Source organism: Scomber japonicus, chromosome 22, assembly GCF_027409825.1.
Source record: "Scomber japonicus isolate fScoJap1 chromosome 22, fScoJap1.pri, whole genome shotgun sequence".
In the NCBI taxonomy this organism is placed as follows: Eukaryota; Metazoa; Chordata; class Actinopteri; order Scombriformes; family Scombridae; genus Scomber; species Scomber japonicus.
Window position 1 is genome coordinate 6816 of NC_070599.1, and position 72089 is coordinate 78904.

Genomic DNA, 72089 nt, shown 5'->3' on the forward strand with positions numbered 1-72089 from the left:
TTGGATGGGACACAAAGAAAATTGATACACACTAAATTATAAGTTACCAAACTCTGAGGGTATAAAAGGGAAAGAGCTCACTTTGCACTTCAACAGCGACCAGAGAACATCTCTCCAGCTATTCATAGTTTTTACTGAGACGGGAAGATTTTTGGGAGGCAGTTGCAGTTTTGTTCAAGGCCCTGAGGAAAAGAGGGTATTCAACACCTTTTGAGGCATTGCCTTACAACCTTTAAGGAAAGGAAGATGAAGGATCATGGGAACCTAATTCCTCATATCACCAAATATTGTTAAGTCAGTAAGATTCTGAATAGGAAACTGAAGACCAACTTTGAGAATATGCTACCCCATGGGGGGATAATTCCAAACTCAGTGGTGGTTTCGGCATATACGAGGAAAAGGCCCTAACCCTAACCCTTTGAGTTTGGAAAAAACACAAAAGTTGGGGCACAGTTCTCAAGGTTGAGGTATACTAGAAACTATCGTAAAAAAACAGTAGTTAGTAAAAACAGTAGTCCAAGATCTAGGAATTGTATTTATGCTATTTATTGTGTGAGGTGTAATATTATAAATGTTGGAGAAACCAAAAAACACTTTGTCAATGTGGATAATAGGGTTGGTCTATTTGCATACACCCCTTTAATAAATGGCTATTTAAGAGCTTAGCACCCCGCCCAACACGCAATCACCGACTCACGGTGAGGGCAGAGAGCAGACACCACTCTCCTCAAGATCCCCAAAACGGCATGGCCGACACAGCTATAAAGTGGTCAAACAACGGCAGCTATCATACCATAATGCCCCATGGAAAATAAATGCATAAATAAATGCTTACCTTCTAAGTCATCTGTTTGGTGCGAAAGAGCCGAGCATGCCAGAGAGAGCCCTTGCCAAGTGAACAGCCAGGCAGTAGTGAGTGCACCTGCACAAGCTTGGCCAGATAAGCAGGTGGCTCCACTGTGTAATCAGGCACAGGTGAGATTGATTGAGTGGAGGTGGAGCAGCACTAGACCTGCCACACTAAGTTTATTGTCTGTGACCGTGACCCTCATAAAAGTAGTATATTACAAATCTGCATTATATAAACTAACAAAATTTGTTAAAGTAAGTCATTAGGGTTAGCATGACTTCTAAGTCATTAAACTAAGTCTTACTTTTACTGGAGTAATCTACCTCGTTCTGTCATTGTACATCTTGTATTGAAAAACTTTGAATTAAAACCTACTGAGCGAACTCTCCCGTTCTCTCCTATGAACATGTCAGACAACAACGTGTATCAAACATGAGGCAAAGTGAAAAAATAATAAAGTAGTAACTTTTTTTATTGGGTACAAGGGAACCATTCAGTCTTAATATTTCAACCCCAATCCCTAACCCCCTAACCTATTTTTGATTAAAACAAGTTTTTTATTTCTAGTTTATTCATTTTCTGGCTTTTTCGGAAACACTTTAAGTTGTTTGTATTTCATTACGCAAAACATAGAAAACAAACAATGACGGCTGGTTGGATGGAGGTGCGCTGCGGGAGGAGGCGTCAGTGCGCCGGCCAGCCTGGATGGGACCAGGGGTACAGGGGGGTCCTTCCAAGGGTGGAAGGGTTATGCATCTAGGAATCAGTTTCCCTATCCTAGCCGGCCAGTGCCTCCACCTAGGGCTGCCCGTCACCCGGGTCCCCAGCCCCACTCATATGCAGCGGTGGTAAAGCAAACCGGCTCACGACCAACCCGGAGATGGGTCCCTCCCCGGGCTGGATGGTCTGAGACCGAGTGGCAGCCAGCTGATCCCCAGATGGGGAAGCTGATCCGGAAACTTTATGGGGTGTTGCGTTTGGTGCACCACCTTCGCAACGTGACTCTGACGCCAGGGAAGGCGGAACCCCGGACAATCTCCCGGATGGTTGAGATGCTTTCGGGGCTGATTAAGCCTGCTTACCCCATGCAGCGGACAACAGATTTGATTGTAGGAAATGCCAAAAACTGGGGGCATTGCACCTACGTGATCCTCCAAGACCATTTTGAAACGGGCATGGACGATCTACTGGAAGAAGTTTCTGGTCTCCTTACTCCAGACTGTAAAGAGGCTTTTAAGGTGGTCGTCCACTGGGCCACGCGCTACGTGCCTAACATTACGAAGGAGGCAATTGAGTATGCCAAGGCATGCATTACTGCCGTGGAGAAACCAGAAGATCCAGTGCTACCACGGCAGCCTACGGAGGTCGTGACACAGACTCAGGCTCCACGGACACCTGCCAAAGGTTGCTCAGTGGCCACCATGGTGGTCCAAACAGATATGGACCCCATGGGTGACCAGGAGTTGGTGGAATTGGAGAGTCTAGGACCTTCCGAAGCACCGGGTTGAGGTGCAATCAGTGGCGGCGGACCATTGTCAGGCGACCGTGGAGTTCTCGGGGTCAGAGGACAGTTTCGCCCGCTACTTGGAGCCTGAGTGCCTTGAGGAGGAGAAGGAGGGGGGAGATTAGGCCTCTCCTCCCCAGGACTCTGCACATTCCAATCTGACAGCTCTACTCAACAAACTGGACACTGAGGAAGAGAGAGAGCGTCAGAATAGGTCCGCAAATCGGACCTTACACCAAGAGGCTTCCCCAGACAGGGACGACCTCGAGGACATTATTTTAGATCGTCCTGTCCCCACAGATTTTGTTAGCGGTAGAGTCCGCAGACACCTAAACACCCAGAGAAAGTTAACTGACTGGGAGTTAGTGGCCTACAAGAAGTGGCTCATCATCGGGGACTCTAGCCTCAGTAATTTGCCGGATTTCCCCTTCAGGGACCTGAAAGTGGAGAGTTACCCGGGTGGCCATTTCCGACACGCTCAGGCCTTGATGGAAAAGGCTGTACCCCCCTCCCAGATTGTAGTGGAGAAGGTTGTACTCTCCTTTGGCATTAATGGTAGGGGAAACAAATCAAGGGAGACCACAATCAAGAATCTCCAGGGGGCACTGAGAGCAACTAAGAGGCGATTCCCCTTTGCAGAGGTGTGGATCCCTCTGGTCAACTTTTCTCCCAACCTCCCGATGGAGGAACAGGATAATCTAAATACTGCTGCTGCCAGAAGAGAGCTTCAGCACCCAGGAGGATGATATTCACTGGACGGTGGAGACAGGAGAAGCCATGCTGGAACATTGGAGTGTGTTTTTAAACTTCAAGCTCCCCTAAGGCCAATCCAGGAGGGGAAAAAACTCACACACAGAATTTTTTTATTTTTGTTTTCTTTACATAACCTTGTTGACTAACCATCACCTTCTTTATATAGCTCGGACAGAGATCACTACACACACCACCACCTAAAACTCAATCAATAAAAATAAAGACATTAAAGGAAATCATCTGTGTCTTCTTCCATCTGTGTTCAATTAAGGTCAACTGTGTTTAATTTAAAATAACAAGGTCACTGTACTCTCATCTTGTTTGTCCTGGGCTGCATCTGTACCTGGTCATATGTACATACCACACACTTCCATAAACCACAATGTACACAGGTTTTTAAAGGTTTTTTGGTGATTTTAGTTATGGAAATTGATTGTTGTGCATATATAATTATATACATATATTATAATTGATTACAAATAACTTACATACAATTTAAATGGAACCCATACTCACCTATTTCATTTGCAGGGAGGCGGGGGGAATGCAACGGACTGCACGTCCCCAGGCCAGTGCACCACAACCTCCCCTGGACTCCTGAGCGCTAACCCTAACCCTAACCCAAACCTAACCCTAACCCTTAACCCTTAACCCTTAACCCTAACCCTAACCCTCCTAACCCTAACCCTAACCCTACCACAACCCTAACCCTAACCCGTTTTAAGCCCAACCTGGAGTCTAACCCTAAACCTAACCTCAGTAAAACCTACGCCTAATCCTAACCCTAACCCTAACCCTAACGTGCTCTAAAATAATTTCTGTGCAGTGACATTTTTCATCAACACTTTGTACAATTTTCGGAATTTTTCGAAAAATACATAGATTCCTATGGGAAAACGGTTTTCTCGCGATAACTCGAGAACGGTACATCCTAGAGACTTGCAACCCGTCTCCGTCTGCCATAATTCGGCCACGCCCGACACGTAGACACCAAGCACGCGTCTCTACGACCTTCCGTTCCGGAGATATCAACAAAAAAACTTGTTTTTTGACCATAACACCGCCCCCCTATTACGGACATCGACGATCCTAGTATCCATCAACGCGGCCTGATGAGACAAACACGTGAAGGTATGGCACATTTTGATACGACCTTCCTATCAAGAGTTATTCACAAATATGTCATCCTCAAATATGTCATCGTGGTTATCATCCCCATTCCCTAACCCTAACCCTAACCCTAACCCAGTATACCCAGTACACATCCTGATGGTCCCAGTATACATCCTGATGGTCCCAGTATACATCCTGATGGTCCAAGTATACCCAGTATACATCCTGATGGTCCCAGTATACATCCTGATAGTTCCAGTATACCCAGTATACATCCTGATAGTTCCAGTATACCCAGTATACATCCTGATGGTCCCAGTATATCCAATATACATCCTGATGGTCCCAGTATACATCCTGATGGTCCAAGTATACCCAGTATACATCCTGATGGTCCAAGTATACATCCTGATGGTCCCAGTGTACCCAGTATACATCCTGATGGTCCCAGTATACATCCTGATGGTCCCAGTACACACCCTGATGGTCCCAGTATACATCCTGATGGTCCCAGTATACCCAGTATACATCCTGATGGTCCCAGTGTACCCAGTATACATCCTGACGGTCCCAGTATACATCCTGATGATCCCAGTATACCCAGTATACATCCTGATGGTCCCAGTATACCCAGTGTACATCCTGATGGTCCCAGTACACATCCTGATGGTCCCAGTATACCCAGTATACATCCTGATGGTCCCAGTATACATCCTGATGGTCCCAGTGTACCCAGTATACATCCTGACGGTCCCAGTATACATCCTGATGGTCCCAGTATACCCAGTATGCATCCTGATGGTCCCAGTATACATCCTGATGGTCCCAGTATACCCAGTATACATCCTGATGGTCCCAGTATACATCCTGATAGTTCCAGTATACCCAGTATACATCCTGATGGTCCCAGTATACCCAGTATACATCCTGATGGTCCCAGTATACCCAGTTTACATCCTGATGGTCCCAGTACACATCCTGATGGTCCCAGTATACCCAGTATACATCCTGATGGTCCCAGTATACCCAGTATACATCCTGATGTTCCCAGTATACATCCTGATGGTCCAAGTGCACATCCTGATGGTCCCAGTATACCCAGTATACATCCTGATGGTCCCAGTATTCCCAGTGCACATCCTGATGGTCCCAGTATTCCCAGTGCACATCCTGATGGTCCCAGTATACATCCTGATGGTCCCAGTATACCCAGTATACATCCTGATGGTCCTAGTATACCCAGTATACATCCTTATGGTCCCAGTATACATCCTGATGGTCCCAGTATACCCAGTATACATCCTGATGGTCCCAGTATACATCCTGATGGTCCCAGTATACCCAGTATACATCCTGATGGTCCCAGTATACATCCTGATGGTCCCAGTATACCCAGTATAAATCCTGATGGTCCCAGTATACATCCTGATGGTCCCAGTATACCCAGTACACATCCTGATGGTCCCAGTACACATCCTGATGGTCCCAGTATACCCAGTATACATCCTGATGGTCCCAGTATACATCCTGATGGTCCCAGTATACCCAGTATACATCCTGATGGTCCCAGTATACCCAGTACACATCCTGATGGTCCCAGTATACCCAGTATACATCCTGATGGTCCCAGTATACATCCTGATGGTCCCAGTATACCCAGTATACATCCTGATGGTCCCAGTATACCCAGTATACATCCTGATGGTCCTAGTATACCCAGTATACATCCTGATGGTCCCAGTACACATCCTGATGGTCCCAGTATACCCAGTGCACATCCTGATGGTCCCAGTATACCCAGTGCACATCCTGATGGTCCCAGTATACCCAGTATACATCCTGATGGTCCCAGTATACCCAGTATACATCCTGGTGTTCCCAGTATACATCCTGGTGTTCCCAGTATACATCCTGATGGTCCCAGTATACATCCTGATGGTCCCAGTATACCCAATATACATCCTGATGGTCCCAGTACAAATCCTGATGGTCCCAGTATACATCCTGATGGTCCAAGTATACATCCTGATGGTCCCAGTGTACCCAGTATACATCCTGATGGTCCCAGTATAAATCCTGATGGTCCCAGTACACATCCCGATGGTCCCAGTATACATCCTGATGGTCCCAGTGTACCCAGTATACATCCTAATGGTCCCAGTATACATCCTGGTGGTCCCAGTATACCCAGTATACATCCTGATGGTCCCAGTACACATCCTGATAGTCCCAGTGAACATCCTGATGGTCCCAGTATACCCAGTATACATCCTGATAATCCCAGTATGCATCCTGATGGTCCCAGTATACATCCTGATGGACCCAGTATACATCCTGATGGTCCCAGTATAGCCAGTATACATCCTGATGGTCCTAGTATACCCAGTATACATCCTGATGGTCCCAGTATACATCCTGATGGTCCCAGTACACATCCTGATGGTCCCAGTATACATCCTGATGGTCCCAGTATACATCCTGATGGTCCCAGTATACATCCTGATGGTCCCAGTATACCCAGTATACATCCTGATGGTCCCAGTATACATCCTGATGGTCCTAGTATACCCAGTATACATCCTGATGGTCCCAGTACACATCCTGATGGTCCCAGTATGCCCAGTATACATCCTGGTGTTCCCAGTATACATCCTGATGGTCCCAGTATACATCCTGATGGTCCCAGTATACATCCTGATGGTCCTAGTATACCCAGTATACATCCTGATGGTCCCAGTACACATCCTGATGGTCCTAGTATACCCAGTATACATCCTGATGGTCCCAGTACACATCCTGATGGTCCCAGTATGCCCAGTATACATCCTGGTGTTCCCAGTATACATCCTGATGGTCCCAGTATACATCCTGATGGTCCCAGTATACATCCTGAGAGTTCCAGTATACCCAGTATACATCCTGATAGTTCCAGTATACCCAGTATACATCCTGATGGTCCCAGTATACATCCTGAGAGTTCCAGTATACCCAGTATACATCCTGATGGTCCCAGAATACCCAATATACATCCTGATGGTCCCAGTATACCCAGTATACATCCTGATGGTCCCAGTATACATCCTGATAGTTCCAGTATACCCAGTATACATCCTGAAAGTTCCAGTATACCCAGTATACATCCTGATGGTCCAAGTATATCCAATATACATCCTGATGGTCCCAGTATACATCCTGATGGTCCCAGTGTACCCAGTATACATCCTGATGGTCCAAGTATACCCAGTATACATCCTGATGGTCCCAGTGTACCCAGTATACATCCTGATGGTCCAAGTATACATCCTGATGGTCCCAGTGTACCCAGTATACATCCTGATGGTCCCAGTATACCCAGTATACATCCTGATGGTCCAAGTATACATCCTGATGGTCCCAGTGTACCCAGTATACATCCTGATGGTCCCAGTATACATCCTGATGGTCCCAGTATACATCCTGATGGTCCCAGTACACATCCTGATGGTCCCAGTGTACCCAGTATACATCCTGATGGTCCCAGTATACATCCTGATGGTCCCAGTACACATCCTGATGGTCCCAGTATACATCCTGATGGTCCCAGTATACCCAGTATACATCCTGATGGTCCCAGTATACCCAGTATACATCCTGATGGTCCCAGTATACCCAGTATACATCCTGATGGTCCCAGTATAACCAGTATACATCCTGATGGTCCCAGTATACATCCTGATGGTCCCAGTATACCCAGTATACATCCTGATGGTCCCAGTATACATCCTGATGGTCCCAGTATACCCAGTATACATCCTGATGGTCCCAGTATACCCAGTATACATCCTGATGGTCCCAGTGTACCCAGTATACATCCTGACGGTCCCAGTATACATCCTGATGATCCCAGTATACCCAGTATACATCCTGATGGTCCCAGTATACCCAGTGTACATCCTGATGGTCCCAGTATACATCCTGATGGTCCCAGTACACATCCTGATGGTCCCAGTATACATCCTGATGGTCCCAGTATACATCCTGATGGTCCCAGTACACATCCTGATGGTCCCAGTATACATCCTGACGGTCCCAGTATACATCCTGATGATCCCAGTATACCCAGTATACATCCTGATGTTCCCAGTATACATCCTGATGGTCCCAGTATACATCCTGATGGTCCCAGTATACATCCTGATGGTCCCAGTATACCCAGTATACATCCTGATGGTCCCAGTATACATCCTGATGGTCCCAGTATACCCAGTATACATCCTGATGGTCCCAGTATACATCCTGATGGTCCCAATATACCCAGTATACATCCTGATGGTCCCAGTATACCCAGTATACATCCTAAAGGTCCCAGTATACCCAGTATAAATCCTGATGGTCCCAGTATACCCAGTATACATCCTGATGGTCCCAGTATGTAGTATACATCCTGAAGGTCCCAGTATACTCAGTATAAATCCTGATGGTCCCAGTATACATCCTGATGGTTCCAGTATACCCAGTATACATCCTGATGGTCCCACTATACATCCTGATGGTCCCAGTATACCCAGTATACATCCTGATGGTCCCAGTATACATCCTGATGGTCCCAGTATACCCAGTATAAATCCTGATGGTCCCAGTATACATCCTGATGTTCCCAGTATACATCCTGATGGTCCCAGTATACATCCTGGTGGTCCCAGTATACCCAGTATACATCCTGATGGTCCCAGTATACATCCTAATGTTCCCAGTATACATCCTGATGGTCCCAGTATACCCAGTATACATCCTGATGGTCCCAGTATACATCCTGATGTTCCCAGTATACATCCTGATGGTCCCAGAATACATCCTGATAGTTCCAGTATACCCAATATACATCCTGATGGTCCCAGTACAAATCCTGATGGTCCCAGTATACATCCTGATTGTCCCAGTGTACCCAGTACACATCCTGATGGTCCCAGTATACATCCTGATGGTCCCAGAATACATCCTGATAGGTCCAGTATACCCAGTATACATCCTGATGGTCCCAGTATACATCCTGATGGTCCCAGAATACATCCTGAGAGTTCCAGTATACCCAGTATACATCCTGATGGTCCCAGTGCACATCCTGATGGTCCCAGTACACATCCTGATGGTCCCAGTATACATCCTGATGGTCCCAGAATACATCCTGATAGTTCCAGTATACCCAGTATACATCCTGATGGTCCCAGTACACATCCTGATGGTCCCAGTGCACATCCTGATGGTCCCAGTATACATCCTGATGGTCCCAGTACACATCCTGATGGTCCCAGTATACATCCTGATGGTCCCAGTATTCATCCTGATGGTCCCAGTATACCCAGTATACATCCTGATGGTCCCAGTATAAATCCTGATGGTCCCAGTATACCCAGTATACATCCTGATGGTACCAGTATTCATCCTGATGGTCCCAGTATACCCAGTATACATCCTGATGGTCCCAGTATAAATCCTGATGGTCCCAGTATACCCAGTATACATCCTGATGGTCCCAGTATACATCCTGATGGTCCAAGTATTCCAAGTGCACATACTGATGGTCCCAGTATTCCCAGTGCACATCCTGATGGTCCCAATATACCAGTATACATCCTGATGGTCCCAGTATTCATCCTGATGGTCCCAGTATACCCAGTATACATCCTGATGGTCCCAGTATAAATCCTGATGGTCCCAGTATAACCAGTATACATCCTGATGGTACCAGTATTCATCCTGATGGTCCCAGTATACCCAGTATACATCCTAATGGTCCCAGTATACATCCTGTTGGTCCCAGTGCACATCCTGATGGTCCCAGTATACATCCTGATGGTCCCAGTATACCCAGTATACATCCTGTTGGTCCCAGTGTACATCCTGATGGTCCCAATATACCCAGTATACATCCAGATGGTCCCAGTATACCCAGTGCACATCCTGATGGTCCCAGTGTACCCAGTATGCTTCCTGATGGTCCCAATATACCCAGTATACATCCAGATGGTCCCAGTATACCCAGTGCACATCCTGATGGTCCCAGTGTACCCAGTATGCATCCTGATGGTCCCAGAATAAATCCTGATGGTCCCAGTATACCCAGTATACATCCTGATGGTCCCAGTACACAACCTGATTGTCCCAGTATACTCAGTATACATCCTGATGGTCCCAGTATACATCCTGATGGTCCCAGTATACCCAGTATACATCCTGATGGTCCCAGTATACATCCTGATGGTCCCAGTATACCCAGTATACATCCTGATGGTCCCAGTATACATCCTGATGGTCCCAGTATACCCAGTATACATCCTGATGGTCCCAGTATACATCCTGATGGTCCCAATATACCCAGTATACATCCTGATGGTCCCAGTATACCCAGTATACATCCTAATGGTCCCAGTATACCCAGTATAAATCCTGATGGTCCCAGTATACCCAGTATACATCCTGATGGTCCCAGTATGTAGTATACATCCTGAAGGTCCCAGTATACTCAGTATAAATCCTGATGGTCCCAGTATACATCCTGATGGTTCCAGTATACCCAGTATACATCCTGATGGTCCCACTATACATACTGATGGTCCCGGTATACCCAGTATACATCCTGATGGTCCCAGTATACATCCTGATGGTCCCAGTATACCCAGTATACATCCTGATGGTCCCAGTATACATCCTAATGTTCCCAGTATACATCCTGATGGTCCCAGTATACCCAGTATACATCCTGATGGTCCCAGTATACATCCTGATGTTACCAGTATACATCCTGATGGTCCCAGAATACATCCTGATAGTTCCAGTATACCCAATATACATCCTGATGGTCCCAGTACAAATCCTGATGGTCCCAGTATACATCCTGATGGTCCCAGTGTACCCAGTACACATCCTGATGGTCCCAGTATACATCCTGATGGTCCCAGAATACATCCTGATAGGTCCAGTATACCCAGTATACATCCTGATGGTCCCAGTATACATCCTGATTGTCCCAGAATACATCCTGAGAGTTCCAGTATACCCAGTATACATCCTGATGGTCCCAGTACACATCCTGATGGTCCCAGAATACATCCTGAGAGTTCCAGTATACCCAGTATACATCCTGATGGTCCCAATATACCAGTATACATTCTAATGGTCCCAGTATAAATCCTGATGGTCCCAGTATACCCAGTATACATCCTGATGGTCCAAGTATTCCAAGTGCACATCCTGATGGTCCCAGTATTCCCAGTGCACATCCTGATGGTCCCAGTATACCCAGTATACATCCTGATGGTCCCAATATACCAGTATACATTCTAATGGTCCCAGTATACATCCTGATGGTCCCAGTATAAATCCTGATGGTCCCAGTATACCCAGTATACATCCTGATGGTCCCAGTATACCCAGTGCACATCCTGATGTTCCCAGTATACCCAGTATACATCCTGATGGTCCCAGTATTCCAAGTGCACATCCTGATGGTCCCAGTATACCCAGTATACATCCTGATGGTCCCAGTATTCCCAGTATACATCCTGATGGTCCCAATATACCAGTATACATTCTAATGGTCCCAGTATACATCCTGATGGTCCCAGTATACCCAGTATAGATCCTGATGGTCCCAGTACACATCCTGATGGTCCCAGTATACCCAGTATACATCCTGATGGTCCCAGTATATCCAGTGCACATCCTGATGGTCCCAGTATACCCAGTGCACATCCTGATGGTCCCAGTATACCCAGTATACATCCTGATGGTCCCAGTATACCCAGTATACATCCTGGTGTTCCCAGTATACATTCTGATGGTCCCAGTATACATCCTGATGGTCCCAGTATACCCAATATACATCCTGATGGTCCCAGTACAAATCCTGATGGTCCCAGTATACATCCTGATGGTCCCAGTGTACCCAGTACACATCCTGATGGTCCCAGTATACATCCTGATGGTCCCAGTGTACCCAGTACACATCCTGATGGTCCCAGTATACATCCTGATGGTCCCAGAATACATCCTGATAGTTCCAGTATACCCAGTATACATCCTGATGGTCCCAGTACACATCCTGATGGTCCCAGTGCACATCCTGATGGTCCCAGTATTCATCCTGATGGTCCCAGTATACCCAGTATACATCCTGATGGTCCCAGTATAAATCCTGATGGTCCCAGTATACCCAGTATACATCCTGATGGTACCAGTATTCATCCTGATGGTCCCAGTATACCCAGTATACATCCTGATGGTCCCAGTATAAATCCTGATGGTCCCAGTATACCCAGTATACATCCTGATGGTCCCAGTATACCCAGTGCACATCGTGATGGTCCCAGTATACCCAGTATACATCCTGATGGTCCCAGTATACATCCTGATGGTCCAAGTATTCCAAGTGCACATACTGATGGTCCCAGTATTCCCAGTGCACATCCTGATGGTCCCAGTATACCCAGTATACATCCTGATGGTCCCAATATACCAGTATACATTCTAATGGTCCCAGTATACATCCTGATGGTCCCAGTATACCCAGTATACATCCTGATGGTCCCAGTATACATCCTGTTGGTCCCAGTGCACATCCTGATGGTCCCAGTATACATCCTGATGGTCCCAGTATACCCAGTATACATCCTGTTGGTCCCAGTGCACATCCTGATGTTCCCAATATACCCAGTATACATCCAGATGGTCCCAGTATACCCAGTGCACATCCTGATGGTCCCAGTGTACCCAGTATGCATCCTGATGGTCCCAATATACCCAGTATACATCCAGATGGTCCCAGTATACCCAGTGCACATCCTGATGGTCCCAGTGTACACAGTATGCATCCTGATGGTCCCAGAATAAATCCTGATGGTCCCAGTATACCCAGTATACATCCTGATGGTCCCAGTACACAACCTGATTGTCCCAGTATACTCAGTATACATCCTGATGGTCCCAGTATACATCCTGATGGTCCCAGTATACCCAGTATACATCCTGATGGTCCCAGTACACAACCTGATTGTCCCAGTATACTCAGTATACATCCTGATGGTCCCAGTATACATCCTGATGGTCCCAGTATACCCAGTATACATCCTGATGGTCCCAGTATACCCAGTATACATCCTGATGGTCCCAGTATACATCCTGATGGTCCCAGTATACCCAGTATACATCCTGATGGTCCCAGTATACATCCTGATGGTCCCAATATACCCAGTATACATCCTGATGGTCCCAGTATACCCAGTATACATCCTAAAGGTCCCAGTATACCCAGTATAAATCCTGATGGTCCCAGTATACCCAGTATACATCCTGATGGTCCCAGTATGTAGTATACATCCTGAAGGTCCCAGTATACTCAGTATAAATCCTGATGGTCCCAGTATACATCCTGATGGTTCCAGTATACCCAGTATACATCCTGATGGTCCCACTATACATCCTGATGGTCCCAGTATACCCAGTATACATCCTGATGGTCCCAGTATACATCCTGATGGTCCCAGTATACCCAGTATAAATCCTGATGGTCCCAGTATACATCCTGATGTTCCCAGTATACATCCTGATGGTCCCAGTATACATCCTGGTGGTCCCAGTATACCCAGTATACATCCTGATGGTCCCAGTATACATCCTAATGTTCCCAGTATACATCCTGATGGTCCCAGTATACCCAGTATACATCCTGATGGTCCCAGTATACATCCTGATGTTCCCAGTATACATCCTGATGGTCCCAGAATACATCCTGATAGTTCCAGTATACCCAATATACATCCTGATGGTCCCAGTACAAATCCTGATGGTCCCAGTATACATCCTGATGGTCCCAGTGTACCCAGTACACATCCTGATGGTCCCAGTATACATCCTGATGGTCCCAGAATACATCCTGATAGGTCCAGTATACCCAGTATACATCCTGATGGTCCCAGTATACATCCTGATGGTCCCAGAATACATCCTGAGAGTTCCAGTATACCCAGTATACATCCTGATGGTCCCAGTACACATCCTGATGGTCCCAGTGCACATCCTGATGGTCCCAGTACACATCCTGATGGTCCCAGTATACATCCTGATGGTCCCAGAATACATCCTGATAGTTCCAGTATACCCAGTATACATCCTGATGGTCCCAGTACACATCCTGATGGTCCCAGTGCACATCCTGATGGTCCCAGTATACATCCTGATGGTCCCAGTACACATCCTGATGGTCCCAGTATACATCCTGATGGTCCCAGTATTCATCCTGATGGTCCCAGTATACCCAGTATACATCCTGATGGTCCCAGTATAAATCCTGATGGTCCCAGTATACCCAGTATACATCCTGATGGTACCAGTATTCATCCTCATGGTCCCAGTATACCCAGTATACATCCTGATGGTCCCAGTATAAATCCTGATGGTCCCAGTATACCCAGTATACATCCTGATGGTCCCAGTATACATCCTGATGGTCCAAGTATTCCAAGTGCACATACTGATGGTCCCAGTATTCCCAGTGCACATCCTGATGGTCCCAATATACCAGTATACATCCTGATGGTCCCAGTATTCATCCTGATGGTCCCAGTATACCCAGTATACATCCTGATGGTCCCAGTATAAATCCTGATGGTCCCAGTATACCCAGTATACATCCTGATGGTACCAGTATTCATCCTGATGGTCCCAGTATACCCAGTATACATCCTAATGGTCCCAGTATACATCCTGTTGGTCCCAGTGCACATCCTGATGGTCCCAGTATACATCCTGATGGTCCCAGTATACCCAGTATACATCCTGTTGGTCCCAGTGCACATCCTGATGGTCCCAATATACCCAGTATACATCCAGATGGTCCCAGTATACCCAGTGCACATCCTGATGGTCCCAGTGTACCCAGTATGCATCCTGATGGTCCCAATATACCCAGTATACATCCAGATGGTCCCAGTATACCCAGTGCACATCCTGATGGTCCCAGTGTACCCAGTATGCATCCTGATGGTCCCAGAATAAATCCTGATGGTCCCAGTATACCCAGTATACATCCTGATGGTCCCAGTACACAACCTGATTGTCCCAGTATACTCAGTATACATCCTGATGGTCCCAGTATACATCCTGATGGTCCCAGTATACCCAGTATACATCCTGATGGTCCCAGTATACATCCTGATGGTCCCAGTATACCCAGTATACATCCTGATGGTCCCAGTATACATCCTGATGGTCCCAGTATACCCAGTATACATCCTGATGGTCCCAGTATACCCAGTATACATCCTAATGGTCCCAGTATACCCAGTATAAATCCTGATGGTCCCAGTATACCCAGTATACATCCTGATGGTCCCAGTATGTAGTATACATCCTGAAGGTCCCAGTATACTCAGTATAAATCCTGATGGTCCCAGTATACATCCTGATGGTTCCAGTATACCCAGTATACATCCTGATGGTCCCACTATACATACTGATGGTCCCGGTATACCCAGTATACATCCTGATGGTCCCAGTATACCCAGTATACATCCTGATGGTCCCAGTATACATCCTGATGGTCCCAGTATACCCAGTATAAATCCTGATGGTCCCAGTATACATCCTGATGTTCCCAGTATACATCCTGATGGTCCCAGTATACATCCTGATGGTCCCAGTATACCCAGTATACATCCTGATGGTCCCAGTATACATCCTAATGTTCCCAGTATACATCCTGATGGTCCCAGTATACCCAGTATACATCCTGATGGTCCCAGTATACATCCTGATGTTACCAGTATACATCCTGATGGTCCCAGAATACATCCTGATAGTTCCAGTATACCCAATATACATCCTGATGGTCCCAGTACAAATCCTGATGGTCCCAGTATACATCCTGATGGTCCTAGTGTACCCAGTACACATCCTGATGGTCCCAGTATACATCCTGATGGTCCCAGAATACATCCTGATAGGTCCAGTATACCCAGTATACATCCTGATGGTCCCAGTATACATCCTGATGGTCCCAGAATACATCCTGAGAGTTCCAGTATACCCAGTATACATCCTGATGGTCCCAGTACACATCCTGATGGTCCCAGAATACATCCTGAGAGTTCCAGTATACCCAGTATACATCCTGATGGTCCCAATATACCAGTATACATTCTAATGATCCCAGTATACATCCTGATGGTCCCAGTATAAATCCTGATGGTCCCAGTATACCCAGTATACATCCTGATGGTCCAAGTATTCCAAGTGCACATCCTGATGGTCCCAGTATTCCCAGTGCACATCCTGATGGTCCCAGTATACCCAGTATACATCCTGATGGTCCCAATATACCAGTATACATTCTAATGGTCCCAGTATACATCCTGATGGTCCCAGTATAAATCCTGATGGTCCCAGTATACCCAGTATACATCCTGATGGTCCCAGTATACCCAGTGCACATCCTGATGGTCCCAGTATACCCAGTATACATCCTGATGGTCCCAGTATTCCAAGTGCACATCCTGATGGTCCCAGTATACCCAGTATACATCCTGATGGTCCCAGTATTCCCAGTATACATCCTGATGGTCCCAATATACCAGTATACATTCTAATGGTCCCAGTATACATCCTGATGGTCCCAGTATACCCAGTATACATCCTGATGGTCCCAGTACACATCCTGATGGTCCCAGTATACCCAGTATACATCCTGATGGTCCCAGTATATCCAGTGCACATCCTGATGGTCCCAGTATACCCAGTGCACATCCTGATGGTCCCAGTATACCCAGTATACATCCTGATGGTCCCAGTATACCCAGTATACATCCTGGTGTTCCCAGTATACATCCTGATGGTCCCAGTATACATCCTGATGGTCCCAGTATACATCCTGATGTTCCCAGTATACATCCTGATGGTCCCAGTATACATCCTGATGGTCCCAGTATACCCAGTATAGATCCTGATGGTCCCAGTATACATCCTGATGTTCCCAGTATACATCCTGATGGTCCCAGTATACCCAGTATACATCCTGATGGTCCCAGTATACATCCTGATGTTCCCAGTATACATCCTGATGGTCCCAGAATACATCCTGATAGTTCCAATATACCCAGTATACATCCTAATGGTCCCAGTATACATTCTGATGGTCCCAGTATACATCCTGATGGTCCCAGTATACCCAATATACATCCTGATGGTCCCAGTACAAATCCTGATGGTCCCAGTATACATCCTGATGGTCCCAGTGTACCCAGTACACATCCTGATGGTCCCAGTATACATCCTGATGGTCCCAGAATACATCCTGATAGTTCCAGTATACCCAGTATACATCCTGATGGTCCCAGTACACATCCTGATGGTCCCAGTGCACATCCTGATGGTCCCAGTATACATCCTGATGGTCCCAGTACACATCCTGATGGTCCCAGTATACCCAGTATACATCCTGATGGTCCCAGTATATCCAGTGCACATCCTGATGGTCCCAGTATACCCAGTATACATCCTGATGGTCCCAGTATACCCAGTATACATCCTGGTGTTCCCAGTATACATCCTGATGGTCCCAGTATACATCCTGATGGTCCCAGTATACATCCTGATGTTCCCAGTATACATCCTGATGGTCCCAGTATACCCAGTATAGATCCTGATGGTCCCAGTATACATCCTGATGTTCCCAGTATACATCCTGATGGTCCCAGTATACCCAGTATACATCCTGATGGTCCCAGTATACATCCTGATGGTCCCAGAATACATCCTGATAGTTCCAATATACCCAGTATACATCCTAATGGTCCCAGTATACATTCTGACGGTCCCAGTATACATCCTGATGGTCCCAGTATACCCAATATACATCCTGATGGTCCCAGTACAAATCCTGATGGTCCCAGTATACATCCTGATGGTCCCAGTGTACCCAGTACACATCCTGATGGTCCCAGTATACATCCTGATGGTCCCAGAATACATCCTGATAGTTCCAGTATACCCAGTATACATCCTGATGGTCCCAGTACACATCCTGATGGTCCCAGTGCACATCCTGATGGTCCCAGTATTCATCCTGATGGTCCCAGTATACCCAGTATACATCCTGATGGTCCCAGTATAAATCCTGATGGTCCCAGTATACCCAGTATACATCCTGATGGTACCAGTATTCATCCTGATGGTCCCAGTATACCCAGTATACATCCTGATGGTCCCAGTATAAATCCTGATGGTCCCAGTATACCCAGTATACATCCTGATGGTCCCAGTATACCCAGTGCACATCGTGATGGTCCCAGTATACCCAGTATACATTCTGATGGTCCCAGTATACATCCTGATGGTCCAAGTATTCCAAGTGCACATACTGATGGTCCCAGTATTCCCAGTGCACATCCTGATGGTCCCAGTATACCCAGTATACATCCTGATGGTCCCAATATACCAGTATACATTCTAATGGTCCCAGTATACATCCTGATGGTCCCAGTATACCCAGTATACATCCTGATGGTCCCAGTATACATCCTGTTGGTCCCAGTGCACATCCTGATGGTCCCAGTATACATCCTGATGGTCCCAGTATACCCAGTATACATCCTGTTGGTCCCAGTGCACATCCTGATGGTCCCAATATACCCAGTATACATCCAGATGGTCCCAGTATACCCAGTGCACATCCTGATGGTCCCAGTGTACCCAGTATGCATCCTGATGGTCCCAATATACCCAGTATACATCCAGATGGTCCCAGTATACCCAGTGCACATCCTGATGGTCCCAGTGTACACAGTATGCATCCTGATGGTCCCAGAATAAATCCTGATGGTCCCAGTATACCCAGTATACATCCTGATGGTCCCAGTACACAACCTGATTGTCCCAGTATACTCAGTATACATCCTGATGGTCCAAGTATACATCCTGATGGTCCCAGTATACCCAGTATACATCCTGATGGTCCCAGTACACAACCTGATTGTCCCAGTATACTCAGTATACATCCTGATGGTCCCAGTATACATCCTGATGGTCCCAGTATACCCAGTATACATCCTGATGGTCCCAGTATACCCAGTATACATCCTGATGGTCCCAGTATACATCCTGATGGTCCCAGTATACCCAGTATACATCCTGATGGTCCCAGTATACATCCTGATGGTCCCAATATACCCAGTATACATCCTGATGGTCCCAGTATACCCAGTATACATCCTAATGGTCCCAGTATACCCAGTATAAATCCTGATGGTCCCAGTATACCCAGTATACATCCTGATGGTCCCAGTATGTAGTATACATCCTGAAGGTCCCAGTATACTCAGTATAAATCCTGATGGTCCCAGTATACATCCTGATGGTTCCAGTATACCCAGTATACATCCTGATGGTCCCACTATACATCCTGATGGTCCCAGTATACCCAGTATACATCCTGATGGTCCCAGTATACCCAGTATACATCCTGATGGTCCCAGTATACATCCTGATGGTCCCAGTATACCCAGTATAAATCCTGATGGTCCCAGTATACATCCTGATGTTCCCAGTATACATCCTGATGGTCCCAGTATACATCCTGATGGTCCCAGTATACATCCTAATGTTCCCAGTATACATCCTGATGGTCCCAGTATACCCAGTATACATCCTGATGGTCCCAGTATACATCCTGATGTTCCCAGTATACATCCTGATAGTTCCAGTATACCCAATATACATCCTGATGGTCCCAGTACAAATCCTGATGGTCCCAGTATACATCCTGATGGTCCCAGTGTACCCAGTACACATCCTGATGGTCCCAGTATACATCCTGATGGTCCCAGAATACATCCTGATAGGTCCAGTATACCCAGTATACATCCTGATGGTCCCAGTATACATCCTGATGGTCCCAGAATACATCCTGAGAGTTCCAGTATACCCAGTATACATCCTGATGGTCCCAGTACACATCCTGATGGTCCCAGAATACATCCTGAGAGTTCCAGTATACCCAGTATACATCCTGATGGTCCCAATATACCAGTATACATTCTAATGGTCCCAGTATACATCCTGATGGTCCCAGTATAAATCCTGATGGTCCCAGTATACCCAGTATACATCCTGATGGTCCCAGTATACCCAGTGCACATCCTGATGGTCCCAGTATACCCAGTATACATCCTGATGGTCCCAGTATTCCCAGTGCACATCCTGATGGTCCCAGTATACCCAGTATACATCCTGATGGTCCCAGTATTCCCAGTATACATCCTGATGGTCCCAATATACCAGTTTACATTCTAATGGTCCCAGTATACATCCTGATGGTCCCAGTATACCCAGTATACATCCTGATGGTCCCAGTATATCCAGTGCACATCCTGATGGTCCCAGTATACCCAGTGCACATCCTGATGGTCCCAGTATACCCAGTATACATCCTGGTGTTCCCAGTATACATCCTGATGGTCCCAGTATACATCCTGATGGTCCCAGTATACATCCTTATGTTCCCAGTATACATCCTGATGGTCCCAGTATACATCCTGATGGTCCCAGTATACCCAGTATAGATCCTGATGGTCCCAGTATACATCCTGATGTTCCCAGTATACATCCTGATGGTCCCAGTATACCCAGTATACATCCTGATGGTCCCAGTATACATCCTGATGTTCCCAGTATACATCCTGATGGTCCCAGTATACATTCTAATGGTCCCAGTATACATTCTGATGGTCCCAGTATACATCCTGATGGTCCCAGTATACATCCTGATGGTCCCAGTATACCCAATATACATCCTGATGGTCCCAGTACAAATCCTGATGGTCCCAGTATACATCCTGATGGTCCCAGTGTACCCAGTACACATCCTGATGGTCCCAGTACACATCCTGATGGTCCCAGAATACATCCTGATAGTTCCAGTATACCCAGTATACATCCTGATGGTCCCAGTACACATCCTGATGGTCCCAGTGCACATCCTGATGGTCCCAGTATACATCCTGATGTTCCCAGTACACATCCTGATGGTCCCAGTATACCCAGTATACATCCTGATGGTGCCAGTATATCCAGTGCACATTATACCCAGTGCACATCCTGATGGTCCCAGTATACCCAGTATACATCCTGATGGTCCCAGTATACCCAGTATACATCCTGGTGTTCCCAGTATACATCCTGATGGTCCCAGTATACATCCTGATGGTCCCAGTATACATCCTGATGTTCCCAGTATACATCCTGATGGTCCCAGTATACCCAGTATAGATCCTGATGGTCCCAGTATACATCCTGATGTTCCCAGTATACATCCTGATGGTCCCAGTATACCCAGTATACATCCTGATGGTCCCAGTATACATCCTGATGGTCCCAGAATACATCCTGATAGTTCCAATATACCCAGTATACATCCTAATGGTCCCAGTATACATTCTGATGGTCCCAGTATACATCCTGATGGTCCCAGTATACCCAATATACATCCTGATGGTCCCAGTACAAATCCTGATGGTCCCAGTATACATCCTGATGATCCCAGTGTACCCAGTACACATCCTGATGGTCCCAGTATACATCCTGATGGTCCCAGAATACATCCTGATAGTTCCAGTATACCCAGTATACATCCTGATGGTCCCAGTACACATCCTGATGGTCCCAGTGCACATCCTGATGGTCCCAGTGCACATCCTGATGGTCCCAGTATACATCCTGATGGTCCCAGTACACATCCTGATAGTCCCAGTATACATCCTGATGGTCCCAGTATTCATCCTGATGGTCCCAGTATACCCAGTATACATCCTGATGGTCCCAGTATAAATCCTGATGGTCCCAGTATACCCAGTATACATCCTGATGGTACCAGTATTCATCCTGATGGTCCCAGTATACCCAGTATACATCCTGATGGTCCCAGTATAAATCCTGATGGTCCCAGTATACCCAGTATACATCCTGATGGTCCCAGTATACCCAGTGCACATCGTGATGGTCCCAGTATACCCAGTATACATCCTGATGGTCCCAGTATACATCCTGATGGTCCAAGTATTCCAAGTGCACATACTGATGGTCCCAGTATTCCCAGTGCACATCCTGATGGTCCCAGTATACCCAGTATACATCCTGATGGTCCCAATATACCAGTATACATTCTAATGGTCCCAGTATACATCCTGATGGTCCCAGTATACCCAGTATACATCCTGATGGTCCCAGTATACATCCTGTTGGTCCCAGTGCACATCCTGATGGTCCCAGTATACATCCTGATGGTCCCAGTATACCCAGTATACATCCTGTTGGTCCCAGTGCACATCCTGATGGTCCCAATATACCCAGTATACATCCAGATGGTCCCAGTATACCCAGTGCACATCCTGATGGTCCCAGTGTACCCAGTATGCATCCTGATGGTCCCAATATACCCAGTATACATCCAGATGGTCCCAGTATACCCAGTGCACATCCTGATGGTCCCAGTGTACCCAGTATGCATCTTGATGGTCCCAGAATAAATCCTGATGGTCCCAGTATACCCAGTATACATCCTGATGGTCCCAGTACACAACCTGATTGTCCCAGTATACTCAGTATACATCCTGATGGTCCCAGTATACATCCTGATGGTCCCAGTATACCCAGTATACATCCTGATGGTCCCAGTATACATCCTGATGGTCCCAGTATACCCAGTATACATCCTGATGGTCCCAGTATACATCCTGATGGTCCCAGTATACATCCTGATGGTCCCAATATACCCAGTATACATCCTGATGGTCCCAGTATACCCAGTATACATCCTAATGGTCCCAGTATACCCAGTATAAATCCTGATGGTCCCAGTATACCCAGTATACATCCTGATGGTCCCAGTATGTAGTATACATCCTGAAGGTCCCAGTATACTCAGTATAAATCCTGATGGTCAAAGTATACATCCTGATGGTTCCAGTATACCCAGTATACATCCTGATGGTCCCACTATACATCTTGATGGTCCCAGTATACCCAGTATACATCCTGATGGTCCCAGTATACCCAGTATACATCCTGATGGTCCCAGTATACATCCTGATGGTCCCAGTATACCCAGTATAAATCCTGATGGTCCCAGTATACATCCTGATGTTCCCAGTATACATCCTGATGGTCCCAGTATACATCCTGATGGTCCCAGTATACCCAGTATACATCCTGATGTTCCCAGTATACATCCTGATGGTCCCAGAATACATCCTGATAGTTCCAGTATACCCAATATACATCCTGATGGTCCCAGTACAAATCCTGATGGTCCCAGTATACATCCTGATGGTCCCAGTGTACCCAGTACACATCCAGATGGTCCCAGTATACATCCTGATGGTCCCAGAATACATCCTGATAGGTCCAGTATACCCAGTATACATCCTGATGGTCCCAGTATACATCCTGATGGTCCCAGAATACATCCTGAGAGTTCCAGTATACCCAGTATACATCCTGATGGTCCCAGTACACATCCTGATGGTCCCAGAATACATCCTGAGAGTTCCAGTATACCCAGTATACATCCTGATGGTCCCAATATACCAGTATACATTCTAATGGTCCCAGTATACATCCTGATGGTCCCAGTATAAATCCTGATGGTCCCAGTATACCCAGTATACATCCTGATGGTCCAAGTATTCCAAGTGCACATCCTGATGGTCCCAGTATTCCCAGTGCACATCCTGATGGTCCCAGTATACCCAGTATACATCCTGATGGTCCCAATATACCAGTATACATTCTAATGGTCCCAGTATACATCCTGATGGTCCCAGTATAAATCCTGATGGTCCCAGTATACCCAGTATACATCCTGATGGTCCCAGTATACCCAGTGCACATCCTGATGGTCCCAGTATACCCAGTATACATCCTGATGGTCCCAGTATTCCCAGTGCACATCCTGATGGTCCCAGTATACCCAGTATACATCCTGATGGTCCCAGTATTCCCAGTATACATCCTGATGGTCCCAATATACCAGTATACATTCTAATGGTCCCAGTATACATCCTGATGGTCCCAGTATACCCAGTATACATCCTGATGGTCCCAGTACACATCCTGATGGTCCCAGTATAAATCCTGATGGTCCCAGTATACATCCTGATGGTCCCAGTATACCCAGTATACATCCTGATAGTCCCAGTATACCCAGTATACATCCTGATGGTCCCAGTATACATCCTGTTGGTCCCAGTGCACATCCTGATGGTCCCAGTATACCCAGTATACATCCTGTTGGTCCCAGTGCACATCCTGATGGTCCCAATATACCCAGTATACATCCAGATGGTCCCAGTATACCCAGTGCACATCCTGATGGTCCCAGTGTACCCAGTATGCATCCTGATGGTCCCAATATACCCAGTATACATCCAGATGGTCCCAGTATACCCAGTGCACATCCTGATGGTCCCAGTGTACCCAGTATGCATCCTGATGGTCCCAGAATAAATCCTGATGGTCCCAGTATACCCAGTATACATCCTGATGGTCCCAGTACACATCCTGATGGTCCCAGTGCACATCCTGATGGTCCAGTATACATCCTGATGGTCCCAGTACACATCCTGATGGTCCCAGTGTACCCAGTATGCATCCTGATGGTCCCAGAATAAATCCTGATGGTCCCAGTATACCCAGTATACATCCTGATGGTCCCAGTACACATCCTGATGGTCCCAGTGCACATCCTGATGGTCCCAGTATACATCCTGATGGTCCCAGTACACATCCTGATGGTCCCAGTATACATCCTGATGGTCCCAGTATTCATCCTGATGGTCCCAGTATACCCAGTATACATCCTGATGGTCCCAGTATAAATCCTGATGGTCCCAGTATACATCCTGATGGTCCCAGTATTCATCCTGATGGTCCCAGTATACCCAGTATACATCCTGATGGTACCAGTATTCATCCTGATGGTCCCAGTATACCCAGTATACATCCTGAAAGTCCCAGTATAAATCCTGATGGTCCCAGTATACCCAGTATACATCCTGATGGTCCCAGTATACCCAGTGCACATCCTGATGGTCCCAGTATACCCAGTATACATCCTGATGGTCCCAGTATACATCCTGATGGTCCAAGTATTTCAAGTGCACATCCTGATGGTCCCAGTATTCCCAGTGCACATCCTGATGGTCCCAGTATACCCAGTATACATCCTGATGGTCCCAATATACCAGTATACATTCTAATGGTCCCAGTATACATCCTGATGGTCCCAGTATACCCAGTATACATCCTGATGGTCCCAGTACACATCCTGATGGTCCCGGTATAAATCCTGATGGTCCCAGCATACATCCTGATGGTCCCAGTATACCCAGTATACATCCTGATAGTCCCAGTATACCCAGTATACATCCTGATGGTCCCAGTATACATCCTGTTGGTCCCAGTGCACATCCTGATGGTCCCAGTATACATCCTGATGGTCCCAGTATACCCAGTATACATCCTGATGGTCCCAGTATACATCCTGATGGTCCCAGTATACCCAGTATACATCCTGTTGGTCCCAGTGCACATCCTGATGGTCCCAATATACCCAGTATACATCCAGATGGTCCCAGTATACCCAGTGCACATCCTGATGGTCCCAGTGTACCCAGTATGCATCCTGATGGTCCCAGAATAAATCCTGATGGTCCCAGTATACCCAGTATACATCCTGATGGTCCCAGTACACATCCTGATTGTCCCAGTATACTCAGTATGCATCCTGATGGTTCCAGTATACATCCTGATGGTCCCAGTATTCCAAGTGCACATCCTGATGGTCCCAGTATTCCCAGTGCACATCCTGATAGTCCCAGTATACCCAGTATACATCCTGATGGTCCCAATATACCAGTATACATTCTAATGGTCCCAGTATACATCCTGATGGTCCCAGTGCACATCCTGATGGTCCCAGTATACATCCTGATGGTCCCAGTATACCCAGTATACATCCTGTTGGTCCCAGTGCACATCCTGATGGTCCCAATATACCCAGTATACATCCAGATGGTCCCAGTATACCCAGTGCACATCCTGATGGTCCCAGTGTACCCAGTATGCATCCTGATGGTCCCAATATACCCAGTATACATCCAGATGGTCCCAGTATACCCAGTGCACATCCTGATGGTCCCAGTGTACCCAGTATGCATCCTGATGGTCCCAGAATAAATCCTGATGGTCCCAGTATACCCAGTATACATCCTGATGGTCCCAGTACACAACCTGATTGTCCCAGTATACTCAGTATACATCCTGATGGTTCCAGTATACATCCTGATGGTCCCAGTATACATCCTGATGGTCCCAGTATACATCCTGATGGTCCCAGTATACCCAGTATACATCCTGATGGTCCCAGTATACATCCTGATGGTCCCAGTATACATCCTGATGGTCCCAGTATACATCCTGATGGTCCCAATATACCCAGTATACATCCTGATGGTCCCAGTATACCCAGTATACATCCTAATGGTCCCAGTATACCCAGTATAAATCCTGATGGTCCCAGTATACCCAGTATACATCCTGATGGTCCCAGTATACCCAGTATACATCCTGATGGTCCCAGTATACCCAGTATACATCCTGATGGTCCCAGTATACATCCTGATGGTCCCAGTATACATCCTGATGGTCCCAGTATACACAGTATACATCCTGAAGGTCCCAGTATACTCAGTATAAATCCTGATGGTCCCAGTATACATCCTGATGGTTCCAGTATACCCAGTATACATCCTGATGGTCCCACTATACATCCTGATGGTCCCAGTATACCCAGTATACATCCTGATGGTCCCAGTATACCCAGTATACATCCTGATGGTCCCAGTATACATCCTGATGGTCCCAGTATACATCCTGATGGTCCCAGTATACCCAGTATACATCCTGATGGTCCCAGTATACATCCTGATGGTCCCAGTATACATCCTGATGTTCCCAGTATACATCCTGATGGTCCCAGTATACATCCTGATGGTCCCAGTATACCCAGTATACATCCTGATGGTCCCAGTATACATCCTGATGTTCCCAGTATACATCCTGATGGTCCCAGAATACATCCTGATGTTCCCAGTGTACCCAGTACACATCCTGATGGTCCCAGTATACATTCTGATGGTCCCAGAATACATCCTGATAGTTCCAGTATACCCAGTATACATCCTGATGGTCCCAGTATACATCCTGATGGTCCCAGAATACATCCTGATAGTTCCAGTATACCCAGTATACATCCTGATGGTCCCAGTACACATCATGATGGTCCCAGTGCACATCCTGATGGTCCCAGTATACATCCTGATGGTCCCAGTACACATCCTGATGGTCCCAGTATACATCCTGATGGTCCCAGTATTCATCCTGATGGTCCCAGTATACCCAGTATACATCCTGATGGTACCAGTATTCATCCTGATGGTCCCAGTATACCCAGTATACATCCTGATGGTCCCAGTATAAATCCTGATGGTCCCAGTATACCCAGTATACATCCTGATGGTCCCAGTATACCCAGTGCACATCCTGATGGTCCCAGTATACCCAGTATACATCCTGATGGTCCCAGTATTCCCAGTGCACATCCTGATGGTCCCAGTATACCCAGTATACATCCTGATGGTCCCAATATACCAGTATACATTCTAATGGTCCCAGTGTACATCCTGATGGTCCCAGTATACCCAGTATACATCCTGATGGTCCCAGTACACATCCTGATGGTCCCAGTATAAATCCTGATGGTCCCAGTATACATCCTGATGGTCCCAGTATACCCAGTATACATCCTGATAGTCCCAGTATACCCAGTATACATCCTGATGGTCCCAGTATACATCCTGTTGGTCCCAGTGCACATCCTGATGGTCCCAATATACCCAGTATACATCCAGATGGTCCCAGTATACCCAGTGCACATCCTGATGGTCCCAGTGTACCCAGTATGCATCCTGATGGTCCCAGAATAAATCCTGATGGTCCCAGTATACCCAGTATACATCCTGATGGTCCCAGTACACATCCTGATTGTCCCAGTATACTCAGTATGCATCCTGATGGTTCCAGTATACATCCTGATGGTCCCAGTATACCCAGTATACATCCTGATGGTCCCAGTATACATCCTGATGGTCCCAGTATACCCAGTATACATCCTGATGGTCCCAGTATACATCCTGATGGTCCCAGTATACATCCTGATGGTCCCAGTATACATCCTGATGGTCCCAGTATACCCAGTATACATCCTGATGGTCCCAGTATACATCCTGATGGTCCCAATATACCCAGTATACATCCTGATGGTCCCAGTATACCCAGTATACATCCTGATGGTCCCAGTATACCCAGTATACATCCTGATGGTCCCAGTATACATCCTGATGGTCCCAGTATACATCCTGATGGTCCCAGTATACACAGTATACATCCTGAAGGTCCCAGTATACCCAGTATAAATCCTGATGGTCCCAGTATACATCCTGATGGTCCCAGTATACCCAGTATACATCCTGATGGTCCCAGTATACCCAGTATACATCCTGATGGTCCCAGTATACATCCTGATGGTCCCAGTATACCCAGTATACATCCTGATGGTCCCAGTATACATCCTGATGGTCCCAGTATACCCAGTACACATACTGATGGTCCCAATATAGCCAGTATACATCCTGATGGTCCAAGTATACCCAGTATACATCCTGATGGTCCCAGTATACATCCTGATGGTCCCAGTATACCCAGTATACATCCTAAAGGTCCCAGTATACCCAGTATAAATCCTGATGGTCCCAGTATACCCAGTATACATCCTAAAGGTCCCAGTATACCCAGTATACATCCTGATGGTCCCAGTATGTAGTATACATCCTGAAGGTCCCAGTATTCATCCTGATGGTCCCAGTATACCCAGTATACATCCTGATGGTCCCAGTATACCCAGTATACATCCTGATGGTACCAGTATTCATCCTGATGGTCCCAGTATACCCAGTATACATCCTGATGGTCCCAGTATAAATCCTGATGGTCCCAGTATACCCAGTATACATCCTGATGGTCCCAGTATACATCCTGATGGTCCAAGTATTCCAAGTGCACATACTGATGGTCCCAGTATTCCCAGTGCACATCCTGATGGTCCCAATATACCAGTATTCATCCTGATGGTCCCAGTATTCATCCTGATGGTCCCAGTATACCCAGTATACATCCTGATGGTCCCAGTATAAATCCTGATGGTCCCAGTATACCCAGTATACATCCTGATGGTACCAGTATTCATCCTGATGGTCCCAGTATACCCAGTATACATCCTAATGGTCCCAGTATACATCCTGTTGGTCCCAGTGCACATCCTGATGGTCCCAGTATACATCCTGATGGTCCCAGTATACCCAGTATACATCCTGTTGGTCCCAGTGCACATCCTGATGGTCCCAATATACCCAGTATACATCCAGATGGTTCCAGTATACCCAGTGCACATCCTGATGGTCCCAGTGTACCCAGTATGCATCCTGATGGTCCCAATATACCCAGTATACATCCAGATGGTCCCAGTATACCCAGTGCACATCCTGATGGTCCCAGTGTACCCAGTATGCATCCTGATGGTCCCAGAATAAATCCTGATGGTCCCAGTATACCCAGTATACATCCTGATGGTCCCAGTACACAACCTGATTGTCCCAGTATACTCAGTATACATCCTGATGGTCCTAGTATACATCCTGATGGTCCCAGTATACCCAGTATACATCCTGATGGTCCCAGTATACATCCTGATGGTCCCAGTATACCCAGTATACATCCTGATGGTCCCAGTATACATCCTGATGGTCCCAGTATACCCAGTATACATCCTGATGGTCCCAGTATACATCCTGATGGTCCCAATATACCCAGTATACATCCTGATGGTCCCAGTATACCCAGTATAAATCCTGATGGTCCCAGTATACCCAGTATACATCCTGATGGTCCCAGTATGTAGTATACATCCTGAAGGTCCCAGTATACTCAGTATAAATCCTGATGGTCCCAGTATACATCCTGATGGTTCCAGTATACCCAGTATACATCCTGATGGTCCCACTATACATACTGATGGTCCCGGTATACCCAGTATACATCCTGATGGTCCCAGTATACCCAGTATACATCCTGATGGTCCCAGTATACATCCTGATGGTCCCAGTATACCCAGTATAAATCCTGATGGTCCCAGTATACATCCTGATGTTCCCAGTATACATCCTGATGGTCCCAGTATACATCCTGATGGTCCCAGTATACCCAGTATACATCCTGATGGTCCCAGTATACATCCTAATGTTCCCAGTATACATCCTGATGGTCCCAGTATACCCAGTATACATCCTGATGGTCCCGGTATACATCCTGATGTTACCAGTATACATCCTGATGGTCCCAGAATACATCCTGATAGTTCCAGTATACCCAATATACATCCTGATGGTCCCAGTACAAATCCTGATGGTCCCAGTATACATCCTGATGGTCCCAGTGTACCCAGTACACATCCTGATGGTCCCAGTATACATCCTGATGGTCCCAGAATACATCCTGATAGGTCCAGTATACCCAGTATACATCCTGATGGTCCCAGTATACATCCTGATGGTCCCAGAATACATCCTGAGAGTTCCAGTATACCCAGTATACATCCTGATGGTCCCAATATACCAGTATACATTCTAATGGTCCCAGTATACATCCTGATGGTCCCAGTATAAATCCTGATGGTCCCAGTATACCCAGTATACATCCTGATGGTCCAAGTATTCCAAGTGCACATCCTGATGGTCCCAGTATTCCCAGTGCACATCCTGATGGTCCCAGTATACCCAGTATACATCCTGATGGTCCCAATATACCAGTATACATTCTAATGGTCCCAGTATACATCCTGATGGTCCCAGTATAAATCCTGATGGTCCCAGTATACCCAGTATACATCCTGATGGTCCCAGTATACCCAGTGCACATCCTGATGGTCCCAGTATACCCAGTATACATCCTGATGGTCCCAGTATTCCAAGTGCACATCCTGATGGTCCCAGTATACCCAGTATACATCCTGATGGTCCCAGTATTCCCAGTATACATCCTGATGGTCCCAATATACCAGTATACATTCTAATGGTCCCAGTATACATCCTGATGGTCCCAGTATACCCAGTATACATCCTGATGGTCCCAGTACACATCCTGATGGTCCCAGTATACCCAGTATACATCCTGATGGTCCCAGTATATCCAGTGCACATCCTGATGGTCCCAGTATACCCAGTGCACATCCTGATGGTCCCAGTATACCCAGTATACATCCTGATGGTCCCAGTATACCCAGTATACATCCTGGTGTTCCCAGTATACATCCTGATGGTCCCAGTATACATCCTGATGGTCCCAGTATACATCCTGATGTTCCCAGTATACATCCTGATGGTCCCAGTATACATCCTGATGGTCCCAGTATACCCAGTATAGATCCTGATGGTCCCAGTATACATCCTGATGTTCCCAGTATACATCCTGATGGTCCCAGTATACCCAGTATACATCCTGATGGTCCCAGTATACATCCTGATGTTCCCAGTATACATCCTGATGGTCCCAGAATACATCCTGATAGTTCCAATATACCCAGTATACATCCTAATGGTCCCAGTATACATTCTGATGGTCCCAGTATACATCCTGATGGTCCCAGTATACCCAATATACATCCTGATGGTCCCAGTACAAATCCTGATGGTCCCAGTATACATCCTGATGGTCCCAGTGTACCCAGTACACATCCTGATGGTCCCAGTATACATCCTGATGGTCCCAGAATACATCCTGATAGTTCCAGTATACCCAGTATACATCCTGATGGTCCCAGTACACATCCTGATGGTCCCAGTGCACATCCTGATGGTCCCAGTATACATCCTGATGGTCCCAGTACACATCCTGATGGTCCCAGTATACCCAGTATACATCCTGATGGTCCCAGTATATCCAGTGCACATCCTGATGGTCCCAGTATACCCAGTATACATCCTGATGGTCCCAGTATACCCAGTATACATCCTGGTGTTCCCAGTATACATCCTGATGGTCCCAGTATACATCCTGATGGTCCCAGTATACATCCTGATGTTCCCAGTATACATCCTGATGGTCCCAGTATACCCAGTATAGATCCTGATGGTCCCAGTATACATCCTGATGTTCCCAGTATACATCCTGATGGTCCCAGTATACCCAGTATACATCCTGATGGTCCCAGTATACATCCTGATGGTCCCAGAATACATCCTGATAGTTCCAATATACCCAGTATACATCCTAATGGTCCCAGTATACATTCTGATGGTCCCAGTATACATCCTGATGGTCCCAGTATACCCAATATACATCCTGATGGGCCCAGTACAAATCCTGATGGTCCCAGTATACATCCTGATGGTCCCAGTGTACCCAGTACACATCCTGATGGTCCCAGTATACATCCTGATGGTCCCAGAATACATCCTGATAGTTCCAGTATACCCAGTATACATCCTGATGGTCCCAGTACACATCCTGATGGTCCCAGTGCACATCCTGATGGTCCCAGTATTCATCCTGATGGTCCCAGTATACCCAGTATACATCCTGATGGTCCCAGTATAAATCCTGATGGTCCCAGTATACCCAGTATACATCCTGATGGTACCAGTATTCATCCTGATGGTCCCAGTATACCCAGTATACATCCTGATGGTCCCAGTATAAATCCTGATGGTCCCAGTATACCCAGTATACGTCCTGATGGTCCCAGTATACCCAGTGCACATCGTGATGGTCCCAGTATACCCAGTATACATCCTGATGGTCCCAGTATACATCCTGATGGTCCAAGTATTCCAAGTGCACATACTGATGGTCCCAGTATTCCCAGTGCACATCCTGATGGTCCCAGTATACCCAGTATACATCCTGATGGTCCCAATATACCAGTATACATTCTAATGGTCCCAGTATACATCCTGATGGTCCCAGTATACCCAGTATACATCCTGATGGTCCCAGTATACATCCTGTTGGTCCCAGTGCACATCCTGATGGTCCCAGTATACATCCTGATGGTCCCAGTAAACCCAGTATACATCCTGTTGGTCCCAGTGCACATCCTGATGGTCCCAATATACCCAGTATACATCCAGATGGTCCCAGTATACCCAGTGCACATCCTGATGGTCCCAGTGTACCCAGTATGCATCCTGATGGTCCCAATATACCCAGTATACATCCAGATGGTCCCAGTATACCCAGTGCACATCCTGATGGTCCCAGTGTACACAGTATGCATCCTGATGGTCCCAGAATAAATCCTGATGGTCCCAGTATACCCAGTATACATCCTGATGGTCCCAGTATACCCAGTATACATCCTGTTCGTCCCAGTGCACATCCTGATGGTCCCAATATACCCAGTATACATCCAGATGGTCCCAGTATACCCAGTTCACATCCTGATGGTCCCAGTGTACCCAGTATGCATCCTGATGGTCCCAATATACCCAGTATACATCCAGATGGTCCCAGTATACCCAGTGCACATCCTGATGGTCCCAGTGTACACAGTATGCATCCTGATGGTCCCAGAATAAATCCTGATGGTCCCAGTATACCCAGTATACATCCTGATGGTCCCAGTACACAACCTGATTGTCCCAGTATACTCAGTATACATCCTGATGGTCCAAGTATACATCCTGATGGTCCCAGTATACCCAGTATACATCCTGATGGTCCCAGTACACAACCTGATTGTCCCAGTATACTCAGTATACATCCTGATGGTCCCAGTATACATCCTGATGGTCCCAGTATACCCAGTATACATCCTGATGGTCCCAGTATACCCAGTATACATCCTGATGGTCCCAGTATACATCCTGATGGTCCCAGTATACCCAGTATACATCCTGATGGTCCCAGTATACATCCTGATGGTCCCAATATACCCAGTATACATCCTGATGGTCCCAGTATACCCAGTATACATCCTAATGGTCCCAGTATACCCAGTATAAATCCTGATGGTCCCAGTATACCCAGTATACATCCTGATGGTCCCAGTATGTAGTATACATCCTGAAGGTCCCAGTATACTCAGTATAAATCCTGATGGTCCCAGTATACATCCTGATGGTTCCAGTATACCCAGTATACATCCTGATGGTCCCACTATACATCCTGATGGTCCCAGTATACCCAGTATACATCCTGATGGTCCCAGTATACCCAGTATACATCCTGATGGTCCCAGTATACATCCTGATGGTCCCAGTATACCCAGTATAAATCCTGATGGTCCCAGTATACATCCTGATGTTCCCAGTATACATCCTGATGGTCCCAGTATACATCCTGATGGTCCCAGTATACCCAGTATACATCCTGATGGTCCCAGTATACATCCTAATGTTCCCAGTATACATCCTGATGGTCCCAGTATACCCAGTATACATCCTGATGGTCCCAGTATACATCCTGATGTTCCCAGTATACATCCTGATAGTTCCAGTATACCCAATATACATCCTGATGGTCCCAGTACAAATCCTGATGGTCCCAGTATACATCCTGATGGTCCCAGTGTACCCAGTACACATCCTGATGGTCCCAGTATACATCCTGATGGTCCCAGAATACATCCTGATAGGTCCAGTATACCCAGTATACATCCTGATGGTCCCAGTATACATCCTGATGGTCCCAGAATACATCCTGAGAGTTCCAGTATACCCAGTATACATCCTGATGGTCCCAGTACACATCCTGATGGTGCCAGAATACATCCTGAGAGTTCCAGTATACCCAGTATACATCCTGATGGTCCCAATATACCAGTATACATTCTAATGGTCCCAGTATACATCCTGATGGTCCCAGTATAAATCCTGATGGTCCCAGTATACCCAGTATACATCCTGATGGTCCCAGTATACCCAGTGCACATCCTGATGGTCCCAGTATACCCAGTATACATCCTGATGGTCCCAGTATTCCCAGTGCACATCCTGATGGTCCCAGTATACCCAGTATACATCCTGATGGTCCCAGTATTCCCAGTACACATCCTGATGGTCCCAGTATACATCCTGATGGTCCCAGTATACCCAGTATACATCCTGATGGTCCCAGTATACATCCTGATGGTCCCAGTATTCCCAGTATACATCCTGATGGTCCCAGTATACCCAGTATACATCCTGATGGTCCCAGTATATCCAGTGCACATCCTGATGGTCCCAGTATACCCAGTGCACATCCTGATGGTCCCAGTATACCCAGTATACATCCTGATGGTCCCAGTATACCCAGTATACATCCTGGTGTTCCCAGTATACATCCTGATGGTCCCAGTATACATCCTGATGGTCCCAGTATACATCCTTATGTTCCCAGTATACATCCTGATGGTCCCAGTATACATCCTGATGGTCCCAGTATACCCAGTATAGATCCTGATGGTCCCAGTATACATCCTGATGTTCCCAGTATACATCCTGATGGTCCCAGTATACCCAGTATACATCCTGATGGTCCCAGTATACATCCTGATGTTCCCAGTATACATCCTGATGGTCCCAGAATACATCCTGATAGTTCCAATATACCCAGTATACATTCTAATGGTCCCAGTATACATTCTGATGGTCCCAGTATACATCCTGATGGTCCCATTATACCCAATATACATCCTGATGGTCCCAGTACAAATCCTGATGGTCCCAGTATACATCCTGATGGTCCCAGTGTACATCCTGTTGGTCCCAGTGCACATCCTGATGGTCCCAATATACCCAGTATACATCCAGATGGTCCCAGTATACCCAGTGCACATCCTGATGGTCCCAGTGTACCCAGTATGCATCCTGATGGTCCCAGAATAAATCCTGATGGTCCCAGTATACCCAGTATACATCCTGATGGTCCCAGTACACATCCTGATTGTCCCAGTATACTCAGTATACATCCTGATAGTCCCAGTATACCCAGTATACATCCTGATGGTCCCAGTATACATCCTGTTGGTCCCAGTGCACATCCTGATGGTCCCAATATACCCAGTATACATCCAGATGGTCCCAGTATACCCAGTGCACATCCTGATGGTCCCAGTGTACCCAGTATGCATCCTGATGGTCCCAGAATAAATCCTGATGGTCCCAGTATACCCAGTATACATCCTGATGGTCCCAGTACACATCCTGATTGTCCCAGTATACTCAGTATTCCTCCTGATGGTTCCAGTATACATCCTGATGGTCCCAGTATACCCAGTATACATCCTGATGGTCCCAGTATACATCCTGATGGTCCCAGTATACCCAGTATACATCCTGATGGTCCCAGTATACATCCTGATGGTCCCAGTATACATCCTGATGGTCCCAGTATACATCCTGATGGTCCCAGTATACCCAGTATACATCCTGATGGTCCCAGTATACATCCTGATGGTCCCAATATACCCAGTATACATCCTGATGGTCCCAGTATACCCAGTATACATCCTGATGGTCCCAGTATACCCAGTATACATCCTGATGGTCCCAGTATACATCCTGATGGTCCCAGTATACATCCTGATGGTCCCAGTATACCCAGTATAAATCCTGATGGTCCCAGTATACATCCTGATGGTCCCAGTATACCCAGTATACATCCTGATGGTCCCAGTATACCCAGTATACATCCTGATGGTCCCAGTATACATCCTGATGGTCCCAGTATACCCAGTATACATCCTGATGGTCCCAGTATACATCCTGATGGTCCCAGTATACCCAGTACACATCCTGATGGTCCCAATATAGCCAGTATACATCCTGATGGTCCAAGTATACCCAGTATACATCCTGATGGTCCCAGTATACATCCTGATGGTCCCAGTATACCCAGTATACATCCTAAAGGTCCCAGTATACCCAGTATAAATCCTGATGGTCCCAGTATACCCAGTATACATCCTAAAGGTCCCAGTATACCCAGTATACATCCTGATGGTCCCAGTATGTAGTATACATCCTGAAGGTCCCAGTATTCATCCTGATGGTCCCAGTATACCCAGTATACATCCTGATGGTCCCAGTATACCCAGTATACATCCTGATGGTACCAGTATTCATCCTGATGGTCCCAGTATACCCAGTATACATCCTGATGGTCCCAGTATAAATCCTGATGGTCCCAGTATACCCAGTATACATCCTGATGGTCCCAGTATACATCCTGATGGTCCAAGTATTCCAAGTGCACATACTGATGGTCCCAGTATTCCCAGTGCACATCCTGATGGTCCCAATATACCAGTATACATCCTGATGGTCCCAGTATTCATCCTGATGGTCCCAGTATACCCAGTATACATCCTGATGGTCCCAGTATAAATCCTGATGGTCCCAGTATACCCAGTATACATCCTGATGGTACCAGTATTCATCCTGATGGTCCCAGTATACCCAGTATACATCCTAATGGTCCCAGTATACATCCTGTTGGTCCCAGTGCACATCCTGATGGTCCCAGTATACATCCTGATGGTCCCAGTATACCCAGTATACATCCTGTTGGTCCCAGTGCACATCCTGATGGTCCCAATATACCCAGTATACATCCAGATGGTCCCAGTATACCCAGTGCACATCCTGATGGTCCCAGTGTACCCAGTATGCATCCTGATGGTCCCAATATACCCAGTATACATCCAGATGGTCCCAGTATACCCAGTGCACATCCTGATGGTCCCAGTGTACCCAGTATGCATCCTGATGGTCCCAGAATAAATCCTGATGGTCCCAGTATACCCAGTATACATCCTGATGGTCCCAGTACACAACCTGATTGTCCCAGTATACTCAGTATACATCCTGATGGTCCCAGTATACATCCTGATGGTCCCAGTATACCCAGTATACATCCTGATGGTCCCAGTATACATCCTGATGGTCCCAGTATACCCAGTATACATCCTGATGGTCCCAGTATACATCCTGATGGTCCCAGTATACCCAGTATACATCCTGATGGTCCCAGTATACATCCTGATGGTCCCAATATACCCAGTATACATCCTGATGGTCCCAGTATACCCAGTATACATCCTAATGGTCCCAGTATACCCAGTATAAATCCTGATGGTCCCAGTATACCCAGTATACATCCTGATGGTCCCAGTATGTAGTATACATCCTGAAGGTCCCAGTATACTCAGTATAAATCCTGATGGTCCCAGTATACATCCTGATGGTTCCAGTATACCCAGTATACATCCTGATGGTCCCACTATACATACTGATGGTCCCGGTATACCCAGTATACATCCTGATGGTCCCAGTATACCCAGTATACATCCTGATGGTCCCAGTATACATCCTGATGTTCCCAGTATACATCCTGATGGTCCCAGTATACATCCTGATGGTCCCAGTATACCCAGTATACATCCTGATGGTCCCAGTATACATCCTAATGTTCCCAGTATACATCCTGATGGTCCCAGTATACCCAGTATACATCCTGATGGTCCCAGTATACATCCTGATGTTACCAGTATACATCCTGATGGTCCCAGAATACATCCTGATAGTTCCAGTATACCCAATATACATCCTGATGGTCCCAGTACAAATCCTGATGGTCCCAGTATACATCCTGATGGTCCCAGTGTACCCAGTACACATCCTGATGGTCCCAGTATACATCCTGATGGTCCCAGAATACATCCTGATAGGTCCAGTATACCCAGTATACATCCTGATGGTCCCAGTATACATCCTGATGGTCCCAGAATACATCCTGAGAGTTCCAGTATACCCAGTATACATCCTGATGGTCCCAGTACACATCCTGATGGTCCCAGAATACATCCTGAGAGTTCCAGTATACCCAGTATACATCCTGATGGTCCCAATATACCAGTATACATTCTAATGGTCCCAGTATACATCCTGATGGTCCCAGTATAAATCCTGATGGTCCCAGTATACCCAGTATACATCCTGATGGTCCAAGTATTCCAAGTGCACATCCTGATGGTCCCAGTATTCCCAGTGCACATCCTGATGGTCCCAGTATACCCAGTATACATCCTGATGGTCCCAATATACCAGTATACATTCTAATGGTCCCAGTATACATCCTGATGGTCCCAGTATAAATCCTGATGGTCCCAGTATACCCAGTATACATCCTGATGGTCCCAGTATACCCAGTGCACATCCTGATGGTCCCAGTATACCCAGTATACATCCTGATGGTCCCAGTATTCCAAGTGCACATCCTGATGGTCCCAGTATACCCAGTATACATCCTGATGGTCCCAGTATTCCCAGTATACATCCTGATGGTCCCAATATACCAGTATACATTCTAATGGTCCCAGTATACATCCTGATGGTCCCAGTATACCCAGTATACATCCTGATGGTCCCAGTACACATCCTGATGGTCCCAGTATACCCAGTATACATCCTGATGGTCCCAGTATATCCAGTGCACATCCTGATGGTCCCAGTATACCCAGTGCACATCCTGATGGTCCCAGTATACCCAGTATACATCCTGATGGTCCCAGTATACCCAGTATACATCCTGGTGTTCCCAGTATACATCCTGATGGTCCCAGTATACATCCTGATGGTCCCAGTATACATCCTGATGTTCCCAGTATACATCCTGATGGTCCCAGTATACATCCTGATGGTCCCAGTATACCCAGTGTAGATCCTGATGGTCCCAGTATACATCCTGATGTTCCCAGTATACATCCTGATGGTCCCAGTATACCCAGTATACATCCTGATGGTCCCAGTATACATCCTGATGTTCCCAGTATACATCCTGATGGTCCCAGAATACATCCTGATAGTTCCAATATACCCAGTATACATCCTAATGGTCCCAGTATACATTCTGATGGTCCCAGTATACATCCTGATGGTCCCAGTATACCCAATATACATCCTGATGGTCCCAGTACAAATCCTGATGGTCCCAGTATACATCCTGATGGTCCCAGTGTACCCAGTACACATCCTGATGGTCCCAGTATACATCCTGATGGTCCCAGAATACATCCTGATAGTTCCAGTATACCCAGTATACATCCTGATGGTCCCAGTACACATCCTGATGGTCCCAGTGCACATCCTGATGGTCCCAGTATACATCCTGATGGTCCCAGTACACATCCTGATGGTCCCAGTATACCCAGTATACATCCTGATGGTCCCAGTATTCATCCTGATGGTCCCAGTATACCCAGTATACATCCTGATGGTACCAGTATTCATCCTGATGGTCCCAGTATACCCAGTATACATCCTGAAAGTCCCAGTATAAATCCTGATGGTCCCAGTATACCCAGTATACATCCTGATGGTCCCAGTATACCCAGTGCACATCCTGATGGTCCCAGTATACCCAGTATACATCCTGATGGTCCCAGTATACATCCTGATGGTCCAAGTATTTCAAGTGCACATCCTGATGGTCCCAGTATTCCCAGTGCACATCCTGATGGTCCCAGTATACCCAGTATACATCCTGATGGTCCCAATATACCAGTATACATTCTAATGGTCCCAGTATACATCCTGATGGTCCCAGTATACCCAGTATACATCCTGATGGTCCCAGTACACATCCTGATGGTCCCAGTATAAATCCTGATGGTCCCAGCATACATCCTGATGGTCCCAGTATACCCAGTATACATCCTGATAGTCCCAGTATACCCAGTATACATCCTGATGGTCCCAGTATACATCCTGTTGGTCCCAGTGCACATCCTGATGGTCCCAGTATACATCCTGATGGTCCCAGTATACCCAGTATACATCCTGATGGTCCCAGTATACCCAGTGCACATCCTGATGGTCCCAGTGTACCCAGTATGCATCCTGATGGTCCCAGAATAAATCCTGATGGTCCCAGTATACCCAGTATACATCCTGATGGTCCCAGTACACATCCTGATTGTCCCAGTATACTCAGTATGCATCCTGATGGTTCCAGTATACATCCTGATGGTCCCAGTATTCCAAGTGCACATCCTGATGGTCCCAGTATTCCCAGTGCACATCCTGATAGTCCCAGTATACCCAGTATACATCCTGATGGTCCCAATATACCAGTATACATTCTAATGGTCCCAGTATACATCCTGATGGTCCCAGTATACCCAGTATACATCCTGATGGTCCCAGTATACATCCTGATGGTCCCAGTGCACATCCTGATGGTCCCAGTATACATCCTGATGGTCCCAGTATACCCAGTATACATCCTGTTGGTCCCAGTGCACATCCTGATGGTCCCAATATACCCAGTATACATCCAGATGGTCCCAGTATACCCAGTGCACATCCTGATGGTCCCAGTGTACCCAGTATGCATCCTGATGGTCCCAATATACCCAGTATACATCCAGATGGTCCCAGTATACCCAGTGCACATCCTGATGGTCCCAGTGTACCCAGTATGCATCCTGATGGTCCCAGAATAAATCCTGATGGTCCCAGTATACCCAGTATACATCCTGATGGTCCCAGTACACAACCTGATTGTCCCAGTATACTCAGTATACATCCTGATGGTTCCAGTATACATCCTGATGGTCCCAGTATACATCCTGATGGTCCCAGTATACATCCTGATGGTCCCAGTATACCCAGTATACATCCTGATGGTCCCAGTATACATCCTGATGGTCCCAGTATACATCCTGATGGTCCCAGTATACATCCTGATGGTCCCAATATACCCACTATACATCCTGATGGTCCCAGTATACCCAGTATACATCCTAATGGTCCCAGTATACCCAGTATAAATCCTGATGGTCCCAGTATACCCAGTATACATCCTGATGGTCCCAGTATACCCAGTATACATCCTGATGGTCCCAGTATACCCAGTATACATCCTGATGGTCCCAGTATACATCCTGATGGTCCCAGTATACATCCTGATGGTCCCAGTATACACAGTATACATCCTGAAGGTCCCAGTATACTCAGTATAAATCCTGATGGTCCCAGTATACATCCTGATGGTTCCAGTATACCCAGTATACATCCTGATGGTCCCACTATACATCCTGATGGTCCCAGTATACCCAGTATACATCCTGATGGTCCCAGTATACCCAGTATACATCCTGATGGTCCCAGTATACATCCTGATGGTCCCAGTATACATCCTGATGGTCCCAGTATACCCAGTATACATCCTGATGGTCCCAGTATACATCCTGATGGTCCCAGTATACATCCTGATGTTCCCAGTATACATCCTGATGGTCCCAGTATACATCCTGATGGTCCCAGTATACCCAGTATACATCCTGATGGTCCCAGTATACATCCTGATGTTCCCAGTATACATCCTGATGGTCCCAGAATACATCCTGATGTTCCCAGTGTACCCAGTACACATCCTGATGGTCCCAGTATACATTCTGATGGTCCCAGAATACATCCTGATAGTTCCAGTATACCCAGTATACATCCTGATGGTCCCAGTATACATCCTGATGGTCCCAGAATACATCCTGATAGTTCCAGTATACCCAGTATACATCCTGATGGTCCCAGTACACATCATGATGGTCCCAGTGCACATCCTGATGGTCCCAGTATACATCCTGATGGTCCCAGTACACATCCTGATGGTCCCAGTATACATCCTGATGGTCCCAGTATTCATCCTGATGGTCCCAGTATACCCAGTATACATCCTGATGGTACCAGTATTCATCCTGATGGTCCCAGTATACCCAGTATACATCCTGATGGTCCCAGTATAAATCCTGATGGTCCCAGTATACCCAGTATACATCCTGATGGTCCCAGTATACCCAGTGCACATCCTGATGGTCCCAGTATACCCAGTATACATCCTGATGGTCCCAGTATTCCCAGTGCACATCCTGATGGTCCCAGTATACCCAGTATACATCCTGATGGTCCCAATATACCAGTATACATTCTAATGGTCCCAGTGTACATCCTGATGGTCCCAGTATACCCAGTATACATCCTGATGGTCCCAGTACACATCCTGATGGTCCCAGTATAAATCCTGATGGTCCCAGTATACATCCTGATGGTCCCAGTATACCCAGTATACATCCTGATAGTCCCAGTATACCCAGTATACATCCTGATGGTCCCAGTATACATCCTGTTGGTCCCAGTGCACATCCTGATGGTCCCAATATACCCAGTATACATCCAGATGGTCCCAGTATACCCAGTGCACATCCTGATGGTCCCAGTGTACCCAGTATGCATCCTGATGGTCCCAGAATAAATCCTGATGGTCCCAGTATACCCAGTATACATCCTGATGGTCCCAGTACACATCCTGATTGTCCCAGTATACTCAGTATGCATCCTGATGGTTCCAGTATACATCCTGATGGTCCCAGTATACCCAGTATACATCCTGATGGTCCCAGTATACATCCTGATGGTCCCAGTATACCCAGTATACATCCTGATGGTCCCAGTATACATCCTGATGGTCCCAGTATACATCCTGATGGTCCCAGTATACCCAGTATACATCCCGATGGTCCCAGTATACATCCTGATGGTCCCAATATACCCAGTATACATCCTGATGGTCCCAGTATACCCAGTATACATCCTGATGGTCCCAGTATACCCAGTATACATCCTGATGGTCCCAGTATACATCCTGATGGTCCCAGTATACATCCTGATGGTCCCAGTATACACAGTATACATCCTGAAGGTCCCAGTATACCCAGTATAAATCCTGATGGTCCCAGTATACATCCTGATGGTCCCAGTATACCCAGTATACATCCTGATGGTCCCAGTATACCCAGTATACATCCTGATGGTCCCAGTATACATCCTGATGGTCCCAGTATACCCAGTATACATCCTGATGGTCCCAGTATACATCCTGATGGTCCCAGTATACCCAGTACACATACTGATGGTCCCAATATAGCCAGTATACATCCTGATGGTCCAAGTATACCCAGTATACATCCTGATGGTCCCAGTATACATCCTGATGGTCCCAGTATACCCAGTATACATCCTAAAGGTCCCAGTATACCCAGTATAAATCCTGATGGTCCCAGTATACCCAGTATACATCCTAAAGGTCCCAGTATACCCAGTATACATCCTGATGGTCCCAGTATGTAGTATACATCCTGAAGGTCCCAGTATTCATCCTGATGGTCCCAGTATACCCAGTATACATCCTGATGGTCCCAGTATACCCAGTATACATCCTGATGGTACCAGTATTCATCCTGATGGTCCCAGTATACCCAGTATACATCCTGATGGTCCCAGTATAAATCCTGATGGTCCCAGTATACCCAGTATACATCCTGATGGTCCCAGTATACATCCTGATGGTCCAAGTATTCCAAGTGCACATACTGATGGTCCCAGTATTCCCAGTGCACATCCTGATGGTCCCAATATACCAGTATAAATCCTGATGGTCCCAGTATTCATCCTGATGGTCCCAGTATACCCAGTATACATCCTGATGGTCCCAGTATAAATCCTGATGGTCCCAGTATACCCAGTATACATCCTGATGGTACCAGTATTCATCCTGATGGTCCCAGTATACCCAGTATACATCCTAATGGTCCCAGTATACATCCTGTTGGTCCCAGTGCACATCCTGATGGTCCCAGTATACATCCTGATGGTCCCAGTATACCCAGTATACATCCTGTTGGTCCCAGTGCACATCCTGATGGTCCCAATATACCCAGTATACATCCAGATGGTCCCAGTATACCCAGTGCACATCCTGATGGTCCCAGTGTACCCAGTATGCATCCTGATGGTCCCAATATACCCAGTATACATCCAGATGGTCCCAGTATACCCAGTGCACATCCTGATGGTCCCAGTGTACCCAGTATGCATCCTGATGGTCCCAGAATAAATCCTGATGGTCCCAGTATACCCAGTATACATCCTGATGGTCCCAGTACACAACCTGATTGTCCCAGTATACTCAGTATACATCCTGATGGTCCTAGTATACATCCTGATGGTCCCAGTATACCCAGTATACATCCTGATGGTCCCAGTATACATCCTGATGGTCCCAGTATACCCAGTATACATCCTGATGGTCCCAGTATACATCCTGATGGTCCCAGTATACCCAGTATACATCCTGATGGTCCCAGTATACATCCTGATGGTCCCAATATACCCAGTATACATCCTGATGGTCCCAGTATACCCAGTATACATCCTAATGGTCCCAGTATACCCAGTATAAATCCTGATGGTCCCAGTATACCCAGTATACATCCTGATGGTCCCAGTATGTAGTATACATCCTGAAGGTCCCAGTATACTCAGTATAAATCCTGATGGTCCCAGTATACATCCTGATGGTTCCAGTATACCCAGTATACATCCTGATGGTCCCACTATACATACTGATGGTCCCGGTATACCCAGTATACATCCTGATGGTCCCAGTATACCCAGTATACATCCTGATGGTCCCAGTATACATCCTGATGGTCCCAGTATACCCAGTATAAATCCTGATGGTCCCAGTATACATCCTGATGTTCCCAGTATACATCCTGATGGTCCCAGTATACATCCTGATGGTCCCAGTATACCCAGTATACATCCTGATGGTCCCAGTATACATCCTAATGTTCCCAGTATACATCCTGATGGTCCCAGTATACCCAGTATACATCCTGATGGTCCCAGTATACATCCTGATGTTACCAGTATACATCCTGATAGTTCCAGTATACCCAATATACATCCTGATGGTCCCAGTACAAATCCTGATGGTCCCAGTATACATCCTGATGGTCCCAGTGTACCCAGTACACATCCTGATGGTCCCAGTATACATCCTGATGGTCCCAGAATACATCCTGATAGGTCCAGTATACCCAGTATACATCCTGATGGTCCCAGTATACATCCTGATGGTCCCAGAATACATCCTGAGAGTTCCAGTATACCCAGTATACATCCTGATGGTCCCAATATACCAGTATACATTCTAATGGTCCCAGTATACATCCTGATGGTCCCAGTATAAATCCTGATGGTCCCAGTATACCCAGTATACATCCTGATGGTCCAAGTATTCCAAGTGCACATCCTGATGGTCCCAGTATTCCCAGTGCACATCCTGATGGTCCCAGTATACCCAGTATACATCCTGATGGTCCCAATATACCAGTATACATTCTAATGGTCCCAGTATACATCCTGATGGTCCCAGTATAAATCCTGATGGTCCCAGTATACCCAGTATACATCCTGATGGTCCCAGTATACCCAGTGCACATCCTGATGGTCCCAGTATACCCAGTATACATCCTGATGGTCCCAGTATTCCAAGTGCACATCCTGATGGTCCCAGTATACCCAGTATACATCCTGATGGTCCCAGTATTCCCAGTATACATCCTGATGGTCCCAATATACCAGTATACATTCTAATGGTCCCAGTATACATCCTGATGGTCCCAGTATACCCAGTATACATCCTGATGGTCCCAGTACACATCCTGATGGTCCCAGTATACCCAGTATACATCCTGATGGTCCCAGTATATCCAGTGCACATCCTGATGGTCCCAGTATACCCAGTGCACATCCTGATGGTCCCAGTATACCCAGTATACATCCTGATGGTCCCAGTATACCCAGTATACATCCTGGTGTTCCCAGTATACATCCTGATGGTCCCAGTATACATCCTGATGGTCCCAGTATACATCCTGATGTTCCCAGTATACATCCTGATGGTCCCAGTATACATCCTGATGGTCCCAGTATACCCAGTATAGATCCTGATGGTCCCAGTATACATCCTGATGTTCCCAGTATACATCCTGATGGTCCCAGTATACCCAGTATACATCCTGATGGTCCCAGTATACATCCTGATGTTCCCAGTATACATCCTGATCGTCCCAGAATACATCCTGATAGTTCCAATATACCCAGTATACATCCTAATGGTCCCAGTATACATTCTGATGGTCCCAGTATACATCCTGATGGTCCCAGTATACCCAATATACATCCTGATGGTCCCAGTACAAATCCTGATGGTCCCAGTATACATCCTGATGGTCCCAGTGTACCCAGTACACATCCTGATGGTCCCAGTATACATCCTGATGGTCCCAGAATACATCCTGATAGTTCCAGTATACCCAGTATACATCCTGATGGTCCCAGTACACATCCTGATGGTCCCAGTGCACATCCTGATGGTCCCAGTATACATCCTGATGGTCCCAGTACACATCCTGATGGTCCCAGTATACCCAGTATACATCCTGATGGTCCCAGTATATCCAGTGCACATCCTGATGGTCCCAGTATACCCAGTATACATCCTGATGGTCCCAGTATACCCAGTATACATCCTGGTGTTCCCAGTATACATCCTGATGGTCCCAGTATACATCCTGATGGTCCCAGTATACATCCTGATGTTCCCAGTATACATCCTGATGGTCCCAGTATACCCAGTATAGATCCTGATGGTCCCAGTATACATCCTGATGGTCCCAGAATACATCCTGATAGTTCCAATATACCCAGTATACATCCTAATGGTCCCAGTATACATTCTGATGGTCCCAGTATACATCCTGATGGTCCCAGTATACCCAATATACATCCTGATGGTCCCAGTACAAATCCTGATGGTCCCAGTATACATCCTGATGGTCCCAGTGTACCCAGTACACATCCTGATGGTCCCAGTATACATCCTGATGGTCCCAGAATACATCCTGATAGTTCCAGTATACCCAGTATACATCCAGATGGTCCCAGTACACATCCTGATGGTCCCAGTGCACATCCTGATGGTCCCAGTATTCATCCTGATGGTCCCAGTATACCCAGTATACATCCTGATGGTCCCAGTATAAATCCTGATGGTCCCAGTATACCCAGTATACATCCTGATGGTACCAGTATTCATCCTGATGGTCCCAGTATACCCAGTATACATCCTGATGGTCCCAGTATAAATCCTGATGGTCCCAGTATACCCAGTATACATCCTGATGGTCCCAGTATACCCAGTATACATCCTGATGGTCCCAGTATACATCCTAATGTTCCCAGTATACATCCTGATGTTCCCAGTATACATCCTGATGTTCCCAGTATACATCCTGATGGTCCCAGTATACATCCTGATGTTCCCAGTATACATCCTGATAGTTCCAGTATACCCAATATACATCCTGATGGTCCCAGTACAAATCCTGATGGTCCCAGTATACATCCTGATGGTCCCAGTGTACCCAGTACACATCCTGATGGTCCCAGTATACATCCTGATGGTCCCAGAATACATCCTGATAGGTCCAGTATACCCAGTATACATCCTGATGGTCCCAGTATACATCCTGATGGTCCCAGAATACATCCTGAGAGTTCCAGTATACCCAGTATACATCCTGATGGTCCCAGTACACATCCTGATGGTCCCAGTATACCCAGTATACATCCTGATGGTCCCAGTATACCCAGTATACATCCTGATGGTACCAGTATTCATCCTGATGGTCCCAGTATGCCCAGTATACATCCTGGTGTTCCCAGTATACATCCTGATGGTCCCAGTATACATCCTGATGGTCCCAGTATACATCCTGATGTTCCCAGTATACATCCTGATGGTCCCAGTATACATCCTGATGGTCCCAGTATACCCAGTATAGATCCTGATGGTCCCAGTATACATCCTGATGTTCCCAGTATACATCCTGATGGTCCCAGTATACCCAGTATACATCCTGATGGTCCCAGTACACATCCTGATGGTCCCAGTATACATCCTGATGGTCCCAGTATACCCAGTATACATCCTGATGGTCCCAGTACACATCCTGATGGTCCCAGTATACATCCTGATGGTCCCAGTATACCCAGTATACATCCTGATGGTCCCAGTATACATCCTGATGGTCCCAGTATACCCAGTATACATCCTGATGGTCCCAGTATACATCCTGATGGTCCTAGTATACCCAGTATACATCCTGATGGTCCCAGTACACATCCTGATGGTGCCAGTATACCCAGTATACATCCTGATGGTCCCAGTATATCCAGTGCACATCCTGATGGTCCCAGTATACCCAGTGCACATCCTGATGGTCCCAGTATACCCAGTATACATCCTGATGGTCCCAGTATACCCAGTATACATCCTGGTGTTCCCAGTATACATCCTGATGGTCCCAGTATACATCCTGATGGTCCCAATATACATCCTGATGTTCCCAGTATACATCCTGATGGTCCCAGTATACATCCTGATGGTCCCAGTATACCCAGTATAGATCCTGATGGTCCCAGTATACATCCTGATGTTCCCAGTATACATCCTGATGGTCCCAGTATACCCAGTATACATCCTGATGTTCCCAGTATACATCCTGATGGTCCCAGTATACATCCTGATGGTCCCAGTATACCCAATATACATCCTGATGGTCCCAGTACAAATCCTGATGGTCCCAGTATACCCAATATACATCCTGATGGTCCCAGTACAAATCCTGATGGTACCAGTATACATCCTGATGGTCCCAGTGTACCCAGTACACATCCTGATGGTCCCAGTATACATCCTGATGGTCCCAGAATACATCCTGATAGTTCCAGTATACCCAGTATACATCCTGATGGTCCCAGTACACATCCTGATGGTCCCAGTGCACATCCTGATGGTCCCAGTATACATCCTGATGGTCCCAGTACACATCCTGATGGTCCCAGTATACCCAGTGCACATCCTGATGGTCCCAGTATACCCAGTGCACATCCTGATGGTCCCAGTATACCCAGTATACATCCTGATGGTCCCAGTATACCCAGTATACATCCTGGTGTTCCCAGTATACATCCTGATGGTCCCAGTATACATCCTGATGGTCCCAGTATACATCCTGATGTTCCCAGTATACATCCTGATGGTCCCAGTATACCCAGTATAGATCCTGATGGTCCCAGTATACATCCTGATGTTCCCAGTATACATCCTGATGGTCCCAGTATACCCAGTATACATCCTGATGGTCCCAGTATACATTCTGATGGTCCCAGTATACATCCTGATGGTCCCAGTATACCCAATATACATCCTGATGGTCCCACTACAAATCCTGATGGTCCCAGTATACATCCTGATGGTCCCAGTGTACCCAGTACACATCCTGATGGTCCCAGTATACATCCTGATGGTCCCAGAATACATCCTGATAGTTTCAGTATACCCAGTATACATCCTGATGGTCCCAGTACACATCCTGATGGTCCCAGTGCACATCCTGATGGTCCCAGTATACATCCTGATGGTCCCAGTACACATCCTGATGGTCCCAGTATACATCCTGATGGTCCCAGTATTCATCCTGATGGTCCCAGTATACCCAGTATACATCCTGATGGTCCCAGTATAAATCCTGATGGTCCCAGTATACCCAGTATACATCCTGATGGTACCAGTATTCATCCTGATGGTCCCAGTATACCCAGTATACATCCTGATGGTCCCAGTATAAATCCTGATGGTCCCAGTATACCCAGTATACATCCTGATGGTCCCAGTATACATCCTGATGGTCCAAGTATTCCAAGTGCACATACTGATGGTCCCAGTATTCCCAGTGCACATCCTGATGGTCCCAGTATACCCAGTATACATCCTGATGGTCCCAATATACCAGTATACATTCTAATGGTCCCAGTATACATCCTGATGGTCCCAGTATACCCAGTATACATCCTGATGGTCCCAGTATACATCCTGTTGGTCCCAGTGCACATCCTGATGGTCCCAGTATACATCCTGATGGTCCCAGTATACCCAGTATACATCCTGTTGGTCCCAGTGCACATCCTGATGGTCCCAATATACCCAGTATACATCCAGATGGTCCCAGTATACCCAGTGCACATCCTGATGGTCCCAGTGTACCCAGTATGCATCCTGATGGTCCCAATATACCCAGTATACATCCAGATGGTCCCAGTATACCCAGTGCACATCCTGATGGTCCCAGTGTACCCAGTATGCATCCTGATGGTCCCAGAATAAATCCTGATGGTCCCAGTATACCCAGTATACATCCTGATGGTCCCAGTACACAACCTGATTGTCCCAGTATACTCAGTATACATCCTGATGGTCCCAGTATACATCCTGATGGTCCCAGTATACCCAGTATACATCCTGATGGTCCCAGTATACATCCTGATGGTCCCAGTATACCCAGTATACATCCTGATGGTCCCAGTATACATCCTGATGGTCCCAGTATACCCAGTATACATCCTGATGGTCCCAGTATACATCCTGATGGTCCCAATATACCCAGTATAAATCCTGATGGTCCCAGTATACCCAGTATACATCCTAATGGTCCCAGTATACCCAGTATAAATCCTGATGGTCCCAGTATACCCAGTATACATCCTGATGGTCCCAGTATACCCAGTATACATCCTAATGGTCCCAGTATACCCAGTATACATCCTGATGGTCCCAGTATACCCAGTATACATCCTGATGGTCCCAGTATACATCCTGATGGTCCCAGTATACCCAGTATAAATCCTGATGGTCCCAGTATACATCCTGATGTTCCCAGTATACATCCTGATGGTCCCAGTATACATCCTGATGGTCCCAGTATACCCAGTATACATCCTGATGGTCCCAGTATACATCCTAATGTTCCCAGTATACATCCTGATGGTCCCAGTATACCCAGTATACATCCTGATGTTCCCAGTATACATCCTGATGGTCCCAGAATACATCCTGATAGTTCCAGTATACCCAATATACATCCTGATGGTCCCAGTGTACCCAGTACACATCCTGATGGTCCCAGTATACATCCTGATGGTCCCAGAATACATCCTGATAGGTCCAGTATACCCAGTATACATCCTGATGGTCCCAGTATACATCCTGATGGTCCCAGAATACATCCTGAGAGTTCCAGTATACCCAGTATACTTCCTGATGGTCCCAGTACACATCCTGATGGTCCCAGAATACATCCTGAGAGTTCCAGTATACCCAGTATACATCCTGATGGTCCCAGTACACATCCTGATGGTCCCAGAATACATCCTGAGAGTTCCAGTATACCCAGTATACATCCTGATGGTCCCAATATACCAGTATACATTCTAATGGTCCCAGTATACATCCTGATGGTCCCAGTATAAATCCTGATGGTCCCAGTATACCCAGTATACATCCTGATGGTCCCAGTATACCCAGTGCACATCCTGATGGTCCCAGTATACCCAGTATACATCCTGATGGTCCCAGTATTCCCAGTGCACATCCTGATGGTCCCAGTATACCCAGTATACATCCTGATGGTCCCAGTATTCCCAGTATACATCCTGATGGTCCCAATATACCAGTATACATTCTAATGGTCCCAGTATACATCCTGATGGTCCCAGTATACATCCTGATGGTCCCAGAATACATCCTGATAGTTCCAGTATACCCAATATACATCCTGATGGTCCCAGTACAAATCCTGATGGTCCCAGAATACATCCTGATAGGTCCAGTATACCCAGTATACATCCTGATGGTCCCAGTATACATCCTGATGGTCCCAGAATACATCCTGAGAGTTCCAGTATACCCAGTATACATCCTGATGGTCCCAGTACACATCCTGATGGTCCCAGAATACATCCTGAGAGTTCCAGTATACCCAGTATACATCCTGATGGTCCCAATATACCAGTATACATTCTAATGGTCCCAGTATACATCCTGATGGTCCCAGTATAAATCCTGATGGTCCCAGTATACCCAGTATACATCCTGATGGTCCAAGTATTCCAAGTGCACATCCTGATGGTCCCAGTATTCCCAGTGCACATCCTGATGGTCCCAGTATACCCAGTATACATCCTGATGGTCCCAATATACCAGTATACATTCTAATGGTCCCAGTATACATCCTGATGGTCCCAGTATAAATCCTGATGGTCCCAGTATACCCAGTATACATCCTGATGGTCCCAATATACCCAGTGCACATCCTGATGGTCCCAGTATACCCAGTATACATCCTGATGGTCCCAGTATTCCCAGTGCACATCCTGATGGTCCCAGTATACCCAGTATACATCCTGATGGTCCCAGTATTCCCAGTATACATCCTGATGGTCCCAATATACCAGTATACATTCTAATAGTCCCAGTATACATCCTGATGGTCCCAGTATACCCAGTATACATCCTGATGGTCCCAGTACACATCCTGATGGTCCCAGTATAAATCCTGATGGTCCCAGTATACATCCTGATGGTCCCAGTATACCCAGTATACATCCTGATAGTCCCAGTATACCCAGTATACATCCTGATGGTCCCAGTATACATCCTGTTGGTCCCAGTGCACATCCTGATGGTCCCAGTATACCCAGTATACATCCTGTTGGTCCCAGTGCACATCCTGATGGTCCCAATATACCCAGTATACATCCAGATGGTCCCAGTATACCCAGTGCACATCCTGATGGTCCCAGTACACATCCTGATTGTCCCAGTATACTCAGTATGCATCCTGATGGTTCCAGTATACATCCTGATGGTCCCAGTATTCCAAGTGCACATCCTGATGGTCCCAGTATTCCCAGTGCACATCCTGATGGTCCCAGTATACCCAGTATACATCCTGATGGTCCCAGTATACATCCTGTTGGTCCCAGTGCACATCCTGATGGTCCCAATATACCCAGTATACATCCAGATGGTCCCAGTATACCCAGTGCACATCCTGATGGTCCCAGTGTACCCAGTATGCATCCTGATGGTCCCAGAATAAATCCTGATGGTCCCAGTATACCCAGTATACATCCTGATGGTCCCAGTACACATCCTGATGGTCCCAGTGCACATCCTGATGGTCCCAGTATACATCCTGATGGTCCCAGTACACATCCTGATGGTCCCAGTATACATCCTGATGGTCCCAGTATTCATCCTGATGGTCCCAGTATACCCAGTATACATCCTGATGGTCCCAGTATACATCCTGATGGTCCCAGTATACCCAGTATACATCCTGATGGTCCCAGTATACATCCTGATGGTCCCAGTATACCCAGTATACATCCTGATGGTCCCAGTATACATCCTGATGGTCCCAATATACCCAGTATACATCCTGATGGTCCCAGTATACCCAGTATACATCCTAATGGTCCCAGTATACCCAGTATAAATCCTGATGGTCCCAGTATACCCAGTATACATCCTGATGGTCCCAGTATACCCAGTATACATCCTAATGGTCCCAGTATACCCAGTATACATCCTGATGGTCCCAGTATACTCAGTATAAATCCTGATGGTCCCAGTATACATCCTGATGGTTCCAGTATACCCAGTATACATCCTGATGGTCCCACTATACATCCTGATGGTCCCAGTATACCCAGTATACATCCTGATGGTCCCAGTATACCCAGTATACATCCTGATGGTCCCAGTATACATCCTGATGGTCCCAGTATACCCAGTATGAATCCTGATGGTCCCAGTATACATCCTGATGTTCCCAGTATACATCCTGATGGTCCCAGTATACATCCTGATGGTCCCAGTATACCCAGTATACATCCTGATGGTCCCAGTATACATCCTAATGTTCCCAGTATACATCCTGATGGTCCCAGTATACCCAGTATACATCCTGATGTTCCCAGTATACATCCTGATGGTCCCAGAATACATCCTGATAGGTCCAGTATACCCAATATACATCCTGATGGTCCCAGTGTACCCAGTACACATCCTGATGGTCCCAGTATACATCCTGATGGTCCCAGAATACATCCTGATAGGTCCAGTATACCCAGTATACATCCTGATGGTCCCAGTATACATCCTGATGGTCCCAGAATACATCCTGAGAGTTCCAGTATACCCAGTATACATCCTGATGGTCCCAGTACACATCCTGATGGTCCCAGAATACATCCTGAGAGTTCCAGTATACCCAGTATACATCCTGATGGTCCCAGTACACATCCTGATGGTCCCAGAATACATCCTGAGAGTTCCAGTATACCCAGTATACATCCTGATGGTCCCAATATACCAGTATACATTCTAATGGTCCCAGTATACATCCTGATGGTCCCAGTATAAATCCTGATGGTCCCAGTATACCCAGTATACATCCTGATGGTCCCAGTATACCCAGTGCACATCCTGATGGTCCCAGTATACCCAGTATACATCCTGATGGTCCCAGTATTCCCAGTGCACATCCTGATGGTCCCAGTATACCCAGTATACATCCTGATGGTCCCAGTATTCCCAGTATACATCCTGATGGTCCCAATATACCAGTATACATTCTAATGGTCCCAGTATACATCCTGATGGTCCCAGTATACATCCTGATGGTCCCAGTATACATCCTGATAGTTCCAGTATACCCAATATACATCCTGATGGTCCCAGTACAAATCCTGATGGTCCCAGAATACATCCTGATAGGTCCAGTATACCCAGTATACATCCTGATGGTCCCAGTATACATCCTGATGGTCCCAGAATACATCCTGAGAGTTCCAGTATACCCAGTATACATCCTGATGGTCCCAGTACACATCCTGATGGTCCCAGAATACATCCTGAGAGTTCCAGTATACCCAGTATACATCCTGATGGTCCCAATATACCAGTATACATTCTAATGGTCCCAGTATACATCCTGATGGTCCCAGTATAAATCCTGATGGTCCCAGTATACCCAGTATACATCCTGATGGTCCAAGTATTCCAAGTGCACATCCTGATGGTCCCAGTATTCCCAGTGCACATCCTGATGGTCCCAGTATACCCAGTATACATCCTGATGGTCCCAATATACCAGTATACATTCTAATGGTCCCAGTATACATCCTGATGGTCCCAGTATAAATCCTGATGGTCCCAGTATACCCAGTATACATCCTGATGGTCCCAATATACCCAGTGCACATCCTGATGGTCCCAGTATACCCAGTATACATCCTGATGGTCCCAGTATTCCCAGTGCACATCCTGATGGTCCCAGTATACCCAGTATACATCCTGATGGTCCCAGTATTCCCAGTATACATCCTGATGGTCCCAATATACCAGTATACATTCTAATGGTCCCAGTATACATCCTGATGGTCCCAGTATACCCAGTATACATCCTGATGGTCCCATTACACATCCTGATGGTCCCAGTATAAATCCTGATGGTCCCAGTATACATCCTGATGGTCCCAGTATACCCAGTATACATCCTGATAGTCCCAGTATACCCAGTATACATCCTGATGGTCCCAGTATACATCCTGATGGTCCCAGTATACCCAGTATACATCCTGATGGTCCCAGTATACATCCTGTTGGTCCCAGTGCACATCCTGATGGTCCCAGTATACCCAGTATACATCCTGTTGGTCCCAGTGCACATCCTGATGGTCCCAATATACCCAGTATACATCCAGATGGTCCCAGTATACCCAGTGCACATCCTGATGGTCCCAGTGTACCCAGTATGCATCCTGATGGTCCCAGAATAAATCCTGATGGTCCCAGTATACCCAGTATACATCCTGATGGTCCCAGTACACATCCTGATTGTCCCAGTATACTCAGTATGCATCCTGATGGTTCCAGTATACATCCTGATGGTCCCAGTATTCCAAGTGCACATCCTGATGGTCCCAGTATTCCCAGTGCACATCCTGATGGTCCCAGTATACCCAGTATACATCCTGATGGTCCCAGTATACATCCTGTTGGTCCCAGTGCACATCCTGATGGTCCCAATATACCCAGTATACATCCAGATGGTCCCAGTATACCCAGTGCACATCCTGATGGTCCCAGTGTACCCAGTATGCATCCTGATGGTCCCAGAATAAATCCTGATGGTCCCAGTATACCCAGTATACATCCTGATGGTCCCAGTACACATCCTGATGGTCCCAGTGCACATCCTGATGGTCCCAGTATACATCCTGATGGTCCCAGTACACATCCTGATGGTCCCAGTATACATCCTGATGGTCCCAGTATTCATCCTGATGGTCCCAGTATACCCAGTATACATCCTGATGGTCCCAGTATAAATCCTGATGGTCCCAGTATACCCAGTATACATCCTGATGGTACCAGTATTCATCCTGATGGTCCCAGTATACCCAGTATACATCCTGATGGTCCCAGTATACCCAGTATACATCCTGATGGTCCCAGTATACCCAGTGCACATCCTGATGGTCCCAGTATACCCAGTATACATCCTGATGGTCCCAGTATACATCCTGATGGTCCAAGTATTCCAAGTGCACATCCTGATGGTCCCAGTATTCCCAGTGCACATCCTGATGGTCCCAGTATACCCAGTATACATCCTGATGGTCCCAATATACCAGTATACATTCTAATGGTCCCAGTATACATCCTGATGGTCCCAGTATACCCAGTATACATCCTGATGGTCCCAGTACACATCCTGATGGTCCCAGTATAAATCCTGATGGTCCCAGCATACATCCTGATGGTCCCAGTATACCCAGTATACATCCTGATAGTCCCAGTATACCCAGTATACATCCTGATGGTCCCAGTATACCCAGTATACATCCAGATGGTCCCAGTACACATCCTGATTGTCCCAGTATACATCCTGATGGTCCCAGTATACCCAGTATACATCCTGATGGTCCCAGTATACATCCTGATGGTCCCAGTATACCCAGTATACATCCTGATGGTCCCAGTATACATCCTGTTGGTCCCAGTGCACATCCTGATGGTCCCAGTATACATCCTGATGGTCCCAGTATACCCAGTATACATCCTGTTGGTCCCAGTGCACATCCGGATGGTCCCAATATACCCAGTATACATCCAGATGGTCCCAGTATACCCAGTGCACATCCTGATGGTCCCAGTGTACCCAGTATGCATCCTGATGGTCCCAATATACCCAGTATACATCCAGATGGTCCCAGTACACATCCTGATTGTCCCAGTATACATCCTGATGGTCCCAGTATACCCAGTATACATCCTGATGGTACCAGTATACATCCTGTTGGTCCCAGTGCACATCCGGATGGTCCCAATATACCCAGTATACATCCAGATGGTCCCAGTATACCCAGTGCAAATCCTGATGGTCCCAGTGTACCCAGTATGCATCCTGATGGTCCCAGAATAAATCCTGATGGTCCCAGTATACCCAGTATACATCCTGATGGTCCCAGTACACAACCTGATGGTCCCAGTATACATCCTGATGGTCCCAGTATACCCAGTATACATCCTGATGGTCCCAGTATACATCCTGATGGTCCCAGTATACATCCTGATGGTCCCAGTATACATCCTGATGGTCCCAGTATACCCAGTATACATCCTGATGGTCCCAATATACCCAGTATAAATCCTGATGGTCCCAGTATACCCTGTATACATCCTGATGGTCCCAGTATACCCAGTACACATCCTGATGGTCCCAGTGCACATCCTGATGGTCCCAGTATACATCCTGATGGTCCCAGTACACATCCTGATGGTCCCAGTATACATCCTGATGGTCCCAGTATTCATCCTGATGGTCCCAGTATACCCAGTATACATCCTGATGGTCCCAGTATAAATCCTGATGGTCCCAGTATACCCAGTATACATCCTGATGGTACCAGTATTCATCCTGATGGTCCCAGTATACCCAGTATACATCCTGATGGTCCCAGTATAAATCCTGATGGTCCCAGTATACCCAGTGCACATCCTGATGGTCCCAGTATACCCAGTATACATCCTGATGGTCCCAGTATACATCCTGATGGTCCAAGTATTCCAAGTGCACATCCTGATGGTCCCAGTATTCCCAGTGCACATCCTGATGGTCCCAGTATACCCAGTATACATCCTGATGGTCCCAATATACCAGTATACATTCTAATGGTCCCAGTATACATCCTGATGGTCCCAGTATACCCAGTATACATCCTGATGGTCCCAGTACACATCCTGATGGTCCCAGTATAAATCCTGATGGTCCCAGCATACATCCTGATGGTCCCAGTATACCCAGTATACATCCTGATAGTCCCAGTATACCCAGTATACATCCTGATGGTCCCAGTATACATCCTGTTGGTCCCAGTGCACATCCTGATGGTCCCAGTATACATCCTGATGGTCCCAGTATACCCAGTATACATCTTGATGGTCCCAGTATACATCCTGATGGTCCCAGTATACCCAGTATACATCCTGTTGGTCCCAGTGCACATCCTGATGGTCCCAATATACCCAGTGCACATCCTGATGGTCCCAGTGTACCCAGTATGCATCCTGATGGTCCCAGAATACATCCTGATGGTCCCAGTATTCCCAGTGCACATCCTGATGGTCCCAGTATTCCCAGTGCACATCCTGATGGTCCCAGTATACCCAGTATACATCCTGATGGTCCCAATATACCCAGTGCACATCCTGATGGTCCCAGTATACCCAGTATACATCCAGATGGTCCCAGTATACCCAGTGCACATCCTGATGGTCCCAGTGTACCCAGTATGCATCCTGATGGTCCCAGTATACATCCTGATGGTCCCAGTATACCCAGTATACATCCTGATGGTCCCAGTACACATCCTGATTGTCCCAGTATACTCAGTATGCATCCTGATGGTTCCAGTATACATCCTGATGGTCCCAGTATTCCAAGTGCACATCCTGATGGTCCCAGTATTCCCAGTGCACATCCTGATAGTCCCAGTATACCCAGTATACATCCTGATGGTCCCAATATACCAGTATACATTCTAATGGTCCCAGTATACATCCTGATGGTCCCAGTATACATCCTGATGGTCCCAGTATACCCAGTATACATCCTGATGGTCCCAGTATACATCCTGTTGGTCCCAGTGCACATCCTGATGGTCCCAGTATACATCCTGATGGTCCCAGTATACCCAGTATACATCCTGTTGGTCCCAGTATGCATCCTGATGGTCCCAATATACCCAGTATACATCCAGATGGTCCCAGTATACCCAGTGCACATCCTGATGGTCCCAGTGTACCCAGTATGCATCCTGATGGTCCCAATATACCCAGTATACATCCAGATGGTCCCAGTATACCCAGTGCACATCCTGATGGTCCCAGTGTACCCAGTATGCATCCTGATGGTCCCAGAATAAATCCTGATGGTCCCAGTATACCCAGTATACATCCTGATGGTCCCAGTACACAACCTGATTGTCCCAGTATACTCAGTATACATCCTGATGGTTCCAGTATACATCCTGATGGTCCCAGTATACATCCTGATGGTCCCAGTATACATCCTGATGGTCCCAGTATACCCAGTATACATCCTGATGGTCCCAGTATACATCCTGATGGTCCCAGTATACATCCTGATGGTCCCAGTATACATCCTGATGGTCCCAGTATACCCAGTATACATCCTGATGGTCCCAATATACCCAGTATACATCCTGATGGTCCCAGTATACCCAGTATACATCCTAATGGTCCCAGTATACCCAGTATAAATCCTGATGGTCCCAGTATACCCAGTATACATCCTGATGGTCCCAGTATACCCAGTATACATCCTGATGGTCCCAGTATACCCAGTATACATCCTGATGGTCCCAGTATACATCCTGATGGTCCCAGTATACATCCTGATGGTCCCAGTATACACAGTATACATCCTGAAGGTCCCAGTATACTCAGTATAAATCCTGATGGTCCCAGTATACATCCTGATGGTTCCAGTATACCCAGTATACATCCTGATGGTCCCACTATACATCCTGATGGTCCCAGTATACCCAGTATACATCCTGATGGTCCCAGTATAACCAGTATACATCCTGATGGTCCCAGTATACATCCTGATGGTCCCAGTATACATCCTGATGGTCCCAGTATACCCAGTATACATCCTGATGGTCCCAGTACACATCCTGATGGTCCCAGTATACATCCTGATGGTCCCAGTATACATCCTGATGTTCCCAGTATACATCCTGATGGTCCCAGTATACATCCTGATGGTCCCAGTATACCCAGTATACATCCTGATGGTCCCAGTATACATCTTAATGTTCCCAGTATACATCCTGATGGTCCCAGTATACCCAGTATACATCCTGATGGTCCCAGTATACATCCTGATGTTCCCAGTATACATCCTGATGGTCCCAGAATACATCCTGATGGTCCCAGTGTACCCAGTACACATCCTGATGGTCCCAGTATACATCCTGATGGTCCCAGAATACATCCTGATAGTTCCAGTATACCCAGTATACATCCTGATGGTCCCAGTATACATCCTGATGGTCCCAGAATACATCCTGATAGTTCCAGTATACCCAGTATACATCCTGATGGTCCCAGTACACATCCTGATGGTCCCAGTGCACATCCTGATGGTCCCAGTATACATCCTGATGGTCCCAGTACACATCCTGATGGTCCCAGTATACATCCTGATGGTCCCAGTATTCATCCTGATGGTCCCAGTATACCCAGTATACATCCTGATGGTACCAGTATTCATCCTGATGGTCCCAGTATACTCAGTATACATCCTGATGGTCCCAGTATAAATCCTGATGGTCCCAGTATACCCAGTATACATCCTGATGGTCCCAGTATACCCAGTGCACATCCTGATGGTCCCAGTATACCCAGTATACATCCTGATGGTCCCAGTATTCCCAGTGCACATCCTGATGGTCCCAGTATACCCAGTATACATCCTGATGGTCCCAATATACCAGTATACATTCTAATGGTCCCAGTATACATCCTGATGGTCCCAGTATACCCAGTATACATCCTGATGGTCCCAGTACACATCCTGATGGTCCCAGTATAAATCCTGATGGTCCCAGTATACATCCTGATGGTCCCAGTATACCCAGTATACATCCTGATAGTCCCAGTATACCCAGTATACATCCTGATGGTCCCAGTATACATCCTGTTGGTCCCAGTGCACATCCTGATGGTCCCAATATACCCAGTATACATCCAGATGGTCCCAGTATACCCAGTGCACATCCTGATGGTCCCAGTGTACCCAGTATGCATCCTGATGGTTCCAGTATACATCCTGATGGTCCCAGTATACCCAGTATACATCCTGATGGTCCCAGTATACATCCTGATGGTCCCAGTATACCCAGTATACATCCTGATGGTCCCAGTATACATCCTGATGGTCCCAGTATACATCCTGATGGTCCCAGTATACCCAGTATACATCCTGATGGTCCCAGTATACATCCTGATGGTCCCAATATACCCAGTATACATACTGATGGTCCCAGTATACCCAGTATACATCCTGATGGTCCCAGTATACCCAGTATACATCCTGATGGTCCCAGTATACATCCTGATGGTCCCAGTATACATCCTGATGGTCCCAGTATACACAGTATACATCCTGAAGGTCCCAGTATACCCAGTATAAATCCTGATGGTCCCAGTATACATCCTGATGGTCCCAGTATACCCAGTATACATCCTGATGGTCCCAGTATACCCAGTATACATCCTGATGGTCCCAGTATACATCCTGATGGTCCCAGTATACCCAGTATACATCCTGATGGTCCCAGTATACATCCTGATGGTCCCAGTATACCCAGTACACATCCTGATGGTCCCAATATAGCCAGTATACATCCTGATGGTCCAAGTATACCCAGTATACATCCTGATGGTCCCAGTATACATCCTGATGTTCCCAGTATACATCCTGATGGTCCCAGTATACATCCTGATGGTCCCAGTATACCCAGTATAGATCCTGATGGTCCCAGTATACATCCTGATGTTCCCAGTATACATCCTGATGGTCCCAGTATACCCAGTATACATCCTGATGGTCCCAGTACACATCCTGATGGTCCCAGTATACATCCTGATGGTCCCAGTTTACCCAGTATACATCCTGATGGTCCCAGTACACATCCTGATGGTCCCAGTATACATCCTGATGGTCCCAGTATACCCAGTATACATCCTGATGGTCCCAGTATACATCCTGATGGTCCCAGTATACCCAGTATACATCCTGATGGTCCCAGTATACATCCTGATGGTCCTAGTATACCCAGTATACATCCTGATGGTCCCAGTACACATCCTGATGGTCCCAGTATACCCAGTATACATCCTGATGGTCCCAGTATATCCAGTGCACATCCTGATGGTCCCAGTATACCCAGTGCACATCCTGATGGTCCCAGTATACCCAGTATACATCCTGATGGTCCCAGTATACCCAGTATACATCCTGGTGTTCCCAGTATACATCCTGATGGTCCCAGTATACATCCTGATGGTCCCAGTATACATCCTGATGGTCCCAGTATACATCCTGATGGTCCCAGTATACCCAGTATAGATCCTGATGGTCCCAGTATACATCCTGATGTTCCCAGTATACATCCTGATGGTCCCAGTATACCCAGTATACATCCTGATGGTCCCAGTATACATCCTGATGTTCCCAGTATACATCCTGATGGTCCCAGTATACATCCTGATGGTCCCAGTATACCCAATATACATCCTGATGGTCCCAGTACAAATCCTGATGGTCCCAGTATACTCAATATACATCCTGATGGTCCCAGTACAAATCCTGATGGTACCAGTATACATCCTGATGGTCCCAGTGTACCCAGTACACATCCTGATGGTCCCAGTATACATCCTGATGGTCCCAGAATACATCCTGATAGTTCCAGTATACCCAGTATACATCCTGATGGTCCCAGTACACATCCTGATGGTCCCAGTGCACATCCTGATGGTCCCAGTATACATCCTGATGGTCCCAGTACACATCCTGATGGTCCCAGTATACCCAGTGCACATCCTGATGGTCCCAGTATACCCAGTGCACATCCTGATGGTCCCAGTATACCCAGTATACATCCTGATGGTCCCAGTATACCCAGTATACATCCTGGTGTTCCCAGTATACATCCTGATGGTCCCAGTATACATCCTGATGGTCCCAGTATACATCCTGATGTTCCCAGTATACATCCTGATGGTCCCAGTATACCCAGTATAGATCCTGATGGTCCCAGTATACATCCTGATGTTCCCAGTATACATCCTGATGGTCCCAGTATACCCAGTATACATCCTGATGGTCCCAGTATACATCCTGATGGTCCCAGTATACCCAATATACATCCTGATGGTCCCACTACAAATCCTGATGGTCCCAGTATACATCCTGATGGTCCCAGTGTACCCAGTACACATCCTGATGGTCCCAGTATACATCCTGATGGTCCCAGAATACATCCTGATAGTTTCAGTATACCCAGTATACATCCTGATGGTCCCAGTACACATCCTGATGGTCCCAGTGCACATCCTGATGGTCCCAGTATACATCCTGATGGTCCCAGTACACATCCTGATGGTCCCAGTATACATCCTGATGGTCCCAGTATTCATCCTGATGGTCCCAGTATACCCAGTATACATCCTGATGGTCCCAGTATAAATCCTGATGGTCCCAGTATACCCAGTATACATCCTGATGGTACCAGTATTCATCCTGATGGTCCCAGTATACCCAGTATACATCCTGATGGTCCCAGTATAAATCCTGATGGTCCCAGTATACCCAGTATACATCCCGATGGTCCCAGTATACATCCTGATGGTCCAAGTATTCCAAGTGCACATACTGATGGTCCCAGTATTCCCAGTGCACATCCTGATGGTCCCAGTATACCCAGTATACATCCTGATGGTCCCAATATACCAGTATACATTCTAATGGTCCCAGTATACATCCTGATGGTCCCAGGATACCCAGTATACATCCTGATGGTCCCAGTATACATCCTGTTGGTCCCAGTGCACATCCTGATGGTCCCAGTATACATCCTGATGGTCCCAGTATACCCAGTATACATCCTGTTGGTCCCAGTGCACATCCTGATGGTCCCAATATACCCAGTATACATCCAGATGGTCCCAGTATACCCAGTGCACATCCTGATGGTCCCAGTGTACCCAGTATGCATCCTGATGGTCCCAATATACCCAGTATACATCCAGATGGTCCCAGTATACCCAGTGCACATCCTGATGGTCCCAGTGTACCCAGTATGCATCCTGATGGTCCCAGAATAAATCCTGATGGTCCCAGTATACCCAGTATACATCTTGATGGTCCCAGTACACAACCTGATTGTCCCAGTATACTCAGTATACATCCTGATGGTCCCAGTATACATCCTGATGGTCCCAGTATACCCAGTATACATCCTGATGGTCCCAGTATACATCCTGATGGTCCCAGTATACCCAGTATACATCCTGATGGTCCCAGTATACATCCTGATGGTCCCAGTATACCCAGTATACATCCTGATGGTCCCAGTATACATCCTGATGGTCCCAATATACCCAGTATACATCCTGATGGTCCCAGTATACCCAGTATACATCCTAATGGTCCCAGTATACCCAGTATAAATCCTGATGGTCCCAGTATACCCAGTATACATCCTGATGGTCCCAGTATACCCAGTATACATCCTAATGGTCCCAGTATACCCAGTATACATCCTGATGGTCCCAGTATACTCAGTATAAATCCTGATGGTCCCAGTATACATCCTGATGGTTCCAGTATACCCAGTATACATCCTGATGGTCCCACTATACATCCTGATGGTCCCAGTATACCCAGTATAAATCCTGATGGTCCCAGTATACATCCTGATGTTCCCAGTATACATCCTGATGGTCCCAGTATACATCCTGATGGTCCCAGTATACCCAGTATACATCCTGATGGTCCCAGTATACATCCTAATGTTCCCAGTATACATCCTGATGGTCCCAGTATACCCAGTATACATCCTGATGTTCCCAGTATACATCCTGATGGTCCCAGAATACATCCTGATAGTTCCAGTATACCCAATATACATCCTGATGGTCCCAGTGTACCCAGTACACATCCTGATGGTCCCAGTATACATCCTGATGGTCCCAGAATACATCCTGATAGGTCCAGTATACCCAGTATACATCCTGATGGTCCCAGTATACATCCTGATGGTCCCAGAATACATCCTGAGAGTTCCAGTATACCCAGTATACATCCTGATGGTCCCAGTACACATCCTGATGGTCCCAGAATACATCCTGAGAGTTCCAGTATACCCAGTATACATCCTGATGGTCCCAGTACACATCCTGATGGTCCCAGAATACATCCTGAGAGTTCCAGTATACCCAGTATACATCCTGATGGTCCCAATATACCAGTATACATTCTAATGGTCCCAGTATACATCCTGATGGTCCCAGTATAAATCCTGATGGTCCCAGTATACCCAGTATACATCCTGATGGTCCCAATATACCCAGTGCACATCCTGATGGTCCCAGTATACCCAGTATACATCCTGATGGTCCCAGTATTCCCAGTGCACATCCTGATGGTCCCAGTATACCCAGTATACATCCTGATGGTCCCAGTATTCCCAGTATACATCCTGATGGTCCCAATATACCAGTATACATTCTAATGGTCCCAGTATACATCCTGATGGTCCCAGTATACCCAGTATACATCCTGATGGTCCCAGTACACATCCTGATGGTCCCAGTATAAATCCTGATGGTCCCAGTATACATCCTGATGGTCCCAGTATACCCAGTATACATCCTGATAGTCCCAGTATACCCAGTATACATCCTGATGGTCCCAGTATACATCCTGTTGGTCCCAGTGCACATCCTGATGGTCCCAGTATACCCAGTATACATCCTGTTGGTCCCAGTGCACATCCTGATGGTCCCAATATACCCAGTATACATCCAGATGGTCCCAGTATACCCAGTGCACATCCTGATGGTCCCAGTGTACCCAGTATGCATCCTGATGGTCCCAGAATAAATCCTGATGGTCCCAGTATACCCAGTATACATCCTGATGGTCCCAGTACACATCCTGATTGTCCCAGTATACTCAGTATGCATCCTGATGGTTCCAGTATACATCCTGATGGTCCCAGTATTCCAAGTGCACATCCTGATGGTCCCAGTATTCCCAGTGCACATCCTGATGGTCCCAGTATACCCAGTATACATCCTGATGGTCCCAGTATACATCCTGTTGGTCCCAGTGCACATCCTGATGGTCCCAATATACCCAGTATACATCCAGATGGTCCCAGTATACCCAGTGCACATCCTGATGGTCCCAGTGTACCCAGTATGCATCCTGATGGTCCCAGAATAAATCCTGATGGTCCCAGTATACCCAGTATACATCCTGATGGTCCCAGTACACATCCTGATGGTCCCAGTGCACATCCTGATGGTCCCAGTATACATCCTGATGGTCCCAGTACACATCCTGATGGTCCCAGTATACATCCTGATGGTCCCAGTATTCATCCTGATGGTCCCAGTATACCCAGTATACATCCTGATGGTCCCAGTATAAATCCTGATGGTCCCAGTATACCCAGTATACATCCTGTTGGTCCCAGTGCACATCCTGATGGTCCCAATATACCCAGTATACATCCAGATGGTCCCAGTATACCCAGTGCACATCCTGATGGTCCCAGTGTACCCAGTATGCATCCTGATGGTCCCAGAATAAATCCTGATGGTCCCAGTATACCCAGTATACATCCTGATGGTCCCAGTACACATCCTGATTGTCCCAGTATACTCAGTATGCATCCTGATGGTTCCAGTATACATCCTGATGGTCCCAGTATTCCAAGTGCACATCCTGATGGTCCCAGTATTCCCAGTGCACATCCTGATGGTCCCAGTATACCCAGTATACATCCTGATGGTCCCAGTATACATCCTGTTGGTCCCAGTGCACATCCTGATGGTCCCAATATACCCAGTATACATCCAGATGGTCCCAGTATACCCAGTGCACATCCTGATGGTCCCAGTGTACCCAGTATGCATCCTGATGGTCCCAGAATAAATCCTGATGGTCCCAGTATACCCAGTATACATCCTGATGGTCCCAGTACACATCCTGATGGTCCCAGTGCACATCCTGATGGTCCCAGTATACATCCTGATGGTCCCAGTACACATCCTGATGGTCCTAGTATACATCCTGATGGTCCCAGTATTCATCCTGATGGTCCCAGTATACCCAGTATACATCCTGATGGTCCCAGTATAAATCCTGATGGTCCCAGTATACCCAGTATACATCCTGATGGTACCAGTATTCATCCTGATGGTCCCAGTATACCCAGTATACATCCTGATGGTCCCAGTATACCCAGTATACATCCTGATGGTCCCAGTATACCCAGTGCACATCCTGATGGTCCCAGTATACCCAGTATACATCCTGATGGTCCCAGTATACATCCTGATGGTCCAAGTATTCCAAGTGCACATCCTGATGGTCCCAGTATTCCCAGTGCACATCCTGATGGTCCCAGTATACCCAGTATAAATCCTGATGGTCCCAATATACCAGTATACATTCTAATGGTCCCAGTATACATCCTGATGGTCCCAGTATACCCAGTATACATCCTGATGGTCCCAGTACACATCCTGATGGTCCCAGTATAAATCCTGATGGTCCCAGCATACATCCTGATGGTCCCAGTATACCCAGTATACATCCTGATAGTCCCAGTATACCCAGTATACATCCTGATGGTCCCAGTATACATCCTGTTGGTCCCAGTGCACATCCTGATGGTCCCAGTATACATCCTGATGGTCCCAGTATACCCAGTATACATCCTGATGGTCCCAGTATACATCCTGATGGTCCCAGTATACCCAGTATACATCCTGTTGGTCCCAGTGCACATCCTGATGGTCCCAATATACCCAGTATACATCCAGATGGTCCCAGTATACCCAGTGCACATCCTGATGGTCCCAGTGTACCCAGTATGCATCCTGATGGTCCCAGAATAAATCCTGATGGTCCCAGTATACCCAGTATACATCCTGATGGTTCCAGTATACATCCTGATGGTCCCAGTATTCCAAGTGCACATCCTGATGGTCCCAGTATTCCCAGTGCACATCCTGATGGTCCCAGTATACATCCTGTTGGTCCCAGTGCACATCCTGATGGTCCCAATATACATCCTGATGGTCCCAATATATCAGTATACATTCTAATGGTCCCAGTATACATCCTGATGGTCCCAGTATACCCAGTATACATCCTGATGGTCCCAGTATACATCCTGTTGGTCCCAGTGCACATCCTGATGGTCCCAGTATACATCCTGATGGTCCCAGTATACCCAGTATACATCCTGTTGGTCCCAGTGCACATCCGGATGGTCCCAATATACCCAGCATACATCCAGATGGTCCCAGTATACCCAGTGCACATCCTGATGGTCCCAGTGTACCCAGTATGCATCCTGATGGTCCCAATATACCCAGTATACATCCAGATGGTCCCAGTATACCCAGTGCAAATCCTGATGGTCCCAGTGTACCCAGTATGCATCCTGATGGTCCCAGAATAAATCCTGATGGTCCCAGTATACCCAGTATACATCCTGATGGTCCCAGTACACAACCTGATGGTCCCAGTATACATCCTGATGGTCCCAGTATACCCAGTATACATCCTGATGGTCCCAGTATACATCCTGATGGTCCCAGTATACATCCTGATGGTCCCAGTATACATCCTGATGGTCCCAGTATACCCAGTATACATCCTGATGGTCCCAATATACCCAGTATAAATCCTGATGGTCCCAGTATACCCTGTATACATCCTGATGGTCCCAGTATACCCAGTACACATCCTGATGGTCCCAGTGCACATCCTGATGGTCCCAGTATACATCCTGATGGTCCCAGTACACATCCTGATGGTCCCAGTATACATCCTGATGGTCCCAGTATACCCAGTATACATCCTGATGGTCCCAGTATAAATCCTGATGGTCCCAGTATACCCAGTATACATCCTGATGGTACCAGTATTCATCCTGATGGTCCCAGTATACCCAGTATACATCCTGATGGTCCCAGTATAAATCCTGATGGTCCCAGTATACCCAGTGCACATCCTGATGGTCCCAGTATACCCAGTATACATCCTGATGGTACCAGTATTCATCCTGATGGTCCCAGTATACCCAGTATACATCCTGATGGTCCCAGTATAAATCCTGATGGTCCCAGTATACCCAGTGCACATCCTGATGGTCCCAGTATACCCAGTATACATCCTGATGGTCCCAGTATACATCCTGATGGTCCAAGTATTCCAAGTGCACATCCTGATGGTCCCAGTATTCCCAGTGCACATCCTGATGGTCCCAGTATACCCAGTATACATCCTGATGGTCCCAGTATACCCAGTGCACATCCTGATGGTCCCAGTATACCCAGTATACATCCTGATGGTCCCAGTATACATCCTGATGGTCCAAGTATTCCAAGTGCACATCCTGATGGTCCCAGTATTCCCAGTGCACATCCTGATGGTCCCAGTATACCCAGTATACATCCTGATGGTCCCAATATACCAGTATACATTCTAATGGTCCCAGTATACATCCTGATGGTCCCAGTATACCCAGTATACATCCTGATGGTCCCAGTACACATCCTGATGGTCCCAGTATAAATCCTGATGGTCCCAGCATACATCCTGATGGTCCCAGTATACCCAGTATACATCCTGATAGTCCCAGTATACCCAGTATACATCCTGATGGTCCCAGTATACATCCTGTTGGTCCCAGTGCACATCCTGATGGTCCCAGTGTACCCAGTATGCATCCTGATGGTCCCAGAATACATCCTGATGGTCCCAGTATTCCCAGTGCACATCCTGATGGTCCCAGTATTCCCAGTGCACATCCTGATGGTCCCAGTATACCCAGTATACATCCTGATGGTCCCAATATACCCAGTGCACATCCTGATGGTCCCAGTATACCCAGTATACATCCAGATGGTCCCAGTATACCCAGTGCACATCCTGATGGTCCCAGTGTACCCAGTATGCATCCTGATGGTCCCAGTATACATCCTGATGGTCCCAGTATACCCAGTATACATCCTGATGGTCCCAGTACACATCCTGATTGTCCCAGTATACTCAGTATGCATCCTGATGGTTCCAGTATACATCCTGATGGTCCCAGTATTCCAAGTGCACATCCTGATGGTCCCAGTATTCCCAGTGCACATCCTGATAGTCCCAGTATACCCAGTATACATCCTGATGGTCCCAATATACCAGTATACATTCTAATGGTCCCAGTATACATCCTGATGGTCCCAGTATACCCAGTATACATCCTGATGGTCCCAGTATAAATCCTGATGGTCCCAGTATACCCAGTATACATCCTGATGGTACCAGTATTCATCCTGATGGTCCCAGTATACCCAGTATACATCCTGATGGTCCCAGTATACCCAGTATACATCCTGATGGTCCCAGTATACCCAGTGCACATCCTGATGGTCCCAGTATACCCAGTATACATCCTGATGGTCCCAGTATACATCCTG